The sequence below is a fragment of the Glycine max genome, chromosome 16 (assembly GCF_000004515.6).
Source record: "Glycine max cultivar Williams 82 chromosome 16, Glycine_max_v4.0, whole genome shotgun sequence".
In the NCBI taxonomy this organism is placed as follows: Eukaryota; Viridiplantae; Streptophyta; class Magnoliopsida; order Fabales; family Fabaceae; genus Glycine; species Glycine max.
The window spans coordinates 21189452-21261540 of NC_038252.2; the positions used below are offsets into that span (position 1 = coordinate 21189452).

Genomic DNA, 72089 nt, shown 5'->3' on the forward strand with positions numbered 1-72089 from the left:
TTTACCCTCCGTTTCATCATCAAACCATATGTTGTTGGTCCTATACTACTTGAAAAAGGATTGGGTAGTCAACATTCAAATTTTATTGCTTATTATCTAACTAATCTTGGGACTTGTTAGTATATTCCTTTTTGTATTTGGGATAATCCATCCCCACATCTCTTTATCCTTATATATATATATATATATATATATATATATATATATATATTACAAGAATGTAATTTCGCTTTGTTTCTTTTTAATGAAATAAATATATAATATTTACTCATCGATATATAAATTAAACAAAAATTATAGTATCACATCACCTACTTTACTTAAGAGGACTAAAATTGTATTTTAATCTAAAAATTACAAAAACTAAAATCAAAACTTAAAAAGGGACTTAAAAAAATATTGAAGCCTGCGTATTATAAACCCCTGGTTAGGGTTTAAGCTCATTCCGGCAAAAAATGGCAACAAGGTACATGACTCTGAGAACCTCCGCCAAAACCCTTTTCCATCATCTTCAACCCCCCGTTCAAGATTCTCGCTGCGCATTTCATTTGATCAGAACCCTCCATTCCTTCGTTGCCCGAGACTCAGACCCTCGCAAATTTCGTAACTCTTTTTTTTCTGGAACCTTCCGAGGCATGGTCTCTGCCCCAAACCCCAATTTCGACGAAGCTGCTTCGCTCGCCCTCGATAATCGCGTTCCTGCCACCGTCATAACGGGTTTTCTTGGCTCTGGAAAGGTGTCCCTTACCCCTTTCCCTTCATTAGATAACGGTTTATAAAGAAAAAACTATTAAATTAAAAAATAAAGGTTTAAAAGGAGTTCAATGCATCACCATAGATAATGTGGTTATATGGATTTTACGTTTTTTATTTTTATTTTTTTCATTTTTAGTTTTGAACAGTTGAATGGTTTGTGACTGAGTTTTCGGTAATGCAGACTACTCTCCTTAATCATATTCTCACATCTCAGCATGGAAAGCGGATAGCGGTCATTGAAAATGAGGTATCGAGTTCGACCTGTGTTCATCTTAAGTTCCACGGATTTAGATGATGACCTTGTCAAGTTCGACCTGTGATTCCAGCACATTTAAAAGTCTAAAATTCACTTTTGGTCCTTATTTTATTTTTTGGTTTTAGTTTGGCTTCATGAGTTTAAAAGTTTCACTTTGGTCTATTAAAGTGTCTCTGTTAGACAAAATTCTCAAGTTTAAAAGTTTGTCTAAAGGATTAACATGTCATTAATTAAATGAGGGCAATTTTAGAACTTTTAAAAATTAAGGGACCAATTTAGAAACAAGAAACAAGTCAAGGGACGATTCTTATATTTTAGCCTATTTTAAATTAGGAGAATTCTTTTTTTTTTTTTTGGTCTAGACCACAACTATCCTCCATTGGAGGCAATTCTATTTGAACCGGGTATGACCACTATGGGCGGCAAAGCTCAGGAGAATTCTTTTTGTTAATATTGAGTTATGATAAATATTTTGATCAATGTATGAATTATGATATCACAACACGTGTAGATTTTCTAATAATATTGACTTGAACTAAATTAGTTGTAGCACTTACTTGTTTATTTGTTGAAAAGGTTACTTGTCTTCTTGACATTTTATTTATTTGGAGCAATTGTGAAGTAGGTGAAGAATCTCAGTGCTTGGATTGTTTTAGAGTATTTGTCCTTGTAATACTATAGGCTTATTGTTATTTATGAAAGAGAAATTATACTTATACAACAAAATATACAACTATGAGAGAGAAAGAGAGAAAAGGAAGATAAATTTGAAATGTAATAAATGATAGGGTGGAGAGAGATAGACATAAAATGTATTGTTGTATGTGTATTACTTCTCTTTATGAAATTGTCTCATTGGTGTAAATGCAGTTTGGTGAGGTTGATATTGATGGCTCATTGGTTGCTAGTCATTCTTCTGCGAGTGAAGAGATTATCATGGTTAACAATGGCTGCCTCTGCTGCACTGTACGAGGAGATCTAGTTAAAATGCTGTTGGAGCTGGTTAGGAAAAAGCGAGACAAGTTTGATCATATTGTTATTGAAACCACAGGTTCGTAAATTGCTCATGTAGTTCAATGAACTTATGCAGTGGGATTGAGGTGTTGGAGGTTGGATATTTACTTGAAAGTGGAAACTAAACTGACCAAATTGTTAAGTTAGTAATATTCTCGTGGCAGTCTGAAATACATATTGTTTTGGGACTTTTGGATCTTATGTTGAAGAAAAAGTGAAAATAAATGAGTAATTTAATTAAGGGGTCATATAAAAAAATTTGAGAACCACAATGAGTTCTCATTATTGTCCTAATCTTAATGAATCAATTTTACTTCTGGTCATCTGGTACTTATAAATTTTTTAAGGATTCTCCTTCATGGTTCTCAAAATTATCAGTTAGGTGTATGAAACAGTTGAATAGAAAATTTATTTGTGTTTTAAACCGTTTTACAGGTCTTGCAAAGCCAGCTCCTGTTATTGAAACATTTTGCAGTGATGAGCTGGTCTCTCAGCATGTAAAACTGGATGGAGTTGTAACTTTGGTTGATTGCAAGCATGCCATGAAACATTTAAATGAAGTGAAACCAAGATTTGTGGTTAATGAGGCAGTAGAACAAGTTGCATATGCTGATCGTATTATTTTGAACAAGGTAAGCTTCTGCCTTTAAGGTTCGCTGATAGTATTTCTTTGTGCTTTTAAATTTTCTTTTGTTCCAATATTGACCACTCAAATTTGTGTTAGCCTGTGTTTCTAGATTCTGATTATTTTTCATTGCTTCTGCAGATTGATTTGGTTACTGAATCTGAGTTAAATATATTGACTAAGAAAATTAAGGTATTTATTTATTTATTTATTTTACTTATGGATCCTCTACTCATTGTATTCATTAATTGAACTAGGATGGTAATAGAAATCTATGTAGCAAATAAAAAGATGATGTGTATTAGTGTCAAACTAGGTTCATGAAATGAATGTATGTAGATGAGTTTTCATACAAATTTCATAGAGTTTATCATGCCCTAGGTGACTAAATATTTTATGATGATATTTCTAATTTGAATTGGTGTATGATGGGATTCATAGTTAGATTGGATTGGATTAAGTATTGAATGTGCTCTATGGCCTGTATCGAATCCATGATTTTTTGTGTTGATTGATATTTGATACTAGTTCTACTCTCCTGTTGATTCTCCAATATGGATAGAATAGATCCGTAATTTTGTATTGAACTTTAATCCTTGCTCTAGGGGAAAATGTATTAAATATGCGATAACTGTTGTGATAGATGATAGCCTTGTAATGCTTCTATTGTATATGATGATAAATTTGTATTTGTTGGAGGAAGACAGTGGAAGAGAAATTCAATTATTTTTAATAAAATGGGTAGATTGATGTTCTTTGATTTTTGTTTATATATTTTTTGTTGGATCAGATTGTTTTTGATGAAATGAATCAGATTGTTGTCCTTTGATTTTTGTGTATATGTTTTTCTTCATCAGCTTCTATAGCATTGTGTATGGATATACTTGGCTCCCCTAGAAATATTGCTTATGCAAGTAGTTCTTCATTTTTATGAATTGTTGCTAGCACATCAATGGAATGGCACAAATTAAGCAAGCTAAATTTGGATCTGTTGACATGGACTTTGTTCTGGGTGTGGGAGGATATGATCTTGAGAGGTAATAGGTGTTCAATTATATTGTATCTACTAACATATTGCTAAATGCTACCCTTATTTATATTTTAAGCTCCCATTATAGTACTTGATGCATCCCTTCCTGCGATGCCCCCTTTTTCATTCCCAAATATGGCTTTAAGTATGATAAATCACAATGCATATTTATACATGTGCTGTATTTGCTGCAAAATAATCTGTTTTTCAATTAGAATGTATTAATACTGCAGAATTGAATCTGAGGTACCTGGAGAATGTCCCTCTTCTTCCAGCCATCAGGATGATTCTGGACATGGTAATATTTCTAAACCCTTTCCCACTTTTTTCATTGTTTTTTTGACTGTTGTTAAAGTTGGCTGCATAAAAAATGTCAATGATATTCAAATGGAAAACACAGGGTGTTGATGGACCTTGTAGATTTGATTGAATATCATTTTTCTAGACACAACCACTACTATTGCATTGTAGCTAGATCCTTCTCTTCAAATACTAATATAGAAAATAGTAAAGAATGAAGTGCGTGTCTTCCAATTAGAAGTCTAGTCTTGTACACTTACACCTTGTGCTTGGATGAGGAATTTCAAAATTCCCTGGAATTTGAAATGCCAGAGATTAATATTATTTAATTTACTTTTATTAAATCTTTGGCAAAAAAATACTGAAGTTTTCCAAGAGTAGGAATATTAAGTACAAACTTCTTTTCTTAAATTGTGACAAAATGGAGCCTTACTTTTTATTATATTCATCAATCAAAATGAAAATCATCTATTGCTTTTACGAACTACTACCAAACATGCCCTCATAGTTGATTCCAACCCAAATCCACACTTTATAAAAGACATGTCATCATTGGCAAGGGTGTTGATATAATTATATATTAATAACAAACTGAAATTTTCATAACACATCACATACCATTCAACAATATAAATAGGAGTTGTATTGTCAATATAAGCATGGCATGCATGAAGTACAACTTAAAACAAAATGAACATTAGTTCAACATGGCAAACTTTGCAAAGTTTTGAAAGATAGATTTAGTCATAGACTTGAGCACTCAAGTGGTAGGTATATATTGGAGCATCCTTGAAAATACTGCATACGACAAATCTTCTGGATTAATCTGCACAATTACACACAACAAAATAAGTGAGAGAAACAACAAATCATTTTTTCCTCCCACAATCTTCTGGAAGCAAATTTATTTAAAATTCAGATCCAAATAACACTACAATGAAAACAAAGCACAAATCGCAAATTAATGAAATAAAAAAGAAACCCTAGATAATGGAGATGAGAAACTAACCTTGTATGAAGAGAGTGTGCGATCTTAATCAAGAGAGAACGAAGGTCATAGCCACTATGAGAGTGTGTGATCTGAACAAGGTCATAGCCACCAAGGGTTTGCGATCTGAACGAAGGTTGTCACGACTGTGAGAGAGTGAGAACAAGGGTCTCGAAGTCGCAAGGGAGAGTGTATGGGTGGAGAGGAATGAGCGAGAGCGAGTGAGGTGTAGGTCGAGAGTGACGAGCGAGACTGAGCGTAGAGAGGAGAAAGGGAGGATCAAGTTGCAAAGAAATTAAGTACTCTAATTTTTGCGAGAATTTCAATTTATGTGTTTTCTGTTGATTAAAATTCCTTGTTAAAATGAAAAATTCAATTTCTCTTTAAATTATTTTTCTAAAAGTGTAATTTCAACTTGAAGTATTTCAGTTACATGGTTAAAATGAATTACCTGGTTAAAAGTCACCATCCAAACACATGGTTAGGATATTTGATTTAGGATAATTACTATTGGAGTATTGTAAGAGAGCTGCAGTTATTGAACAATAGTCTCTGGTAGTTAAGCCTGGTTAAGTCTTAGTGAGTTAGTTCACTAAAATATTTAGTTAGTTCGTGACAACTAATTACAACTGTCATAACTAACAACTTGGTCTATATAAATAGATCTGTACTCTTGAGTTAGTTGGGTTAATTAAACTAAAATTTCTTTCCTCTTTCTTTTTTTGTTATCAAAATATCTTCTCTCAAGGTTCTATTACTAGAGGCTAGTGCGAACGCCTATGGCTTCTTTGAACAATTCGTTCAGCTCCTCTTCCACATTTCCAAACTCCATTGCTGAGAAGCTTGATCATTCCAATTTTTTGATGTGGTGGCAACAGGTGCAACCAGTGTTCAAATCTCATCATCTTCAATGGTTTGTAGAAAATCCAATAATTCCTCCGAGGTTCCTTTCTGATGAAGATTGTGCAATCGGATGTGAAAATGCTGCGTATGAAGACTGGGAGCAGCAAGATCAGGGGGCTGCTCACATGGTTGCAGTCACACTTTCAAAGTCGATCCTTTCTCGAGTGCTTGGAAGCATTCACTCTCATCGAGTCTGAGAGAAAATCCACAACTATTTTCACAAACAAACACGAGCAAGAGCTCGTCAACTGCAGACTGAACTACAATCACCAGTGCTTGCGGACAAGCCTATGCGTGAATTTCTTCTCAAAATGAAGGCTATTTCTGATTCTCTAGCCTCTGTTGGAGGTCTGATCTTGCCTCAGGAGCACATTGATGCGATCCTCAAAGGTCTTCCTCAAGATTATCATTCTGTTATTTTTGTTATCGAAAGCAAGTTTGAACCTTTTCTGATTGAAGAGGTTGATGCGATGCTTTTAGCTCATGAAGCTCGTCTTCAAAAGTTTCACTAGCATGCTTTCTCTGACTCACTGTCAATCAACTACAAGCAAGCTAATTCTAATTTTTCGTCTGCATATGGATCTAATGGCTACAATGTGCCAAACAAAACATCACAACCTAAATCTGAGAATTTTTCGTTTGGCTCTCGTGGTGGTTTTGGTTGCAGAGGTAATTTCAATCATGGCGGTCATTGTGGTGGTGGTCGTGGCTGCGGCGGAAGGTTTGCTAACTTTCAATGTAAAGTTTGTTTGAAGTACGGTACAAAGCTTCTCATTGTCACTATCATGATGACCAATACTATCAGCGAAGCTCCTCCCTCACTCTGCATGATCCCTTGAACCCTAATCTCGATTCTCAAAATTATTCATCTCAGCAGTCTAATTCCAATTCCACTGGACAGACCTATGGTAACACTCATCCATCTAATGTTTGGACACAAAATGATTCACGACCAGCTAATACCAATTCTACTAGTGCTATGATAGCCAATACCAACTCTTCCCAGCCAACCACATCCAATTGGATTCCTGACTCAGGTGCCTCCTTCCATGTCACTAGTGAAGCACAGAATATTCAGCAGCTAGAATCATTTGAAGGACCTAACCAGATTTTCAATTGTAATGGTTCTTCTTTTACTTCTCCTTATAATTCTAAAGTCTTTTTTTCTTTTAATCAACTCTTACATGTGCCTTCAATTACTAAAAATCTGATATAGTGTGAGCAAGTTTGCTCAGGATAATGGTGTATTCTTTGAGTTTCACCCTCATTTTTGTGCTGTCAAATCCCAGGTTTCCAGTGAAACTCTTCTTCAAGGGTTTGTTGGTCCTGATGGGTTTTATTCCTTTCCCAGTCTCAAGCTACAGCATCCTTCAGCTACTTTAGCTTCATGTTATGTTTCCAATTCTGTAATTTTTGATTCTGCACAGTCCAATGTAAATGAAGGAACCAAGACTAGCTGTTTTGGGGCAGTTGGAAAATCTGATCAGTGGAGAAAGGAGGCTGTTGAGTATCTGAACTGCAGAATTCTGTCCATGCCGTTCACATATTTGGGCATTCCTATTGGGACAAACCCAAGGCGTAGCGAGTTGTGGGATCCGGTCATCAGAAAGTGTGAAAGAAAATTAGCTAGATGGAAACAAAGACACCTATCTTTCGGGGGGAGAGTGACCCTTATACAGTCAATCCTAACATCTATTCCCATTTATTTTTTCTCTTTTTTTCAGGGTGTCCAATAGAATAGCGGATAAGCTGGTCAAAATTCAGCGAAGATTCTTATGGGGAGGAGGAATGGAGCAAAGGAAGATCGCCTAGGTCAAATGAGAAACAATTTGTCTTTCAAAAGAAAAGGGGGGCCTAGGCATAAAAGATATTAGGACATTCAACAAAGCACTACTTGGGAAATGGAGGTGGGACATGCTTTAACAAAATAAAGAATTATGGGCCAGAATACTGGACTCCAAATATGGTGGGTGGAGATCACTGGTTGAAGGAAAAAGAGGCAACAACGAATAAATGTGGTGGCAGGACCTAATGGCGGCGACCCATGAACAACAGCTGAATAATGTCCTTCAAAATGGAACAACATGGAGGGTGGGGTGTGGTGATAAAATCAGATTTTGGGAGGACTGCTGGACTGGTGGTGGTGAAGCATTAATGATGAAATACCCCAGGTTATATCAAATCTCCTGTCAGCAACAAAAACTCATCAAGCAAGTGGGGAGTTATACAGAAACAGCTTGGGAATGAAACCTTACATGGAGAAGACCCTTATTTGATAATGAAGTTGATTCGGCTGATGGATTTCTGGGGGAGATATCACAGATCGCAATTCAACAACATATACCAGACTGCTGGATTTGGAAACCTGAACCCAATGGTCATTACTCTACAAGGAGTGCGTACAATCTGTTGCAGGGAGAATCAGCGGAGGAGAATCTGGATGGAGCATTCGAGGACCTATGGAAGCTAAAGATCCCAGCTAAAGCATCAATCTTTGCTTGGAGGCTAATTAGAGATCGATTGCCAACTAGTCCAACTTGCGAAGGAGACAAGTAGAGATAAATGATTTAGTGTGTCCTTTTTGCAGAAATAAGGAGGAGGATGCATCCCACTTATTATTCGACTGCATCAAAACACAACCTTTATGGTGGGAATCCCTATCTTGGACAAAAACCTTGGGGGCATTTCCTATAAATCCAAGGCATCATTTTACGCAGCACGGAAATGGGTTGCATGGAGGGAAAAAATACAACAGATGGAAGTGCTGGTGGGTAGCTCTAACTTGGACCATTTGGCAGCAAAGGAATAGGGTCGTTTTTTCGAATGAATCATTCAATGGAAGCAAGCTGTTGGACGATGCAGTGTTCCTAGTCTGGACATGGCTCAGAGCAATGGAGAAAGATTTTGTAATGCAATTTAACCACTGGTCTAGTAACCTAACAGTAGGTTTTTGTAACTAGGAGAGGACACCAGTTGATGGGTATTGTAGCAGTATATAAGGTGACTTGCTTGGATCCTATCAAACTGAAATAAGCCTGACCATTGGAACCAGCAGCCTACCTAAACTCATGTTGTAATTTTAGTACCACTGGTACTTATATATATATATATATATCTACTTTTGTTGATAAAAAAAATAAAATGTAACGAAGCATGTTCTTCAACATTGTAATATACTCATTCCTAATAAAAATGCTGTTGAATTTTGTTCCTCATGTTGTGTTGGAAAATCACAAAGACTTCCTTCTTCATTGTCCAGCACTGTTTATAATGCTCCTTTGGAATTGGTGTTTAGTGACCTTTGGGGTCCATCTCACATTACTTCAACTAATGGTTTTCTGTACTGTGTCACCTTTATTGATGCTTTTTCTAGATTCACTTGGATTTATCTTCTTAAAAACAAGTCTGATACATTCACTGTTTTTAAACAATTCAAAGCTATGGCTGAACTTCAATTTAATACCAAGATCAAAAGTTTGCAAACTGATTGGGGAGGGGAATTTAGACCCTTAGCTTCTTATTTAGTCAACCTTGGTATTAACCATAGACTTATTTGTCCTCACACTCATCACCAAAATGGTGTGGTGGAGAGGAAGCACATACACATTGTTGAGCTAGGACTTACTTTGCTGAACCATGCCTCTCTACCTCTAAATTCTAGGACTTTGCTTATACTACTACAGCATCTCTTGGTTTTGCTGTTCCTTATACTACTCTCTTAAAAAATCCACCTGATTATCAGTTTTTAAAAACGTTTGGCTGTGCCTGTTTTCCCTTTCTTAGACCCTATAATAAACATAAGCTTGATTTTAGGTCTCATGAGTGTCTCTTTTTGGGATACTCAACCTCTCACAAAGGCTACAAATATCTCTCTCCTTCTGGCAAGTTGTTCATTTCCAAAGATGTCATTTTTAATGAGTCTAGATTTCCTTACACCGAGTTGTTTGAATCCTCAACCATTTCTCCATCTACTTCACTGGTTTCACTTAATCCCATACCTATTGTTGTTCCTTCACAGGTTTCTTCTCCTATTAATCCCATCAATCCTGTTGCTTCTGTTGAAGCAAGTCCCATCACTTCTGTTGAACCAAATTCAGTTGCTTCTGTTGATGATCAATCATCATCTTCTGTTGAGTCTCAGCATCCTCCCTCACTACCTTTGTCCAGTTCTGTTTCAACTAATCTTCTTCTACAACTGTTCCATCTACTGTTCACTCTGCACCTACTGCAGAAACCAGTCCTCAAACTTCTGAAACTACTTCACCTCCAAGAACAGTGAATGTTCATCCTATGCAGACCAGGTCAAAGTCTGGTATCTATCAACCTAGACTTCATCCTATTGCCCTAGTTCCTAAAGTGCCAGACCCTCAAAATCTTAATGATTTCAGACCTATTTCATTAATAGGCTGTGTCTACAAGATCATGGCCAAACTTTTAACTAATAGACTGAAGAGAATCATGCCGGAAATCATTGATGAAAGACAATCTGCTTTTGTAGTTGGAAGGCAGCTATTGCATAGCACAATTATTGCCAATGAAGTGGTGGAGGAAGCAAAGAGAGGCAAGAAAGCATGTCTGGTGTTTAAAGCAGATTTTGAAAGGGCTTATGACTCAGTTTCTTGGGATTTTCTAATATACATGATGCGTAGGATGGGCTTCTGCAATAAATGGATCCAGTGGATCCAGGGCTGTATCAAATCTGCCTCGATATCCATATTGGTAAATGGTAGCCCTACTCCCCAATTTACTCCACAAAGAGGTCTTAGATAAGGTGACCCACTAGCACCTTTGCTGTTTAACATTGTAGCGGAAGCCCTAACTGGACTCATGAGAGAAGCAATCCACAAGAAACTATACACTGCATTTGTTGTGGGGAAAGACAACATTCCAGTCAGCATTTTGCAATATGCTGACGACACTATATTTTTTGGGGAGGCTACATTGCAAAATATCAAGGCAATCAAAGCGATCCTGCGGAGTTTTGAACTTGCATCTGGCCTTAAAATAAACTTTGCAAAGAGCTGTTTTATGGCATTTGGAAAATCAGATCAGTGGACTAAAGAGGTAGTCGAATACTTGAATTGTAGTATTGTGACCTTGCCTTTCATTTATTTGGGTATCCCTATTGGGGCAAACCCAAGGCATAGCGAGCTGTGGGATCCAGTTGTTAGAAAGTGTGAGAGAAAGTTATCAACATGGAAACAAAGATATCTATCTTTCGGGGGGAGAGTGACCCTTATACAGTCCACCCTATCATCTATCCCAATTTATTTTCTTTCTTTTTTCAGGTTACCTAGCAAAACAATGGCGAAATTGATCAGACTTCAGCGAAGGTTCCTATGGGGAGGAGGTTTGGATCAAAGGAAGATAGCATGAATGAAATGAGAATCAGTTTGCTTACCAAAAGAAAAGGGAGGACTGGGTATAAAAGATGTTAGGACTTTCAACAAAGCATTACTTGGAAAATGGAGGTGGGATATGCTTCACCAAAACAAAGAGTTATGGGCCAGAATATTGGAGTCCAAATATGGCGGGTGGAGATCATTGCTTGAAGGAAAAAGAGGCACTAATGAATCATTATGGTGGCAGGACCTAATGGCGGTATTTCAGGACCACCAGCTGAATAGTGTTCTGCAAACTGGATCAACATGGAATGCGGGGAGTGGTAATAAAATCAAATTTTGGGAGAACTGCTGGTCTAGTTATGGAGTAGCATTAATGCTGAAATATCCTAGGTTGTATCAGATCTCTCGCCAGCAGCACAAACTCATTCAGCACATGGGTAGCTTTTCTGAAACAATATGGGAATGGAACTTTTCATGGAGAAGGCCTTTATTTGATAACGAAGTCGACTCTGCTGTCGAATTTATGAGGGAGATCTCACAGGTTGTAATCCAACAACAAGTTCCTGACTTCTGGGTGTGGAAGCATGAGCCTAATGGTCATTACTCTACAAGGAGTGCATATAAATTGCTGCAGGGAGATATAGAGGATGAAAATCAGGACGGGGCACTTCAGGATCTATGGAAGCTAAAGATCCCAGCTAAGGTTTCATTCTTTGCTTGGAGGCTAATTAGAGATCGTTTACCGACTAAATCTAACTTGCGAAGAAGACAAGTAGAGCTGGAAGACAGCATGTGCCCTTTCTGCAGAAATAAGGAGGAGGATGCATCCCACATATTTTTTGACTGCAGCACAACACAACCTTTGTGGTGGGAATCCCAATCATGGGTTCAAACCTTGGGGGTGCACCCTATAATTCCAAGACAACACTATATGCAGCATGTCAATGGGAGGCCTGGATCAAAGAGGTACAATAGATGGAAGAGCTGGTGGATAGCCCTGACTTGGTCCATTTGGCAGCAAAGGAATAAGGTCATCTTCCTGAATGAACCATTCAATGGAGCCAAGCTGCCGGAGGATGCAGTGTTTCTGCTTTGGACATGGCACAGAGCTATGGAGAAAGATTTTTCTATACACTTTAAACAGTGGTCTAGCAACCTAATAGACGGTTTCTGTAATTAGGATGACAAACCAGCTGAGGGTTATGTACATGTATCTGCTGTTGATTACTCTGGATCCTATCAGCCTGTAGCCAGCCTGATCATTGAATCCAGTAGTATATCTAGAACTATATTGTATCTTTAGTATCTCTGGTACTTCTATTTATATATAACTACTTTTGCTGACCAAAAAAAAAAACCTAGACTTCATCCTTCTCTACTTCTCACTCATTGTGAACCAAAAGGTGTGAAACAGGCTTTAGCTGATCCTAAGTGGAAGGAAGCCATGCAACAAGAATATTCAGCCTTACTTCAAAACCAGACCTGGGATCTGGTTCCTCTTCCATCAAATAGAAAAACAATTGGGTGCAAGTGGGTTTTCAGAGTTAAAGAGAATGCTGAAGGGTCTCTTAATAAATATAAAACTCGTTTAGTGGCTAAAGGGTTTTATCAAGTTCAAGGTTTTGATTTTAATGAGGCATTTTCTCCTGTCATCAGACCAGTAACTGTTAGACTCATTATTATTCTTGCTTTGACTCATCATTGGGATTTGTTTCAATTAGATGTTGATGATTTCTTGAATGGACTGCTTGAGGAGTAAGTTTACATGACTCAGCCTCCAAGATTTGAGTGTTCTGATTCATCCTTGGTCTGTAAGCTATATAAAACTCTGTATGGTCTTAAATAGGCCCCTAGACAGTGGTTTGAAAGACAGCGATCTACTCTCAGGGATTTTGGTTTTATAGCAAGCAAGTGTGATCCATCCTTATTTATCTACAAAGCTCAATCTCAAACAGTTTATCTTTTGGTTTATGTGGATGACAATATTATAACTGGGAGTTCACCTCAACTAATTCAACATCTCACTGCCAAACTTAACTCCACTTTCTCTTTAAAACAACTAGGAAAGCTTGACTATTTTTTGGGTATTGAGGTCAAGACTCTTTCTGATAACTCCTTACTAACTCAAAGTAAGTATATCATAGATCTCTTACAGAAAAATCACATGGAAGAGGCACAATCCATATTTTCTCCTATTGTTACTAACTCAGTTGGAAGGATATCTACACATCTAGGGAGAAAGGAGGATTGGGGATTCAAGATTTGAGGAAGTTTAATATTGCGCTGTTAGGGAAATGGCGTTGGAACTTATTTCATAACCAGGGGGAGTTATGGGCAAAGTTCTTGGAATCAAAGTACGGAGGATGGAGGAATATGGCTGAAGAAGAAGGAATCAAAAGGAATTGATTTGGTGGAAGGATTTATGTACTGTGTGGGGTAATAGAGGAAGGTACGTTGTTTAACAATTTTGTGTGGTGGAAATTGGGGAGCGGTAAAAAGATAAAGTTTTGGGAAGATGTTTGGGTTGGAGGAGGTGAGTCGATGTTGGGGAAATACTTGAGACTCTACATCATTTTAGAAAAACAACATCATGAGGTACATCAAATGGAGTTGGCTACAGAAGGAGTTTGGGAATGGAGTTTCAAATGGAGAAGGAACCTGTTGGAAAGTGAACTAGAAATGGCATCAAACTTCATGCAAGAAATAGAAGTGATACAGATACAACCTCAATATTCTGATAAGTGGGTGTGGATGGTGGATCCAAGTGGGGAATATACAGCCAAAAGTGCATATGGTTTGCTAAGTCAGGAGGGTCAGGTGGAGGACAGCAACAATAAGGCGGTTTTTGTAGATTTATGGAAGATGAAAGTGCCCAGCAAAGTTCAACATTTTGTATGGAGACTAGTTCGGAACAACCAGGAAGAATCCAAGGAGAATGAATGTAGATTTAGAGGATGATAGATGTCCGCTGTGCTTAACACAACAGGAGGATGCGTCACACATTTTCTTTCTCTGCCCAAAGGTGTTGCCTGTGTGGTGGGGATGTCTATCTTGGGCACAAATCAAATTTCTTTTCCCAGCAAATCCAACACATCATTTCTGACCACATCCATACTGTCATCTACCTTGGCTAATTCAGAATAGTTGGCGTACCCTGTGGGCTTCTCTCACCTGGTGTATATGGTATCAAAGGAACAAATTGGTCTTTTCAGGTGAAGCATTTGATGGATAGAACATTTTGGAACAAGCTCTTTCTTTTTTTTGCTGGCTGTGGCTAAAAAATTTCGAAAGAAACTTCAATATACCTTTCCATTATTGGTCCAACAACATTAAGGCTGGTTTTTTGTATAGGGGGAGGGTGATGCTAACTAATTTTTGTTGTTGTTGGGTTCTCAGCTGTATTATTTAGTTACTGGACTCTGGCACTCTAATATGTACTTCAGTTGGTCTATATTTGGACACCATAGTTTGATGTATTGACTAGTATGGCAGAGCTGTACATATATCAGTACAACTTGTACTGTTTTATATATTATAATACTTATTTTTGCCGATAAAAAAAAAACCTCAACCACCTTGAGTTTGCTGGGGGTATTGGAGTATTGTAACGACTGCAGTTATTCAACTGCAGTCTCGGGTAGTTAAGCCTAGTTAAGTCTTAGTGACTTAGTTCACTAAGATAGTTAGTTAGTTAGTGAAAACTAATTACAGCTGTCATAACTAACAGCTTTGTCTACATAAACAGATCTGTACTCTTGAGTTAGTTGGGTTAATGAAACTAAAGTTTCTTTCTTCTTTCTTTTTCTGTTATCAAAATATCTTCTCTCAAGATTCTATTAATTAATGAGCTAAAATATGCACCCCTACCATAAGTTTATTAATGACTACTCAAAGCAAGCTTATGCCTATGTAGACACCTCTGCCCCCTGTCCATTCCTTGGTGAGGTTCTCATAGTATAACAATAACAAAGTCTGCACAAATTGGTGATTGTAAAAATCACAGTACGACTTGGGGACTTATAGGCTTTGATCGAGAGACATGAGAGAGAAAGAGAGAGGAAGAGCGACACAGAGAGAGAGCGATAGAACCAGAGCTAGAGAGAGACAGAGAGAGCCATAGTGAGAGAGAGAATCAGAGAGAGAGAGAAATACAGAGAGAGGAAGTGAGAGAGAGAGAAAGACCGAAAGCGAAAAGGAAGGATCGACGATCCTCTAGCGTACGTGTTCAGCAAGGAGCGGAAGCCAACAAAGTCATCCATCGTAGTCGGAGTGACCAACGAAGATGTGGAGTTGCGGAGGTTGCCAATACCGACCTTATAGAGGACGACGGTCCACGAAGTAGTCACGCCAACCAGCACGAGGGACAATGGATTCAGGTGACGGGCAGAAGAAAGGCATCTTTGAAGAGCGTCTCAACTTCTCGAAGGGGTAATGGAGTACCGAAAGACTCTTACCAGTGCATTGACATAGGAAGGCTCCATAGAGTAACGTGGAGGGATAGGATGGACATAACCTCCTTCTATTTCTCTCACTTCCCCGACGGCGTCCATGAAAAGGACCTCTGGAAGAAATTCCAGGAATGGGGAAGGGTGAGGGAGGTATTCATACCGCAAAAGAACAAAACTGGCCATAGATATGACTTCGTGCGTTTCAAAGGGGTAGAAGATGTAGCTTTATTAGAGAGAAAGCTCGATAACAATATCTATATACAGGGGATGAAGTTGTTTGTCAACCAGCCTAAATTTCACAGGGGAGGTGGCAGGGCAGCTAAGCCATCTACGGACCTTCTTAACAGACCAAAAATCAGCCTCAGGGTGCCAGCTGGATCAGAACAGAAGTCACACCAAGTCCCAACGTCTACAAGACTGAAATCATTTGTGGAGGTCGTGAAACAGAGTAACGATGAAACGAATGGCAGCTTTCACTCAATTCCCGGGAAGGGGTTAAGAGTAGACAACGACGAACCCATAAGCATTCAGACGTCGCCGGAGAAACTCAAATGGCTTGACAATGTGTGGGTCGGGGGTTTAAAGAATAAGGGTATGTTTGATAGGGTAGACATGGAGGTTCAGGGGGCGTTTGGATTGGAGTTGAAAACTGCGTATTGGGGAGACGACAAGATTATAATCTACGACATGGATGGTGATACAACTAATCAGCTCATCCATGACGAACAACAACACGGAGGGACCCCTTTTTATTCTCTTCAGAGGTGGACGCCGATGATGGAGCCTTCCCACCGTCTGACGTGGGTATGCATTTGGGGAGTGCCATTAACGGCATGGGACGCGGAGAATTTTGCACGCTTTGTATCGGCTTATGGTGACTTGGTTGAACTCGACGCCATGACGGAGGAAAGGTCACGGGTGGACATAGCGAGGGTCCTAATCCGCACAGAGCACAAACCGGTCATAGACGGCACCGTAGCGATCGTCGTAGATGGAACCCACTTCCTCTTGAAGCTAAGAGAGGAGTTTGGGTGTCAAAGGGGGAATCGTTCGTGGATGGAGAGGTTGGAACGGCTACCGCCCTCACCATTCTCTACGGAAGTGGCGGGGTCAGACGACAAAGGTCACATGCACGGAGTGCGAAACTTCACCTCCGGTAGCCCTCTCAGTCTCCCGAGCACCTGGACATCGCCGTGCACGGAAGAGCGCCGGGGGAGATGGCGGTCACCGGAATCGCCCCTACGGGGCGATTGGAATGTCAATCTCAAGGGTGCACACGTGTCACATCAAGCCTGTCAAGGGTCGCTGCCAGCCCTTGAGGGACTGACACCTGGAATCGGGGGCCAGCACGGAGGTAACGGCTCTCAGCCTATGGCCTTGCATGAAAATGGTAGGACAGAACCTACCTCTCCTCGCCCTAGTCAGCAGCAGCAACTACTTAGGGAAGAAGACGTTGGAGATAAAGCCAAAGGTGCTTCAGACCACGTGTGGGCGAAAGGAGGTGATCCCCTGGATAATAACCTCGAGGCTTTACTTGGAGTCAAACTTGGGTCAAATGAAGGGGACTCTGCAATGTGCATGAGAATTAAATCTTCTCATATTTTGGGCCTGGGAGGTACTGGCCCAAATACTACCAGAAGCAAAACAACCTCACCTCTCAAGGTCTATGTTAGAAAAAAGGCAGTTACTCCAGCAATTCACATGGGCCGTGCAATTAATAGCCCTGATCAACACGGGATTCAGGCTGATTCTCGGAAGCTGGACATAGATGAAAATGGGAGGCACACTCAATCTCCAGCAGCACAGGGAACGAGTCTTGAGAAGCCTCGCTTGGCTCATAGCCCTATATCCAGTAATAGCTTCAAAAAAGGCCTCTGTGAAAATGAGGAGGCACTTCATAGGGACATTATTAGAGACCTGGGACTCTCCTTTGCTGAGATAAACACCTGCAAAGACCACATTGTGGCTGATGGAACTCACAGTAGCATCATCTCTACACCAACAGGAGTGATGGGTAAAAAACCTATTGAACCATGAATATATTGTCATTCAACTCTAGAGGATTGGGAAGTGGGGTCAAAAGATCGGCCATTAGGAAACTGACCTTGGCTCATAAGGTTGATATTCTTTGTATTCAAGAAACCAAAAAGGAGTTCATTGATAAAAAACTCTGCCAATATTTATGGGGGGATGTTAATGCATCATGGGAGTTTCTCCCCTCCATTAATGTAGCTGGAGGACTTCTTTGTATTTGGAACAATGATACTTTTGTGGTGGACAGAAGGATAGTAGGCAGAGGTTTTATATTGCTGGAAGGTACTTGGACTAAAGATAATAAGAAGGTGTATATCACTAATGTGTACGCCCCCTGTGACATACAAGGAAGAAGAGATCAGTGGGAAGAGCTTAAAAACCTCAAAGCTATTTATCAGGATGGCCCATGGTGTCTTTTGGGTGACTTTAATTCTATAAGACACCATCAAGAGAGAATCAGCTCATTCCAATCAGTGGGGAGTTCCACTAATATTTCTGAATTTAATTCATGGATAGCTGACATGGAAGTTGAGGAGGTTAGGTCTGTTGGGAGATGCTTCACTTGGTGTAGACCCAATGGAACTGTCATGAGTAAATTGGACAGATTTCTTTTGTCTGATGAATGGTTGTCCCAATGGCCAGATACTACACAATTTGTTCTTGACAGAGATTTCTCAGACCACTGCCCAATTCTTTTGAGGTCTACAATCATTGATTGGGGGCCCAAACCCCTCAAGGTAATGGATTGGTGGTTGAAGGACAAAGGCTTTCAGAACATGGTGGCTCATAGCTGGGGTAATTATCATCCTATTGGCTGGGGTGGTTATGTTCTCAAACAGAAATTAAAGTTCCTCAAACACTGCATAAGACAGTGGAGCTCACAGCATGGGTCTGCTAATGCAAGAAAAATCAATGATATTAAAAAGCAGATAAATGACATGGAGGCAGGTATTAATGGTTCACCAATATCCCAAACTCAGGCAGATCTCAAGAAATCACTGCAGCAGCAGCTATGGAGTGCAGCCCTTGCCTATGAATCCATGTTGAGGCAAAAATCCAGAGTGAAGTGGTTAAGAGAAGGGGACAAAAATTCATCCTATTTTCACAGAATCATCAATCATAGAAGGAGGGTGAATGCTCTTCAAGGTCTGTGTATTGATGGAGGATGGATTCATGACCCTAACAGTGTCAAGACTGCAGCTCTTCAGCACTTTAAAGAAAGATTCTCAGAGCAGAATCCTTGCAGACCAAATCTGGAAGGGATCCAGTTTTCTTCCCTTGATCAAAGGCAGAAGGAAAGCCTTGTTGATCATTTCACTGAGCTGGAAATCAAGTCTGCAGTTTGGGCTTGTGGGGGAGATAAAAGCCCTGGCCCGAATGGTTTGAATTTCAACTTCATAAAACAGTTTTGGGATATTATAAAACCTGAGTTTATCAGATTCTTTGATGAATTCTTCATTAATGGCAGATTCCCCAAAGGAAGTAATGCATCCTTCATAGCCCTCATCCCCAAAACCAATAGCCCCCAATCTCTTAATGACTATAGACCCATCTCTCTCATAGGGTGTGTCTACAAAATAATGTCCAAAGTCCTGGCCAATAGGCTGGCTCTTGTGCTGCCTCACTTAATTGATGAAAGGCAAACTGCTTTCCTCAAAGGCAGACATATCCTCCATGGTGTAATGATAGCTAATGAGGTCCTAGCTGAAGCTAAATCCAAAAATAACCCCTGCATGGTTTTCAAAGTTGACTTTGAAAAAGCCTATGACTCGGTTTCTTGGGGATTTCTAAACTATATGATGATGAGGATGAGATTTTGTGAAAGATGGAGAAAATGGATCTATGGATGCCTTTCTAGTGCAACTATATCAATTTTGATCAATGGCAGCCCTACTAGAGAATTTGTGTCTGAAAGGGGACTGAGGCAAGGAGATCCCCTTGCACCTTTCCTATTTAATATAGCAGCTGAGGGACTCATTGGTTTGATGAGGACAGCTGTCTCCAAAAATCTTTTCAGCAGTTATAAAGTGGGGAGGCAAAAGGAGGAGATTAACATCTTGCAGTATGCAGATGATACTCTGTTTTTTGAAACTGCAACTACAACTAATGTTAGAGTCATGAAATCTATCCTCAGAATTTTTGAGTTGGTTTCAGGACTCAAGATTAACTACGGTAAAAGCCAATTTGGGTGCTTGGGTAAATCTTTGGACTGGTGCAGGGAAGCAGCTAGCTACCTCAATTGTGGCCAGCTGGAATTTCCTTTTTCTTACCTTGGAATTCCAGTAGGATCCACCTCTAAAAGCTGGGATGTTTGGCAGCCTCTCATCAGCAAGTTTGACTCTAAGCTAGCCAAATGGAAGCAGAGATGTCTCTCTATGGGAGGCAGAATATCCCTTATTAATTCTGTCCTAACAGCCCTTCCTATCTACCTACTGTCATTCTTCAAAATTCCTAAAAAAGTGGTGCATAAGGTAGTATCTATTCAGAGGAATTTTTTATGGGGAGGAGGTCCGGAGGCAGCCAAGATTGCTTGGGTAAATTGGGACACTGTGTGCCTCTCCAAGAACAGAGGTGGGCTTGGGATTAAAGACCTGTCTAAATTTAATGAAGCCTTACTTGGCAAATGGGGATGGGAATTGGCAAACAATCAGAATCAGCTCTGGGCAAGAGTCTTGATTTCCAAATATGGGGGTTGGAATGCACTTTGCTATGATCGGGACAGTGCTCATCTTTCTCACTGGTGGAAGGACTTAAAGACTGTTTTCCAGCAACATCACAGTAACAGCATCATAAACAATTTCACATGGAAGGTGGGTGATGGATTAAAAGTCAAGTTTTGGAAAGATAAGTGGAGGGATGATGTTTTAAGTCTCCAAGATAAATACCCAAGTTTGTACCAAGTCAGCACACAGCAGAATCATTCCATTAAGTCAATGGGTCTCATAGTTGATAACAGATGGGAGTGGAAGTTTCAATGGAGAAGAAATCTTTTTGATCATGAAATTGATATGGCAGCAGCTTTCATGGCAGACATTGGTGAGGTTCAAATCCAACCTTCAAGCAGGGACCTTCTTCTTTGGGGGTCTAATTCTGATGGATCCTACTCCACAAAGTCAGCATATAATTTTCTGAAGAATGAAGACAGTCAGACTATTGAAGACAGTGCCTTCAAGAACATCTGGAATCTCAAACTTCCACCTAGAGCTTGTGCCTTCTCTTAGAGAATCTTCAAGAACAGAATACCTACCAAGGTTAACTTAAGAAGGAGACATGTGAAACTGCCTTCTTCTAATTGTCCACTTTGTGATGAGGAAGAGGAAACGGTTGGTCATGTAATGTATTCTTGTATAAAAACTAGGCACCTATGGTGGGAAACTGAGTTGGGTCAATAGAGTGGGTCCTTTCTCCATTGAGCCTCGAGACCACTTTAAGCAATTCTCTCTATGGAGTGGGAAAAGGTCAGTGGATAAAAGATGGCAGGTCCTTTGGGTAGCTCTATCTATGACTATTTGGAAGCATAGAAACTCTTTGGTATTCAACAACCAGATTTTCTGCTCCGAAAAAGTCATGGATGAAGCTCTATTCCACACTTGGTCTTGGTTAAATGGAATGGAGACAGACTTCCATCTTCATTTTAATCAGTGGTCTACTAGACTTAAGGAAGAAATGTCTTAGGGATCTTTGTTGTATGGGTTCTCATCTTATGAGATATTTTTTGCAGTTGGGGTAGGCAGATTATGCCTTTGTAATTATATACTATTTTCAGTACACCTAGTACTGAAGCTTTATTAATACAAATATTAGATTTTTGCAGTGCAAAAAAAAAAAAAGTCTGCACAAATTGATTGATAAAATATGTTTCCAGAATTTTTTTACTCATTTGTTCTGCATGCCTTGATCTTTCCAAATATATCAACAGAACACAAAGGGCATCATCATCATCATCATGACCATGTGCATGATTCAGCTGTCTCCAGTGTCAGTATAGTAGCAGAGGGAACTCTTGATCTTGATGAGGTAATTGCTACTCTTTCTTTTTAAGCCTACACAAAATAGTCTTAAATTACTGAATTGCTTTAATGGTTACATCTTTGGTGCTTTTGTTAATGGTTTTATTCTCACTGTCCGTTAAATGATGGTCTAGGTTGACGATTGGCTTGAGAGAGTGATTGAAGAAAAAGGAGATGACCTATACAGAATGAAGGGTGTCCTGTCAGTGGATAGTTCTGATCAGAGATATGTGTTTCAGGTTACTTCTTGCACATGCTATCAAGCTTCTATTACCTATCTACAGTTTTTTCTTAAAGTGTCTAGGAAAACATAGACCAACTCTTAAAATTAAATATTATGATTTGCCCTCATACTCGCCCCATTTTCCCAAATACTTTCAGGGGGTGCATTCCATGTTGGACGGCTGTCCAGGAAAAACATGGGAACCTAACGAGAAGAGGATAAACAAGCTTGTCTTCATTGGAAGGAATTTGGATGAAACTGCCCTTAAAAAAGGCTTCAAAGGTTGTTTAGTATAGCATTAAAGATCTGTTACCAGTCAAGTTCCCAAGCAGCAGCCCTTGTGTGTCTTATTTTAGAAATTCCAGCAAGCAAGTATATGTACATGGTAGCACCAATCGAAAAAACGTGGTTTGTTCGTGCTATATACTGAATAGACAGACTCACTTGTTATGTAGTATGAACATTATCATATGGATTGGTCGTGCGGATCAAATTAGACCGAATATATAAGTGATCTGAAGCAAGTTCACTTTCTCTTTCCCTACTAAAGTTCATAACGTGACAAAGCTAGACTCGCCTCTTAATTTTTGTGCCCTATTCCCACCATGTTTCAGATCGAGGATTAAACTTATGACTGGTTCGGAGAACTGAAATTTATGAAAATACTTGTGTTTCATTGAGGAACCAAATGTTCTAGTTAAGGTAGTTATGGAAAAAAAGAGTCCAATCTTTCTTTGAATTGCTGCAATCACCAGTGTTGCGCTGGTTCTGATTAGTTCAACAGTCTCTTCTTGCTAACCAATAAAAAAAAAAGTCTCTTCTTTAATATGATAGCGATTCTCCATCAGCCATTAACAACGGATTCTCGTTTTGTACGTGCCTAGGTAATTTCTCCTCCACAACTACTTGAGTACGAATATGTTTTAATATTATTAGTTATATGTCTCTCAGTCTATAATCATTTATTTATTTATTATTAAAGTGTGGTTTAAATACCTTTTTAGTTTTTACACTTTAGTCATTTTTGTTTTTTTGTCATTTTTAAAAAAAAATTAATCTTTATAAATTATGTTTGTTTTGTTGTGTTTTTTCCTTAAAACACTTTATATAATGCTTTAAACAGTAAAAACATATTATCTAAAATGTTATAAGGATGAAAATCATAATAAATATAATTTTTAAGAACTAAAATAAAAAAGAAACCAGTAAATTGCAATGACCAAACGGTATTTTATTTAAGCCTTAAAGTGACGGTTATATGCTTTGTAGAACTAGGTTAAGAATTATTTTTTTTAAAAGAAAACTTGATTTAGATTGTTATGATCCTATGTAGTAAATTGGAAAGTGTTAACTTGGTATTAATTTTTCACGGCATTAGAACATCCTTCGAGATCAAAATAGACTTATATTGTAACTCTTAAGCCAATAAACTCGTTTCTCAACGTCTTCTTGGATGAGGACAATATCGAATTATAAGTAAAGTCTCCGTACCCTTTCAAAAACAACAGAGCTTAAATTAATGATAAAGTTAAACTCGTTCACATTTCAAGATCCGAAAAATCCAGTTTCCCCATCGAATTATAAGCACAAAATCATCTCCTTAAATTAAGGTTATTGTAGCTAAAAACCGTGTTCCTGTTTGAATCACTGAACTCCTACTGAATGAGTTCCTTTTACACATAAATTTTTAGGTACTCGTCCATGCGTGTGTAATTCACTTCAGGGTAAAGCTTGGATGCTTCTTCTCCTTCCTCTCCAATTTCAAAATTTGCTAAACATCCCTCGTAGAATATATGATAAAAGTGTCCAATCCCTACTTGAAGTTTATAATCCAACCCTGCAAATCAAATTCACATGACCAAACATCACAAACTGTCTAAGAAAATAATGTTACTTTTCAAATAAATATTGAGGGTCATTCGGTGGTCAGGATAGGATACGATAGGATAATGCTGTAATCGGTTGGTTGTTGTGCTGATAGGATATGATAATGTTATCTTGTATGTGATCCTATCCTGTTGGTTGTGTATTTCTTACCTTGAAGGCGATTTGGATTAGGATCAACAAAATACGAAAAGTTATGTACATAATTACCTTTCAGTGTTGTAAGAAAGCCTTCTGGAGGTATGTATGTCTTCTCTAGTTCCTTTCCAATAAGTTTCTCCCAAATTCCAATAAGCTCTGCTTGAGAGATAATATTTTCTGGAGGCCTTAGGTACAATGTTTTGTTAAGGGTTCGTGGATCATCTATTGCCTTGATTGTATATGTTGCAACATCATCTTCATCCAGAAAAATAGCTGCAATCATCACAGAAATGCCATAATGACTAACCATCTTGTTGACATAATAAAATAAAATATAACTATTTTGATTAAGTTTGGTATTGGCCAAGGTTTTAAATTGCAATTGAGGTCTCGTTGTAGTGATGTTGAAAAAAATTGTAAACAAATGTAAATGATGTGACCACAATTATGATCAGAGAGACTCAAAAATAGCCACACAGCTGCAATTATATTTACAAATAAGTTTTTAAACAGAAATATTATTTGTAGAATAAATTGGACTAAGATAGATAAATTTGAGATGTAATAAATGATGTGGTGGTGAGAAATACACATAAAAATGATGTATTAAATTGTTATATGTGTATGACCCGCTTGTTTTTTAAAAACCTTGGTATTGACTGAAAACCTTATTGCAATTATATTATTATAGGTACCTTTGAGTGTGCCATCTCCAAAGAGATGCACCTTGTCCCTTGGTGGCACAAAAGACCCCATCTGAGAGAGGCTGCCAGCAAAGTATCCAGCAAAGAGGTTTGCGGAGATGTAAGTGAAAGGGATATTAGCTTCCTCTATTGCTTTCCTTACAGCCATTTTGTCTTCAAATGTTACCCTTCCTGGTTCTAATGCATGCCCCATCCTTGCTGGGTCTAGGCCAAATTCAGAAGGCAAGAAACGCTACAGGGAAAGGCAAACAAACAAAAAAAAAAAGTTTTACAATATTGTTTAGAAGAGGGAAAGACAAAAAAAAGTTTTGCAATATTGTTTAGTAATTAGTGTCCACATATTTATATGATTATGACTATTTGGAAACAAAAATTATTGATGGAGCTACCAATCATGTGATTTCATTAATGCAAATGGTGTAAAATGCAAAGATAAAAAATTGTATACATACCCATATAACGCACTCAAATTTTGTTTAAATTGCTGAAGAGCTTCATTTTAGAAAAAAAAAGGTAGAAAAATGATGTTTTTTTTTTGCTATTCATTGGAAAATAAAAAAGCAATAAGCGTTTACAGGTGTAAAACTAACATCAAACAAGCCTACACAATCACTAAGCAAGCACAGTTCTGTGTTTGGATTTTAAAAGTTTAAAATTATGCATATAACCTAACACTAAACAGAAATTGTATTCATACAATAAATGAGCATATTTTTATGTAATGAGAGAGAGAGAGAGAGGAAGGAAAGAGATAAAACTGAGGTAAGTGAGTAATGTGATGGAAAAAAGGTAGAAAAAAATGTAAAAAATATTGTATGAACAAAGTAATACGATATTATAAATTACTCAAATATTATTTAAAAATAAATAAAAAAATTATAACTAGTTCAAGTGGGACAGAACATTATATTATGTGAATGATGGTCATGTTATGAAAGGGATAAAAAAATAACAACTCTACATATTATCATTAGAAATATGAAATTATGAAAAAGTTTTAATATATATGACCAATAATTATTATTATTTAAAATTTATTTATTTTTTATATCCTTTTATCACGTTATTCTCTTGTAGTGGGTAACAAGAAGTATCTAATTTTCCAAGGAATCAAAATAATTGATCAAGAGTATTAAGAAGTCATGTGTATTTGCCTTGAAAAAAAGTTACGTGTATTTTGGTTAAAATACGTGGTTTACCTCTGATTCCTGGCATTAGCCAGTGGGAGAGACGTTATACTCACACATGGCATTTATTCTTTTTTCTCTTTTTTTTTTAATATAAAAAATTCTATTTTTTCATTAACAAACTATGTCAAGCATCTGATCTGATTTCGTGAAAGTTAAAAGAAAAAAAAAACGTAACAAATTATAACTTGAATGTTTTTTTTATTTTCTAATCAGCGGTGGACTATGTCTTTATGCGGTGCGGTAGGTAAGAGAATCACTCCACGTGCAAAACGCAGACTTAGAAAATCTCAAATTTGAATGATATTGTTTTTAAAATTTAAAAATGTAATAATTTACTATTTTACATATTTATTAGACAAATATTCGTTTGTCCTTTGAAAATAATTACTCTGTATATTCTTTTGTAAGAAACATTCAAGCAAATTATATTTTTCATATATGTTAAAATTTAATAAAATCATATCAATATATTTTAAAATTTTGGAAATTAGTATAAATAAAGGAGCAAACGTATTTTTTTTTTCATGCACACACCACCCCCAATTAGTACGGAATTATATTTTTAAAACGTTTATTTTCTTGATTTGACTTATTAGATCATATAATTCATATATCATAATTGGTTTAAGAAAAACAAACATTTGTACGAAATGGAAAATGACTCTATATAAAACTAAACATACACATACAATAAATCACTGATCTAATCGAAGTGCAGCTGTATACTTGAAAGCGAAATCTACCATAAGTGCCTGTCTATTTTTCAGATGGCATGAATATCTTTCAATTAAAGAAATAAAAAGAGAGAGAGAGAGTAAATCAAAGTGTTAAGCACTACACTTAAAAAAAAAAAGTGCATTTTTAGACGAAAAAATAAAAGTGTTAAACACTACACTTAAAAAAAATGCGTTTTTAGACGAAAAATAAAAGTGTTAAGCACTATAACACAGGTTCTTGAAATTAGAGAAATTTTAAATAAATTTCTGAAATTTCCATATTGTTTCATTCAAAACTCTGAATTCTTAAATTTTAATTGAACTAACGTAGTTAATTAACGACTTACATTTTTAGTGACTGAATATCACAGTAAAGACACTCACAGTAACACGTAATAAACTAAGAAATATATCACGTAAGTTTTTTGACTGCAAGATACTACTATACTATCACGTAAGTTAGCATTGACATCATTAGAATAAAAAATTCACAAAAAGACTAATTTAACCTAACATAACACTATAAAAACCTAAACTAAAACTTTTAAAATTCAAAGAACCAAATTCAAACTTAAAATAAAAAATCACAATTTTATTTTTTTTTTCTTCTAAATTACATCTATCTTTTATTATATGAGACAATCTTAATTTAAAGCAGATAAGATCATTATGAAATTTTTTTCCTCTAAGTATTTAACAAATTATATTTTAATAGTCTAATTGTCTGTGGCTTTAATATCTATTCATTTAAGAAATAACAAAAGAAAAAGCAAGAAAAAGAAGGTTCAAAGCTAACCTTAACGTTCCCAGCTTCTTTGATGGCCTCAACAAGTTTGAGTTGCAGAGTGATGCTGTGGCTCCTGATGTGAACACCAGAGATGGCACTGATGACAACATCAACCTGCTTCACAGCATCAACAAGGCTCTTGTGATCATTGAAAGAGGCCTCAATGAGATGAGCACCTTGCTTCTTGAAGGAGAGGAGCCTCTGCAGCTTCTCTATCTGGAGGCTCAACTCTGGCCTCTGAACCACATAGGTCTCATGGCCCAGTGCCAGGCTTGCCCTCACTATCCTCCTCCCTATGTACCCAGTTCCCCCCACCACAAGAACCTTGCTCTTCCCCATTACTTGAATCTCAATCTCAATACCCCTCTTGTTGGTTCTTCAGTTGTTCTACCTCAATGTTTTGGGTCCCTGGTTTGGTTCTCCTTTTATTGTCAACAAGTTGCCTCAATTTGATGGATTAAATAATGTATTTTTTTAATTATTAAGTTTTTTTTTTATTAAAAATGATTCTGTTTGAGTAAAATAAAATCGACAAAATTCTGTTTTAAAGTATTTAACGTAATGATTCTATACTCAAGACGTGAATTTGAAAATTAAATTAAAATAATCTCACCCAATTAATTCACTGTTTGATGGTAGGATTAAATAATATACCAATTAATACATAAGAATAAGAAATGGAAAAAGAAAAAATGGAGAGGTGGTTAATAGTAATAGAATATAATATGTTTTTTATATTAATTAAACTATTGTGAGTTGACCGAGGTGGGGGTAGCTGGGTAGGTGGAGATGTCAAGAAGAATTTGTAGTCTAACTGGGTATACTTCATTGGAGCGTAAGTTGACTGTATTCAGTGGGTGAGGTAGCCAATTTTGACCAAGAAAAAGGGTCATGGGCTTTTTTATTTTTTATTTTTTTAGTGAATTTCTTTTTAAAACGGACAAATAATGATATATTTAGTTTTAAATGGTAGTGAGTTAATACTGATATTACACTATGTTTTTTTTTTTTTTGTATTATATTACTTGGCTTTCGAATAACACAAGTTCTATGCGATATTTTTAATATAAATTTCACTTAAAATTATAAACAAAATTTTAATATCAAGAACTCAATAATATGTTAAAAAATATCAAGAACTCAACATCATAACGGATAATATTACAAAAGTTAATTAAAACCTTTGAATAATAACTACCAATTTCATCCCATACCATAATCACATATGAAGACCCGAAATTTATATAATTTCTTCATTAAAGACTAATAATAATAAAAATAAAACACATAAAAAGGAAAATCAATTAGGTTAGTTGTACCCCAAAGATTTAATAACATATATACTCTGTCAGATTTGAACGATCACTCTTCTCATTTATCTTAAATTTTGATGAATAACAATAAATATAAATTACTGATATTCTAATGAGTTTTTGACAAGTGAATAAGATCAACGTGTTAAAGGATTTAACTATATTTTGCATGTATCATCCACACTCCAAGAGAAAATGATCTCTTAATTATTTAAGCTAGCGTCCAATGAATTAAAACCAAAAAATGTTCATTCATTATGGTAATCAGCATTATACACTACGTCTTGTTAAATCTTGCGTCCAACTAGTAAGAGACTAACACATTCTTTTGAAATGATCAATCTATGATAGTTAGAAAAGGGAAGTACATGTATTCTATCTTATACAAATTCATTTTGCCTCTCTTTATTTTCAATTGCTAACATTTGAATTTAAGGAAAGGACAAAATAGAAGAGAATAGAAGGTCTTCACAAAATACTAACTTTGAGGTCGCTTTCATCAAGAAAGAGGAGCACATGACACTATTTGTACTATTGCTCATTTCCTAAAAAATTACAGCATGTCACGTAGCCTTATCTCCTAGTATGAGACAACGGTCTTTTTAAGGAATCAACATTGACCCCATAATGGATGTTTCTCTAAAGTTTATAAAAAGCAGTCTTTACTAAAAAAGAAAGGATGAATTATTATAACAAAAAGAAAGGCAACCTCTTCCCAGCAAGAGTGTTCTTTATAAGGCATGCTAAAAAACAACCATGTCAGATCTCCATAAGTTTCTACTCTTTAACTTAATGGAGAATCTGCCATTTGATCTCCCTCAAACCATCTACATCAACATTCTGAGAAACCTGAAAGGCTTAGGTGGTCTGGACGACATCTATTATGTTGCCCTCATCAGCAAGCTACTTTGGGATCAAGGCGTGCATCACGTCTTCAACAAAATGGAAGATGATTCTAAGCATACCCTAGTAGCCAAGGGGGTTCACTTGATTCTAGACAACACAAATTTAGCAAAACTAACCTAAAAGCTATGAAAGTTGCTCTAGAACAAAGTCAAAAAGAGGCTTCTCAAGTGGACCTAGACGCAATAAACAAAAGGAAGTAGAAGAGGCTCATCAAAGTTATAACTGATGAAGATTGAGGTCTAAATAGATTTGAGAGTACCAAGAAGATACAAAAGATTCTTGTTGAGCAACAGAAGAAAAAGAAGACAAGGAAACAGTCAAAAAAGGAGGAAAAAGAGGGGGAGCTACTTTCAAGGGAGCATCGGATAAAGAAGAGACATGCACAATCTAATGTGTCCATTCCTGTGTGTCCAATAGTTGAAACATCAATACCTCAAAGGCTAAAGGACCTAAGTGAGATTGATGAAGAGAACGAGGGATTTGTACAAATAGATCTCTAAAAGAGAAAGGTTGCAGCTCTGAGTGCCCCTACTCCAAAACGAGAAAAGACTGTCCAACCAACTCCAGAACTCAAAGAAGTTGTCATTCCTTCTACCATTCCCAGACACATTAAGACAAAAGCTACTTAAGCCAATCCCAAGATTGGCGAGAAAAAGTGGGCAGTCTCCTTCACCGGGAATAAGGAGGTTCTAGCCTTATCCTTCTCAGATAGTGAGTCTACTGACGATACTTCTATCTCTCTTCTCCACAAGAGTCAAGTTCCCTCAACACAACCGCATCCACCTCCATCCCCAATTAATCTCGAGAAGTTCAAAAGAGCTATTCAACAAAAGGAACCATTGACAAATGCTCAAAGATTTCCTTTAGCATTCGTTATTGGTAATCCAATATCTGAATCTTCCTTCCATGAGTCCATATCCATTGAGTCTCTTCAGAAGGAAACCATCATTGTCCAAGCCTCAACATGAAAGAAGTATAACTATGAGCACACACCATCTAAGGCCTTCAAGACTCTTCCAACAGATGCCATAGCTCATTTACCACTACCACAATAGACACGTCAAGTGCAACCATAAGTTATCAAGATGAAACTGCATTGGCTTGCACCTGGCACCCAACAACGGGTTCGTCCATCAATGGAGGTTAAACCAAGAGAAGCTTGGCAAAATCTTCAAAAGTGCAAGGATAAGAAGAGCACACAAAATAGTATCCCTAAAGATCTTTTTGAGAAGCTCAAAAGAGACCCTTCGCCTGAAGTGAAACCTCCAAAGAGCGAATATTAGAAGGTGCATCTCTGGATGCCATTCACAAAGCTTTTACAATGCATCCAATAGATCTTCACCTATCTCAAAAAGATCTCACCTCTCTTGGAAACGTCCATGCACAAATGCATGCGAGAGATCAAGCCATTTCCTATTCTCCTGGACTGCACATCTCAAGGGCCATCAATGTCAAGATCGTTGCTGACAAGATATGTCCATGACTACCTATGTGGGATGTTGCCAAAAAAGAAAGGCTTCAAGTTGTACTACAATGAAGAGATTCCCTCAAGGCAGATGAAGGTGGAAGTAGTCAACTACCCTTGAAATTGGAGTTCACTATTCAATGGGAAGAAACTGTTTCGCACTCCTGATGCTTATGATGCCAAGACTTTCTAGAATCAGATCGTGTGGATGGACACTCTAAAAGCCTCCACCTCTGGTTATGATGGAAGTGACAACATTGTGCACCATGACGTCATTCATGTGTTACGTCTAGTTAGGAAGTATTACTTTGATGATGCATGTCTCTTTTTTATAAAGGACATCGACAACTATTTTTTTTATTCAGCATCTACATCAACTTCTTACTATTCAATATGAGAGGACCTACAACCTCAAGAAGATGAGTAAAGAGTAGATGATATCTCACGTGACTTAACTCCATGAAGGTCAGAAAAAGAAGAAAGCTGAAGAAGAAGAAGAAACATTAGTTGTTGTTGTCGTGAAAGACAAAGATGTTTTTGTCCAAGTTGAAGTGTCTACTAAAGTTGTGGATGATACCATTGTACATGAGGTCATTATTGATCTTATCAACCCTATTATCATGGACAAAACACCTAAGCTATCCAATGCGACCATAACTGATAAGGTTGTACATCACTTCCTAGAACCTATGTCCAAGCAGTCAACAACCTCAAATGAAGTTACCTCAAGAGACAAGAGTGAACCAAATGTCATCATTGTTTACTCCACTAGTTTAGGACATGCTCCTCTAAAATGCGCACAACCTGCTGTTGTCACAAGGGATCAAGTGCAAGACATGATTAGGATGGCTATAGAGTCATTTGTTGAACGCCAACGCCAAGAAAATGAGCAATTTAGGCTCTTCATGCAGAATGCTATCACAACACAATTCTCCAACCTTGGTGTTATCCTTCTCCAAAACATTCAACAAGCTCAAATGTCGATGTTTGGAGCTGTTGTTGCACCTGTAATCGTACCTGCACTTGCACCTCAACCTCTTGAACCTTCACCACACACCTTTGCCCCCAACACCTCAACTTCCTCATCTTCACCCCCACCTACTCAACCTCCACCACCATTTCCAACTCAAAAGTGACTATGATGTCCATACTATTTATCTCTTTAAACCCTTTTTTTCTTATGACAACAGAGGGAAAATAAGGAATTTTGATTTTAAGGAGTTTAAATGCATTACATTCATTTTACTCTAATTATATTTTATAAATCAAAATTTATTATTTTTCATCATAAAAAAGAGGAAGATTATTAGGTATTGACGACCACTCTTCTCATTTATCTTGGATTTTGATGAATAACAATAAGTATAAATTATTGATATTCTAACGAGTTTTTGACAAGTGGACAAGATCAACTTGTTAAAGGATTTAACTATATTCTGCATGGATCATCCATACTCCAAGAGAAAATGCTCTGTTAATCATTTAAACTAGTTTCCAACGCGTTAAAACCAAAGAGTGTCTACTTATTATGGTAATCAACGTTATACACTGCATCTTGTTAACTCTTGCGTCCAACTAGTAAGAGACTAACACATTCTTTTGAAATGGTCAATTTGTAATAGTGGGAAAAGGGAAGTACACATGTTCTATCTTATACAAAGTCATTTTGTCTCTCTTTATTTTGAATTGCTAACATTTGAATTTAAGGAAAAGATAAAATAAAAGAGAATAGAAGATCTTCACAAAATATTCCTCAGAGGTCAACTCTTGCGTCCATTCATTATGGTAATTAGTGTTATGCACCGCGTCTTGTTAAGTCTGTTAGAGATAGGGGGAACAACATGAAGACTTAGTCTTGAAGCTTGAAGAAATTTTGTATTTTACATGCCCAACTCTCTTGAGTGGCATTTGTATTGATTGTTATCTTATACGTTGCATCTTAGCCTATATCATATCATTTGTACATCATGCATTATCATGCGAGTTAGAAATTTCTTCAAAAGGAAAAACTCTATTTTAATCGATTACAACCTTATCGTAATCGATTACACAAGTTGCTTTAAGCTTGCAAAGTTATGTTTCGTATTGGTTTAATCGATTACAACCTATCGTAATCGATTACATAGTTGTTTTTGAGACAATGACTGAGTTATTCAGGAGTCTCTGCTTTAATCGATTACCATGTGATATAATCAAGTACTTCTCTTTCTACAAGTGTTTCAGAAGTAAACAAGAACACTTTAATCAATTACTTTGAGTATCTAATCGATTACATTATTCTTGAGTTGTTTCCAGTTTTTGGGAAGAACACTTTAATCGATTAAAAAGATAATCTAATCTAATCAATTACTTCATTTAATTAATTGATTACCTTGTAGATTTAACCAATTACATGCGATTATAACTGTTTTCTCTATAAATAGCCACCCTGTGTTCTCTCTAATAACACAACATATTTAGCTTCTGAATGAGCTAGAATCACGTCTTGATATTAGTTAAAGAAAGAAGAGAAGAAAAGGGCTTAGATACAGTGACTCATAACTTCTAATCTTTTGATTATGAAGATCTTTTGTGATAAGTGAGTTGTGATACTTTCTTGAGTTCAAGAAGATACCTCATTTAGTCAAAGCAAGGTCTTGTGGAAATGATTGATCAGGTTGTATCTATCTTTGCTCTAGTTTTTTGTGTATGGTTTTCCACATTTCTTATTTGTGCATGAATTTCTGAAAGGATGTTGGAATAGGTGTTTCTAGTTTGGGCCAATGGTAGGTTTCTCTTAGGCTCTTATTCATAGAGGACCCTAGTGTTGGGTGCCTAAGTCTCTTTTTTCGGGGTGAGACTTGAGATTGCTTGTGATTTCTTGTAAGAATTATGTATGCATAGTGGAAATCTAATTCGGGTTTGAATTAGATAACTGAATTAGCTTCTCTAGTGATAGAGAGTGAACCAGCATAAAAAGTTGTGTACTTGTTCGCTTGATCTTATATTTCTTTCTCATTCTAGTCCTAATCAATTTACTAAAGGTTCAAGAAAATATCTTTATGAAAGAAAAAACTTTAACAAAGGATCTTGCGTAAAAGGGTGGATTGATTCAATATTGATTAAGTTTGGTTTATCAAAGTTTTGTGATACGATCTGCGCAAAGAATTTTTTGTAACTTTGGTTTTAAAAGTTCATTTTGTTTTGAAAAACAATTCATCCCCCTCTTGGTTTGTCAGTACCATCATTTTTTTCAATCTCTTGCGTCCAGCTAGTAAAAGACTAACACATTCTTTTGAAATGATTAATCTGTGATAGCCAGAAAAGGGAAGTACATGTGTTCTATCTTATACAAAGTCATTTTTCCTCTCTTTAGTTTGAATTGCTAACATTTGAATTTAAGGAAAAGATAAATAAAAGAGAATAAAAGGTCTTTACAAAATATTCCTTTGAGGTCACTTTCATTAAGTACAAGGAACATATGGCACTATTTCTACCATTGCCCATTTCCTCATAAATTAAAGCATGACATGTAGCCTTATCTCCCATTATGGGACAACGATCTTTTGAAGGAATCAACACAAATCCTGTAACGGATCTTTCTCTGAAGTCTATAAAAGGAAATCTCTACTAAAAAAGAAAGGACGAATTATTATAACGAGATAACAAAAATATCTTTGAAGTAATACTCTACTGAAACCACTAGATGACTGGTTTAAACTTTCATTTATTTACCCTTTGCATAACTAAGTTATCTTGTATTTGAAATTTATTTTTTATTCACTCATTGAGTGTTATTAAATACTTATATTCAAACTACTATTGTTGAAAGCCAGGAGTAACTTAATCTTAAACAATACTTGGGTTTCTTAGATTTTGGGAGAGTCTAAGACAGTACCAGAAGTGGTATTAAAAATAATTTTATAGTTAGGAGTGACAGGTCAAAATACTTGTTTTGTAATCAAGTTTTGATTATTGAAACCCTTTATTGTTGAGTAAAAGAGAACTGGACATAGCTTAAGTTTAGTGAACCAGTATAATCCAAATTTTTCTACTTTTCTCCTTAATGGTTTATTAAGCATTCTATTAGTACTCTCTGTCAATTTTTTTAATGCCAAGTATTTATTTGAATTTTTTTTAAAGACTCTTATTAAGTCATTAGACGATCAAACCTGTCCTAATTAAAACCTGTTTTTCTCTTCATTGGTGACTTACCATACATTTGCTTTTCTGTGCATATTTGTTCTAAAAGTTATAAAAAGTTATTGTATTTGATATATACAATATTCAACCCCTCCTGTTCTATTGTGGCTGTTGTTATTTCATAATTAACGTTAGTTTTCACTATAGGAGTCCAATGCCAAAAGAAGAATTTGGCTTTGTTTCTTTTCTTCCTCTCTTTATTAATTTTTCTTCTTTCGATCATGTTAAGGAATAAAAAGTCAAGCTTAGGTCGCCAAAAATTGAGAAAATACCCAAAAAGAGTCCTTTGCAAGTTACATTCTCTAAGCGTTGTTTGGGACCGTTCAAGAAAGCTAGTGAGCTTTGCACCCTTTGTGAGGTAGAGATCGCTATTATGGTTTTCTCTCCACCTAATAAGGCATTTTCTTTCGGCCATCTAGAAGTCGAGTCCCTCATTGATCGTTACACCACACAGAATTCTCCACAAGAGTCTAGTGCCCACCACCTTATTGAGGCACACTGAAACGCCATTGTTCGTGATCTCAACATGCAACTCACTCAGGTTTTCAACCATTTGGAGATTGAAAAGAAGCAAGGAGATGACCTAGACCATGTGAGGAAAGCTAAGTAGAGGCAATTTTGGTGGGAGAGTCCCGTTGATGAGCTTGGATTTCATGAGTTGCTCTAATTAAAGGCCTCTATTTAGGAGCATAAGAAGAACATTGAAAAACATGTTAACAAATCCATGATTGAGCACACTAGTAATATGCCTTTTTCATCAATTATAAGGCCTAGTAATGGACTTGGTGCAATTGCATGTTATGACTCTTTTGAGAACAAACTTGGTGTTGGGATTAGTCCTTCGTCAATTCCTAACGCCCATTATCTCACTTTTCGCAGGGCATTGCTTTGTGCACCCAACAATATTTGAAAATCTCGAAACTACCCCTCCTTTATAACTTCTTCTTTGTTTTCCTTATTTACACACCATTCATTCATTCATTCTTCTTTGCCTTCATTCTTGTGAGAGGTGCTCATTCGTTGTCGCATCTACTTTGGTCGAGGTGCATTGTTACGGTGGTTCTTTGGCAAATGGTGGTTGTGGTGGTGGTTGGTGTGGCTGTTAACGGCAAACGTTTGCAATTTCAATTTAGTTTTTTTTCCAGTATAAAACTTACTGATTATCAATCCATAAGTTATATAAAATTTATGGATTGATAATCCGTAAGTTTTATATAACTTACGAATTACCAATCCGTAAGAAACTTACGGTCATGTGTATCGGTCATAGTGTATGCTTTTGTTCCTTGAGTGACTACCCTCAGGTTGATGAAGCGTTCCAACCTTTCTGCTATTGCTTGACAAACCTCCTACGACATTGACAACAAGGTAAAAAGTAAATATTTAATGCATGATACATAAAATGACTAACAACGAGAATTCAAAATATATTATACCAGTACATGTCGAGGCATGTCTGCATCAATAGGTGCAACTGCAGGTTGTTCTAGCATAACCGTTGTGGCAATTAGCTACTAAGGAAGATCTAGTTTAATAAATGTATCATCATGCTCCATAGGTGGATGTCTTGGAGGATCCTTAGGTTGTGTTGAACTCATGAAGGGATGAGATATCATGTAGAACCACTCCATGTAGTCTGCTACACACTGTCTAGGAGCAACGCAAATTTGAACCACTGGTGCAAGGTATTCAGAAAATTAAATCCATCTATCATCAATATCCTCTATAGATAAAGATGGAGCAGCAAGGTGTGGAGGAATGGTCTACACATAACCAAACTTTCGCACAACCCTCTCTGATCGGTGTATGACAATAGATGGACCGCATCTGATATGTTCGAAAAATAATGAGATCAACTCAAATTCTCTGAATGCACGACTGATCGAGGCCGTACCCGAATCAAATAAATATTAAAATGTAGTAACTAGGAAGTGATCCTAGGTCGTTTCCCAACGAGCAATGATAAACCAAATGTTCATAACAGATAGTAGGAAATAATAACAAATTGGGGGGGGGGGTTGTTTGCTTTTGTAAATTAAATAACGAATAAAATTGAATTAGAAAAATATCAGAATTAAAATACGTTGCTTCCCCTTGATTCACAAGCAAGTCCCTTATCCTAGGTTGCGAGAATTTATCCTTTATCAGTTTAACCACTTAATTCAACCCTAAATTAAATTACTAAGCGAAATTTAACATAAGGCATTCATTATGTGATTAAGCAACACATACACCAATTACTCATGAACGATCATTAAGCATGAACATAAATTAAGCGCAAAGACAATTAATCAAGCACTAAGCATGCATGGATTAATAGCAACAAATTTAGAGTAATTAGTGAAGAGGAAAAACTGAACAAAATTTAACAGTAATAATAGAACCTCAAAGAGAACTGCGCTTGATCCTCAAGAGAAAGCAACACTGGGGACTTAGCCTTCCATTAATCAATAGATAACGAAATTATAAATTGAAGAACGAAATTTTATTGCTACTGGAATTGCAAAACGAAAAAATGTCTCAAAGAAAAAGCCTAAAACTAGAAAATGAAAATAGGGGAGAGAGAAGAGAGAGAGAGAGAGGAGAGAGGAGAGAGAGCCTAAACTAGAACCTTGGTGCTATTATATAGTTTTCCAGCCCCAAAGCTTACAAATCTGTTTTAAATCCAAGCCCATAAATAAAATCAAATCAAATCTAGATAAGATAAGATAAGATAAGATCTAGATGAAATAATATCTAGATGAGATCAAATCTAAATAATATCTAGATAAGATAAGATAAGATCTAATTTTGTAGAATAAAATAGTCTGTCCTCTTCAAATCCAAGCCCAATTCTGGATTCAAGCCCAATGCTTCATTAATTCCTGAAATTAGATTAAAAACATCAAATTAGCTGAATGGGCCCAAATAATAAAACTGCCTAATTAATTTTACAATTAAAATTAATCAGTACTTAAAATGGTGCAAAAAAGGTTAAGAAATAGGAGAAAATAATGGCACATCAACGATGATCACCATAAGGAATCCAACACACAACATCAAACGTCAATCTATCCAACCCTTACGATATGTCGACACTTGTAATGCCTTCCTAGATTTTCAATGGTAAGCACGTGGTTTCCTCTCATGATAATCTTCAGCAACAATAAAAGAAGCAAAAATAGGAAAATGCTCATAGATCCAACACTGCACATATTTAAAAGACAAAAAAAATTCAAAACAATACTTAATATAAACTACAAAACTAAAAATTAAATTTAAAATAAATTAGAAATACTTGTAAAAGTGTGATATATCCTACAAGTTGTCTGGTGCTTCTCTTTGATGCATCATTCAAATTCTCATACATATGGACCAATGCAGCAGCTCCCCATGCGTAGCTTCCAGTTTGGCTGAGGTCATGAAATGCATCCAAAAATACCACATGCACGTGTGAGCATTCTTGTTAGCAAAGAGTGTGCAACCTACCAAATGCAAAAGATATGCTTGAGCTGCTACGGTCCACTGTCCTACGTCACATTTGCTATGATAAATATCTCGCAGTCAGGATGGCCGAACATATTCCCCATTACATTGCAATGTCTCATCTCTTGGTTCTTGTGAATTGACTTCAAGAAAGTCAACTAACAAGTCCATGACTTGGTTTACATGAAGAGCCTCAAAGCTATGGAAGACGCCTATAACGGGTAGATGTAACAACGATGCACATCATCGAGGGTGACGGTGACCTCTCCTGCAAAGTCAATGGTAAAACCAAAAAATATTCTTCTCACTTTGAAGGAGAACGACACCAACAATTGTAAAACAAAGAAGCAAGTCTACAATGCAAGATATACATATTTTTCTTCTATAAGAGACAATAATACTGAAATGCGACAATTAATGAAGTTACTTGATTGCGATATGTATATTCATTGGCATAAATTGAAGGATGAAGATGTTGTACATGATATATTTTGAACACATCCAGATGCGGTAAATTTAAGTAAGCATGTCATTTGGTATTCCTCATAGATAGTACATACAAAACAAATAGATACATACTGCTTTTACTTGACATTGTTAGTGTGACACCTACTGGGATAACATTTTCAGCTGCATTTGCCTATTTTGAGAGCGAACGTATAAACAAATGTTGTTTGAGCTTTTGAACAGTTTAAAGGTATTTTTATGAGATGTGATACAATCCCTTAAGTAATTGTTACTGACAGAGATTCAACATTGATGAATGCAATGAAAACTATGTTCCCTGAGTCAACTAACTTGTTGTGTAGGTTTCATATTGATAAGAATGTTAGGGCAAAATGTAAATGTATGTGGGTCAAAAAAATGCATGGGACTATGTGATGGAAGCATGTGATTGTCCTACTGAGATAAAGTATGATGACCGTCTTACGAAGTTTGAAATTGCTTGCTCACCATGGTCAATGTTTGTTGACTATTTGAAAGACACATGGTTGATTCCCCCATAGACTAAGATTTGTAAAAGCGTGGACGAATAATGTGATGCATCTAGGAAACACAACAACTAACATGTACGAAAATTGTTAATCTATATTGGTTTTTATAAGAACACATTAATGGATGAAAATAATTCTTTGCCTTTTTAAAGGCAGGGTTGAGTTTGCACATTGGACCTTAAAGAGACTACTCCAGAATAGCCTTGGAGACCTATTTAGTGTTTGGGATGCCATGAGCAACATGATCACTTTGCAACATAGTTAAATAAAGGCATCTTTTGAGAGAAGCACACATGTGGTCAAACATGTTTTTAAAGTTACCTTATACAATAGACTAATTGGCACAATATCAAGATATGCGTTAAATCATATTGCTGCCATGTTAGAGCGAGTGAATTATGCTGACATCGACAGTTCTCGTTGTGGATGCATCATGAGAACTACTCATGGTCTCCCATATGCATGTGAGCTAGCTAAATATGCTGTTGGTAGCATACCACTTGACACAGTCCATATGTTTTGGAAGAGGCTAAGTTTTTCGTACCAAGGTTTATCTGAGTTCGAAGTCTGCATAATCCAAGAGTTGGAAGCCATATTCAAGCAATTTGAAGATATTGATATATGTGGTAAAGTGACTCTAAGGAGTAAACTTCGAGAACTTGCATACCCTGATCTAACTTCAATGTGTGCTCCTCCTTAAAAGGTGAAAACAAAAGGTGTTCAAAAGAAACGGATGACCAAATAACAAAGATCAACGAAGCATGATTTGTCTTACTTTGAGTATGTGGATGCATTACATTAGGTGCAAGATAGCTCCTCCACACTGAAATGGTCTGGATCATCGTTTGAACACACAAAACCGAAGAGGAACATGCCAATGTAGGATCAATTCATCCATGCATGCAAGATTTCATTGAAGACATTGTTGATGTCAAAGCTGATGGTAATTATGGATATCGTGTAATTGCTGCCTTATTAGATTTGGGTGAAGATTAATGGTCTTTGGTTCGTAATCATTTGCTCAAAGAACTTGGAAAATGGTGTGATGACTATATAGTCTTATTTGGTGGCATAGATAGATATGAGCATTTAAAGCGGTCCCTACTTGTTGATGGATTATCCATGGTATATAAGTTTTTTGTTACACATTAATGGATATCATTCAAGTAACGGGTTCTAGCCAATTGAAAGGATTTTCTGATCAATCCAAGGATTATTTCTATTTACTCGTTTTGTTATCATCAAATGACGTGGCATCTTTTAGGAGACACGTCCACGTGTCATGCCACACCATCCTTTAGTGCCACGTTGGATAGTCCACGTGGCACTAAAATTGACCTCACTAACGGCGTTACTTTAAAATTTAACGGAAGGACTATTTTGCAACACTTATGCAAAGATAAGGACTATTTTGAATTTAACATTATGTTAGGGACTAATATGCAAAATGGGTACAATCTCAGGGACTAAATTGCCTATTCACTCGCTTTTTAATAAGCCTAAGCCTGGTCTATTTAATTTAATAGGCTTTTAAAAAAGCCTGAGCCTAACCTTTTAATTAAATAGGTCAGTTCAGACCAAACTTTATGTAGTTCAGGTCGTAGGCCCCTGTAGGCCGGCCTGGCCTATTCCCACCCCTACCTAGTACACATCATTCACATAGTGGAAAATAAATTTGTTCATACATATAATTAAATTTGTGATTTACATATTCAAATCAACAAAAAGAATTACGGAACCAGCTATAGAGGAGTTGATTAACAAAACACAACTATCTCCCAAAATAATCCCAATGTCATCACGTCGCCTCGACGGCTCCATAAAAGAATCTCACTTCTCGTCCACTACTGCTGTCATTCTGCTCCCACGAACAAAGGTTCGCGATCATCACAGGTACCAATCACACGGTACAAACATTGCGAGGGGTGAGTTTATTATAAAAGAAATTAATACAAAAATCAAATAAACACAATTAGTAAGAAAACATTAACAAGTATTATAAGCTTGCACCAACATTCATTAGTCCAATACACACTCAAAAAATAGTCATCATCCATCCACAATTCCAATCATTCATGCTCAATATGATGCATGCACCTGACCTCAACTCTCATATGCAATGTGGTACCATCCCCAAGGAAATAGCCTAAGTGTGTCCACACAACACTCTCACTTAGGAAAACTAGGCAGTAAGTGTTGAGGTCCCTGTCGTGCACAGGCAACTCCCCACCCCCCACGGTGATCAGTCTGAGTCTCAAGGGAGTTCCAAACTGAGTGACATGCCCCCTAGTACAAGTATTCCTCCCCATGAGAAACTACAAGTACTTACTGACAAAGTTTATCATGTCATATGAAGTATGAAACATAGGCACCATCAAGTGCACTGACCGTGGATAATTAAAGATTCTAAGTCATCCCCTTCTAGAGATGCTTAAAACTCTTTAACCACTCTATTAAGGTCACTGCACCCCCCATGAACATACACAACATACAGCGTATGAAACATGGGCACCATTAAATGCACTGACCGTGGATAATTAAAGATTCTAAGCCACCCCCCTCCAGAGATGCTTAAAACTCTTTAACTACTCTATTTCCCCCACCAGGGACATCCAACAAGGTCACTGCACCCCCCCCCCCCATGAACATACACATCACTCAATGTATGAAACATGAGCACCATAAAATGCACTAACCGTGGATAATTAAAGATTTTAAGCCATCCCACTCCAGAGATGCTTAAAACTCTTTAACCACTTTATTTCCCCAACCAGGGACATCCAACAAGGTCACTACACCTCCACATGTACATACACAACATACATCATAACAATGTATTTTCAACATCATCAACATTTCATCTCATCTCAATGACATTATCTACAACAACAACATCATCTCATATTAACATAATCATCAATAACAACATCAACTCATATTGACATAATCATCAATAACAACATCATTTCATATCAATATCATCATAAGCATCAACCTCACCTCATATCAATTAATGTCATCAATAACAACATCAACAGTAAGTCACATTCCGCATATACATACATCTATAGTTCATGCCTAAGATTCACACTTCCCAGGTCTTCAGACCACACAAGTCTAATAGTAATGTTATTAATCAATAATAGATATATCGCATCCCATTAGTCAAAAACATTGTTTTCTTGAAAACCAGCATGTAACAGGGACAAACATACATCCCCATAGTTAGGTTCCCTAACCCCAACTATGACATTAAAAGTTGTAAACTATAATAAACTCCTCTCACCTATTGTGAGCTCTCATTCAATTCCTGTTTGCGTTGCTCAAAGGTCTCTCTCGTTCATGCTCGTTAGTCCAAACGCAAGGTTCTATATGCCAAATTGAAGGGAATTTAGTATAGGTTTCAAAAACAAGATTAATAACCATATTCGGAGTCAAATACCCATGTCAAAACATAAAGGGCCGAGAGGTGTTTCGGATTCTACTAGAAGGAGACATCATTTTAGAATTCCGATCACGCCAATGTGACTGGGGTTCAGTGAAGGTCACGAAAATAACATCAATGTTATGAAAAGACAACTTTTACGATGTCTCATTTTCTAGGGTTTTTCAAAGGAAGTGTAAAAACACCCTATTACAGTATCCAACACACAAGAGACACTAAGAGGAACTCAAACTAACTAGGAGAAAGGCTTAGAAGTCAAGATTACGTTAGAGAAGCTATGAAATAGAGGATCAAGGGAATTTTCTCCATCAAATCCTTGAGGAGGATTCTGAGGATTCCGTTCTGATTAAATTGTTCCTCTTGGTTTGGGGGTTCGACGGCAAGCAACGGCGGCTCGCGGCGGCCACCGATGGTCATGGGTGGTGGAGAATGAGGTGTTAGGGTTTGGGTGACATTTTGGAGAAGAGGAGAGTGAAAAATCGTGTTTTTCACGCTGAGGAACGTATTTATAATCTGCAGATCTCGCTTAGTGAGCTCGTCTCGCTAAGCTAGAGTCCACTTTTCTTGCTCAGCATGCAAATTCTCGCTTAGCGCAACTTCCTCTGCACTATGGCTCGCTCAGCGGGCCAATTCTCGCTCAGCACAATCCCCTCTCGGGTTAGAATTGCACTTAGCGTGCCCTTTTCACTTAGCGAGACATAAAAAGTTGTTATTTTAAAACTCCCAACGGTCAGCCTGTGGATAAATGTCTTAGAAAGCTCCAGGAAAAATTTGGAGATGATCCAACGGTTAACGAATCTGAGATCGTGATTTTACTGTAATAGGTTTAGATAAAATTTAAAATCTCATAATTTCAACTTAGCTCAACAAAACTCCGCATAACTCAACATCCACATCAAGAAATTCACATATGACTAATTCAAGCCATACCTCCACTCATTCAAGTCAACCATATATTCAAATAACACAATAAATATAATTAAACATCAATTTATAAATAGTAATATTTCAGGGTGTTACATAGGCAAACAAAACAATATTTATAAACAAGATTTTAAAAAACTACACTTTCAAAAAATGTAAGTGAGAGTGTAAGTGAAATATGATTTACACATAATAGAAAAACATATCATTTCTACTAGATTTTGATTACTGGGTTACATGGAATTACAATCCGTGTAGCCTATACGGATTGCCAATTCGTATAGCCTATAGGGATTGCCAAATCCGTATGGCCTATATGGATTGTCAATCGGTATTGGCAACACGGATGTCAATCCATATAGGTAGAATACAATGAAAAAAAACTCACAATGGTTTGTGGCGAGACAGGGACGATGATGGCCACGAGGATGACGAGAGAAGGATTGATGAGATGAACGAATCCGTGAAGAGAAGGGGAGGATCCGTGAAGGCAACACGGTGGGAAGGGGGAGAGGGTGAATTTGTAGTGTGAATGGTGTGAAAGGGCAATAGGTGAAAGTGTAGGTTAAGTAAAGGATATTTTTGGTTTTTTCATCTCACTGCTGGGTGTAGGAAGAAAATCTCACGAACTTGTAGAACTCCTTCTTTTGGAGGACGATGGCACATTTCTTCTCGAGGATTTTCTGGAATAGCATAAATGCATCTCACAATGCCACCATAAAATTATATAATTTTTAAATTAAAATAAAAACAATAACACTTTTAGCTATCACTATTATTTCAATATTTAAAAAATCACAAAAATACTAACAATAATAGAACATGAAACAAAATGCTAAAATGAAAATTTCAAAAACATATAGGATCAAAATAAAATTTTTAAAATTTAATGTATTATAATGAAAAAACACTAAAACATAAAGCACCAAAAGTCACATTTCACCTTTTCTTTATATATAAAAATGATCATTTTTAGACCAATCACTTGTTTGAGTCCAATTAAGTGGTAAGTTAGCATTGACATATTGATTGTGTATTGTATCCCCAACAATGATACAAGAAGTTTCATATTGTCATGCATTAAGATTAAAGATTTTGTAGCTACGAACTTAATTTTAACAAGTAAACATTAAGATGGGGTAATTAATTTGGTTAATGCCATAAGGCAACAGATTTATCAATGGACAATTTCATACCCTGATAATCATGAATTCCTAAAAAAACATGCATTTGAATTCCTCTTAATTTCTTTTCTTCATTCTCATCATGGTGAAGTGAATCTACATTACACAAAAAAAGAGTGAATTTATATGCATGTTTAATTTACCTTATTACAGAAAAATAATCATCTATTTATATTATGTTTCTAATAATTTTTTTAATAAAATTCCCCTTAATTTTATTACCTTTCTATAATAAAACTTCCGAAAAAAAATAAACAGTTATTTCTATGATATTGTTTTTTCCTAGACATACATACTAAAACTTAGATCATCAGACACACATAATAGTCCTATTTTATTTGAATAAGATTGTTCTTAAGAAAATACATGTAATCTATATGAAAAACAAAATCATCATACACATATGCAACACATATGCAGACATACACCCACACACATAAGAAAGGAAACCTTAACCTCAGAAAAAGAAAGAAATCACAAGAAAAAAAATCCTAAAGATTTAATTACAGTTGAACGAAAAACAAAATAGTAAAGTAGAAAGCTGCTTCAACTTGTATGTGATGGCCATCATAGTTGTGATGGCAACGGAGGTTGTGATGGCACCAAAATTATAATTTTGGACATTTTTTTTCTTCCTTTCTTATTATTTGGACCTCGTTCCTTTGGAAATTAATTATTTAAGAGTTTTAGGATATCTTTTAGACGGGAGACAAACTTTTGACAACTCTTTTGGATGTGAATATGTTTTTAGATTTCTTCTTTGGGCTTTCATGGAAGTTCTGAGAAATTAAATGTTTTTCTAACTTAAGGATACTTGAGGTTTGGTTTCTCTTGGTTGAATGGTAGATAAACTTCAAAATGTAAATGCAAAAAACATTTAAGTAAATATGAAAAATGAAAATTAAAAGCAATTCGAAATCTGAATATTATAGAAATTTAAAGTACTTAAAATGTAAATTTGGTATAAAGTTAATTTGAAAATAAATGTAATGTTCTGGCAAAATAAACTTTGGAAGAATGCAAATGACTTGAACTTTAAATAAAAAATAAAAGAAGAAGATACAAGCTGTGAACTCCTAATTTTGTCCTTTTTTAAAATTTATTTCCAATTTTTATTCCCTTTTTTATTTCCTTATGTTTTTAAATAAGTATATTTTTCATTGTGAATACCTAACTTTACAAATATTTTTACTCTTGTATTTTCATTCTTTTTTATTTTTGTTTCATTTATTTTTTATTCAAATAAAAGGAAAAAATAAAGAAAATCGAAAAAAGAGAGGCAAATATGAGAAAAGGGAAATCGAAGAAGAAGAATACGAGGGGATGAAAAAGATAACAGAAAAAAAGACAATTGTTAAATATACACTAATAAATTAATAGTATACCCCATTTCCCCTTTGTTTTTCAGTATTTTTCCTAAAATATCCTTATAATTTCTTTGCCGATTTTAATTTGATTTCTTTTAAGAAACCCGTTCACCCCCCCTTCCTCCCCAATTCACCTCCGTACACCCTCCTTAGAACCATTACAAGTTTGCTGGAAGATGGGATTCTTGTTTGGGCACAATGGAAGCAATCTAGGGAGAAAGAGATGAAAGTGACCTGTGGCACAATCATGGGGATGTGGTTGTCATGATTACCTTGTTGGGTGCAATTGTGAAGCTAATTGTATTGCACATGTGCAGGCGAGATAGAAAAAATAATGTTAACGTTAGGTGGAATAAAGTCAATATCTTAGGTCTCAATTATCCATTAATCTTTATCACACCTTAAATTTTGATATTTACAATAATATACATTATTGATAATCTAATGAGTTGATGTAAAGTGGACAAAATTAACTTAATAAAAGGATCTAATCGTTTATCTACAAATCACATTTATGCTTAAAGTGAAAAACATTATGTTAAAAAATAATTAGTGTCTAATGCATTGTAAAATCAATAGTGTCCACTCATTAGGAAAATCGGTGTTTTATACACTATGTGTTCTCAATACTCCGTCCGGTTGTTATAAGTCACTTACATACCTTTGTATACTCTTATATGTGACGTCCAACCAAGTACGGAAAAATAATGTTAACCACAAAGGAAAGTACACAATCTCTCTTTTTGAAATTCAATTTTGTCTCCTTTTATTTGAAATGACATAATTGAAGAGAATAGAAGGTCTATATAGAATATTCCTCAAAGGTCATCGACGCGGATAAAGAGCACATGTTATTGTATGTAATTTTATTTCTTTCCTCTCCTATTAGAGTGTGCCACATTGCCTTGCCTCCAAGTGTGAGACAATGGTCATTTCAAGACTCATACTAATCCAATAATAGATCCTTCACCAAAGTCTATAAAAACCAGTTTCTAGCCTAAAGCAAGTCATGAAAAAATATCATAAAGAAATGAGAAAATCTTTGAAGTGAAACTCTGCAGAAATCGTTAGACGATACTTTTGATCTTTCACTATTTATCCTTTGTTAAGAAAAACTACTCTATATTTGAGCTTTATTGTTTATCCTCTCATTGAGTGTTATTGAATCATTTTACTCATTCAAACTTTTTGTTTGTGAAAGCTAGGAGTGACTTAGTGTTAAAAAATACTTGGATGTTCTTGGATTCAAGGAGAGTCTAAGGTAGTGCTAGAAGTGGATAGAAGAATACTTGTATAGAGGTAGCAGGGCATAATACTTGTTTGTAATCGAAGTTTTTTTAATTAGTGGATCTCTTTACTGTTGTGTAAAGGAGGACTGGACATAGCTCTATTTGAGTGAACCAGTATAAACCAAGTGTTTCTACATCTCTATTTAACGATTTTATTAAGTATTCTCTTAGCATTCTCTCTCACCTTTTTCTCATCAAATGTTTTTACTTAAAAACCTTTTATAAAATTCTATTTCATATATTTACTGGATGAATAAACTCTATTTTATCAAACCCTTTTCTTATCAGTGGATGACTCCAATACATATATGATTTTGAACCTTTGACACAAAAAGTTATTATCTTTAGTTAACACATTATTCAACCCCATTCTAGTGTGATTGTTGTTATATCAGAATAGACCACTTGATTTTGTTTTAGAAGTTAAAGCTAAAAAGATGATGGTACTCAACAAATCAAGAGGGGGGGGGGGGGGAATTGGTTTTCAAAACAAATCAAACCTTTAAAACCAGAGTTACAAAAACTTCTTTTGTACTGATCGTATCATAAAAATTTTCATAAATCAAACTTAGTCAATACTTAATCAATCCACCCTAGCACAAGATCCTTTATTAAAGTTCTTCTTTCACAAAGATATATCTTGAACCTTTTTGAAAATTGATTAATACTTGAATGAGAGATAAATATTAGATCAAAAGAAGAGATACACAAACATTTTATATTAATTCATTCTCTATCACCAGAGAAGCTAATCTAATTATCTAATCCAAAATCAGAATTAGATTTCCACTATGCATAAAAAATCCTTACAAGCAATTACAACCAATCTACAGTTCTCACCTTGAAAAAAGAGACTTAGGCACCTAACACTAGGGTCCTTTGTGAATAACAGCCTAAGAGAACCCTACTCTTAGCCCAAACCAGAAACACCTATTCTAGCATGCCATAAGTTATTCATGCCGAAACAAAAAGATGTGTAAAACCATACATGAAAACCAAGAGTAAAGATAGACAAAACCTGATCAATCATTTCCTCAAAACCTTACTTGATTGAAGACGTGTTCTTCTTGAACTCAAGAAAGTGGCACAACTCACTTATCACAAAAGATCTTCACAATCAAACAATTCGAAGGTGTGAGCTACTTCTTCTAAGCACTTTTCTTCTCTTCTTTCTTTAATTAATAACAACACGTGATCTTTAGCTCATTCATAGGCTCATTTCACTGTGTCGCAACCCACCATGCGACGAGTTTGCAGGCGAAAAGCCAAAGGAGCGTCTTCCAAAAAAGGAAAACACGCGAGAGTCGCCACCAATGTTTATTTGAGGAAAAAGTTAGAAAAACCAAAAAGAAGGTATGCGAATTTTGAATATAAGGGTTCGGGAGTTGTTTACGCATAGGGAAGGTATTAGCACCCAACGCGCTCGTCACAATGGATGACAGCCTTTAATCGAGTGTACAAAAGCGTGACTTCAATATTATTTATTTTTCCTTTTTATATTTTTTTTTATTTTTGGGGTCAACAAGGGTGTTGCCCTTTCTCCTACGTATCATCAGATATGATGAGGAATTCAGACCTGCATAGTTCTTTAAAGTGAGAAGTTGTGTATTGAATTGGTTTTAGGCTTTGGAAAGATTCATTTTTATTACTGAAAACAAAAAGAGGTCATTAAGGCGTTGGACCTTGAACGATCTCAAGTGGCTTTGATGGAGAGAAATTTGGTTATATGTTGGTTTTATCTCAGTTTTGTTTATTAGCTTTCAATTTCTTTAAAAGATGACTTACGACGCTAATGATCGGTTAAGATTGAACTTTACAAAATAAAAGAGATTATCGATGATAGAAGAAGGAGATGAATATGCACAAACAACAAAGGGGACCCCTAAGGGTGCATAGATCGAGTTCACATCCTTAAAAAACAAACACTAACCGAATGATGAACGAAGAAACCCGAATGAAGAACGATGTAGAGGTTGATCACAGCCACGATTCTGCAGCGACTCGGCTTTGTTGTCTCTTCTTTCTTCTTCTTCTCCCTTATTTCTCTCAATTTCTCTCAATGTTGAATGCTGGAACCTCTGCTTAGCCTCCCTAGCATGCCTATTTATAGGAAAATGGGCAATTGGGCAATGGCAGCTCGCCTGGATGCTTACTCCTGAAGTAACTGGCTCGCCCAAGCGAGCTGGTTACTTCACCCTGAAGTCTTTTAGGGGCCCAGGCGAGCTAGAGGCTAGCCTAGGCGAGCTAGGGTCCAAGAAACTCAATGAAAATACCCTTTTGCCCCTCCTTTTTGGTATCTTTTGCCTTCTTGACCAAAACACTGAATAATCATCTATTTCACATTGTAATTAGCGTTTCAACACCGAAAGTCGACTAGCAAGGATCAAAAGATCAACGAACGATAGTCCCTAGATGAAATTAGGGTATGACACACTACATTTTGAAGAGAGCACAAGCTAGTTATTTATAGAGAAAACATTTATAACCATCTGTAGTCGATTAAATCTATAAAGTAATCAATTAATTCAATGAAGTAATCGATTAAATTATCTTTTTAATCGATTAAAGTGTTCTTCCAAACACCTGGAAACAACTCAAGAGCAATGTAATCAATTATATACTCAAAGTAATCAATTAAAGTTTTCTTGTTCACTTCTGAACTACTTATAGAAAGAGAAATAACCGATTATATCACATGGTAATCGATTAAAACAATGACTCTTGAATAAATCAGTCATTGTCTCAAAAACAATTGTGTAATCGATTATGATAAGGTTGTAATTGATTAAACTGATATGAGACATAACTTTGCAAGCTTCATACAACTTGTGCAATCGATTACAATAAGGTTGTAATTGATTAAAATAATGAGTTTTGCCTTCTAAATAAAATTTTCTAAATTAGAAATTTTTGTTCTCACTTACTCATGATGATGCATGATGCACAAAAGATATGATATGGACTAAGATGCAACATCCAATATAACAACCAATACAAATATCACTCAAGGGAGTTAGACATGTAAAAGACAAAACATCTTCAAGCTTTTCTCCAAGCTTCAAGCTTTAGTGTTCATGTTGTTCATGTTGCTCCCCCTATCTCTAACAAAAGCAAGAGACATTATAGGTTTTGTTTAGTTTGTTTTGAAATTTCCATATTTTATCAAAACTATATCAATGGTTAACATTATAATAATGTAAACAAATAAGGAGAGAAGAATAACTAGTTTGAAAAGAATGGGTGGCAAAAGATAGGATGAATTGGGGAAGAAGGGAGGTGAACAAGTTTTTGGAAATAAGGGGAATTGAAATTGACAAGAAAATTATAAGGATATATTGTAAAAAAAACAATGAAAATAAATGGAAAAAAGGGTATATATCATTAATTTAGCAGGGTATATTTAACAATTAAAAAAAGCAAGTCTCACACCAGTTAAAACCCAAATAAAAAATCCACTCCACTAACCAGTGCACATTTCCTTTGTTTTATGAGAGAAAAACAATCATAGCATGCAATCGTCTCTTTTTTAAAAGCAAAATACAACATACAAAAATTAATAGTAGTAGGCATTGCAACTATGTTGGCACTCTGGCTTTTGCCGTTAATTACCACACGTTGGATATCATATAATTGAAAAAGAAAAAAGAAACAAGCATAAGGGGACACAAACCAATACCTATGATAAACAAGAGGTGTTATGTAAACCTTTAGTCAAAAAGGCCTACTCTATTCCTATAAAAGTGCTCTCTAATGAAATTTGGATTGTATCCCACCAAAGAAAGCTTTGTACAAGTAAGCCATGTGTAGCTAAACTATCTGCACAAAAATTTCCTTCTTAGAAGATGTGAGAAATAGAAAAAGGCATGCTACTAATCAAAACCAAAATGTTGTTCCATCTACTTTAGAGTTTCCAAGGGATGATAAAGGGAGATCTAAAAGCCAAAAAAAAGAGTTTGGAAGTCTATTACATGCCAAAATTTGCCTGAACCCTTGGCACTAGCTAACTCAATTGCATGAATAACTACCAAGATTCAACATGAAGGGTAGTGGCTATGCCAATATTAACTGCAAAACTACCCATGGCAACTCTTCAAGAGTCCTTAAATACACCTCCACAAGCCGCAACCCCAGGAGATCCACAGGTTGCACCATTTGTGTTCACTTTAACCCACTCAAAGAAAGGAGGATACAAAATAACAAGAATGACTTTAGGAGCTGGTCTAGGTCTCCCGATAATGTGGAAGGATTTAAGAATTTGGAACACAAACATGGAAGAATACATACGAATTATAGATAAATACCAACAAGGTTTGTAAAGTTTTAATTAAGCTAGTAGCCTACTAAAAAGAAATAGCTTTATTCTGAAAGAATAATTGCTTTCTACAGTACAAGAATCACCTGACATGTATTTAAAATCACACTAAGAATAGTCACTTTCAACTATAGACTTCACTGAGTGAAACAATTGTTAATAGTCAAATGAAAAGAAGATTAATCCATGGACGAAAGGATTTTTATTTCTAACCAAATCCAAATACGGGTGGCAAAAGGGCAATAGAAGAACAAGTGGTTTAAGGATTCATAATTGTTGCAACAAAGATTGCACATATACAACAACCCCTTGACTAGAGTTCTCATCTGCTAGGAGTTAATTATTCATCCATCTCTAAAAAAGAAAACATTTGGGAGGAGGTATTTGAATTCTTCAAATAAGACTACACCAGTTCTAACGTTGATGATTATGTTGAAGAAAAAAGATAGCATTCTTAAAGGAAAGCAAGCCTGTTGTGCTTTAGACCTAATAGACAAGTAAACCTAGTCTAATTTGTAGAAAGAAACAACAAGAGTTATTGTATTCACAGAGACTAAGTGCAACATAAACGAAATCAACAATTTTTTACACGCATTTGTTGTAGCGAGTTGTCAATTCGCTATTGTGAATGGTGAAGTTTCAGTGTTTAGAAAAGAAACGTTTCACTAGCGATGTGTCAATTCTCTATGACAAAACTAAACTATATTTTGTTTTCAAACATAATTTTTCGAGTGAAAGTGAAATCAAATATATTAAAGTGTTGCTGAGATGAAATCCATAGAATTTTTCATAGGAAGCCCATTCCTAATCAATCTCCTAGTTCAATGCAGCCAAGATTCAAACTTCAATGACTAATCTTAATTCGTTAGCAATTAATCCTTGATTTCCAAGTTAAATCCCTAATTCCTTAGGTGATTTAAACCTAGAAACTCATAGTTAGATCAGTGAATCTCTACAAATGCAAGTATTTGATTCATTCCTGGCATCAAAGCCTTGCATAATTTCTATTCAGATCTAGGATTTGAACTTGTTGCCACGCAATATAAATCCCTAAAAGCTAGGTTGATCACTCCTAACATGCATCTAAGCATAGATTTGAAATATGATCACATTGATTGTGAGAATTGATTAGAAAATACAAATTACATACTTGAATTTTACTTCAATCAATTAACAACTATGAAATTTAGCTCATTTGGATCATAAAGAATCCAACAAAACCTCAAAAGAGCAACAATGGAAGAAAAAAAGAGAGAAAAGAGGGATAGAGTTCAAGATTCAATTTTTTAGAATTCATAAATGAACCAAAAGTGCTAACAAATGATGTTACAAGCTCTTTAAATAGAATTGAGATAAAATTAAATTTTTGTGCCTTAGAGAACTTTCATCATAGTGAAAGCATAAATAGTTACAGTGAAATTAGACTTATGAACTAAGGACTCTAGACTTGATCTCCATGCCTCTGGACCTTATTTGTTGGGGGCAGAAGGTTGACTTGCTAGGGTGAGTTTCTATTAACTCCAAGGTCTTTAAATTTGCAAAATCACTATGGTGAGGCTCAACTTCGTTGTACAACAATGGTGTGAAAAACAATCATCAAAATACCCCAAACTTAGACAATTTCCTGCCCCCAAGCATCACAAAATCCAACAAAGGATGGAGAAAGTATTTACAAAAGTACAACAATGGTTAGAATCATCAAGCACATACATCACCACAATGAAATTTCAAATTATGCATGACCAAGGGAATTACATGTGCAAGAATGTTCAAGAGAACTCATCAAAATCATGGGAGCAAATCTTTGAGATTGAGAAGTATAGCATCTTATGATTGAGAATTCACTATTTTTGCATAGCTTCTCACAAGTCAAGTGTTTCACTCAAGACATGATTTGTCAAGGTTAACATTTTCACTCATTCATAAATTGAAGTGCCCTAACTCAACTTTGTTTTTAATCCTATTTTTCATCAAAAACTTCACATAAAAATATAAATCACTAAGGTATTTTAGGCTTGTAACTTGGTTGGGATTACAACAAATGTTTGTTTTTCTAGACAATCAAAATCATCCAATGATCAAGGAGAGCAATAAATGTGTAGGTTTTGACATAAACACTCACCTATCCTTTACAATTGTTTTCCCAACCAAGTTTATCTTTTTTATATTTTTTCTAACTTTTCCTTTTATTTTTTTTTCATGGAGATTTTCTCTCTCTCTCTCTTTCTCTCTCTCTCTCTCTCTCTCTAGAGAAATTTGGTTTCTATATTTTTCTTCCCTTGCCAATTTTGATTATATGACAACCTTTCCATGTGGTGAAACCATTGGAAACTTATGTAAAAACATTATTTTGAAAGATTGTTCTCCTATCACTAGAATGAGGGAAACAATGATTTTTCACATGGGTTTTTATTGAAAGGTCTCAAAAGAAAATATTTTTATATTTTTTTCTCAAAGAAATGGTTCAAGGGTTTAAATTTAAAACTATTTTTGATTGGCTTGTTCGATAAGAGGCTAAAATACTAAAAAAAAAACAAGTTCCTTGATTTCTTTAATGCTTCATGTGACATCCTAATTACATAGGAATCAAACAAAATCAATTGTGACACACATCACTCACAGTGTAGGTTCACACCTCGCACCTCACAAGATATAAGAATATTCATGAGTCTCACGAAAGAATTCCACACAATCAATCTCATCCAAATGCATCAATCAATTAAGTTAATCCAAGTTCACATATGCACAAGTCATAGTCCCTATGGAATTAGCATAATCATTGATTCATCATGTAATGTGATGTGCTCAATCATTTCAAACCAAGCAAAAGAACTAGCAATCATATATTTTATTTTATTTCATTTTGAATTTTTGAAAATTAAAATTTTATTTTTCTGAGAGTGAGGTTTGTTGGTCTCGCCATGGCAATCCTTGTATATATTTATGAAATTTCTTTTTTGAATTCACTAAAGCAAGCGTGTGATTCATTGTAGCGAAAAGACTCTTATTCATTTTTGAATCAATGGTTGGCATCCAAATTTGAAGTAAGCTCTTAATGCATCTTATCTAGTTTGAAAAAAAATGATGGAACTCATAAACCAAGAGGGGGGTGAATTGGTTTTGAAAACAAATTGAAATAAAAAACAAAGTTTTGAAAAAATTTTGCTTACAAGGATTGTATCACAAACTTTCTATTTAAAACCAATATCTAATTAATCACTCGTACACAATATCCTTTTGTTAAAGCACTTCAAAAAGAAATATTTTTAAACTTAGAAAATTGATCAAGAATGCAATGAGAGAGATAAAATTCAAGAGAAGATGGAACACCAAGATTTATACTGATTCACTCTCTATTTCTAGATGTTAGACATGTGGCCTTAGAAATCTTAAGAAGGGGTGAATTAATTTCCCACTAACAAGCTTTTAACCCCCTTCTAAAAGAAGAGATAGGCTCAGAATGCAGAAGAAGCAACAATCAATTTAATAATGTTCTTTAAACATGCAAGACAAAATTGATTGCAATAAAACGAATGAGATAAGGGAAGAGAGAATGCAAACACAGTTTTTATATTGGTTCGACAAAGTCTGTGCCTACGTCCAGTACTCAAGCAACCCACTTGAGATTTTTCACTCCCTTTGTAAAAATCCGTTTACAAAGTTTGAACTACATAGGGACAACCCATCCCTTGTGTTCAAGAATCCTTACAACTTAAGAGACCCTCAATCCCTTAATCAATCTCTTTTAATGAGAAGAACGAAAAAAATTCTCTCTTGAAGAGAAGGATATTACAATTGAAGTCCATGGAGAAATTCTTAATGGATTTGCAAGTGTTTGCCCAAGAGTTTCTTTTGAGAGAACATTTGGAAATGAAATTCTCTTGGAATATCTCATCATTTTGTGTCCCAAGTCACCTATTTATAGGCCTTTGATGACCATTCAAAAATCTCTTGAACAAATGTGACTCTCTGGAGTTATTTTCTGAAGAGTTGTGACTCTTGGGAGTTATTTTCTGAATTTCTGAATTCTTGACTTGGAAAATACTTGAAAAGTTCTTATCTTTGGCATCATCAAAATCATGTACACATACATTCACACTAGAGAAGCTACTCAAGTTATCTAATTCAACCTAAATTAGATTTCCACTATGCATTTTGAGTTCTTACAAGCAATCATAATCAATCTCAATTCCTACCCAGAAAAAGAGACTAAGGAAACCAACCCTATGGTCCTTTATGAATAAAAGCCTAAGAGACACATATCCTTAGCTCAAACTAGAAAACCCTATTCTACCATGCTTTAGAAACTCATGCATATGCTGTAACAATATGTAAAAACATATGAGAATAGAGTCAAGGAGAGACACAACCTTATCATTCAAATGCAAGAACCAAAGCTTGATTGAATGGATTTCTTATTGATATCACAAGATGTTAACAACTCACTTTAACCTTTGAAAGCTTCATAAACAAAGACTAGAATGTGTGAGTCGTGAAAGCTCGTTCTAAATCATTGTTGAAAGTGAGAACACAAGGTGGCTATTTATAGAGAAAATAGTTATAACCTCTTGTAATCGATTAAATTGCCAATGTAATTGATTATCTTGAAGAATTAATCGATTAGATTCTTTATTTAATTGATTAAAGTGTTCTTGATCGCTTCTAGGAACATTTTCAAGAATGATGTAATCGATTACTATACCCATGTAATCGATTAAAGCAGAGATCCTAGAAAACATACATGGTCTCAACAGAACTGTATAATCGATTACTAATACTCGGTAATCAATTAAACCAGAACGAAGATCTCTCTGCAAGCTTCTCAAAAAGACTTGTGAAATTGATTATAGATAGATGGTAATTGATTAAAACAAGGAGTTTATGCACTAAAGAAGTTTCTAACATTAGAAAAAATCTTTCCACCTCTACATGATGATGTATGGCGTACACATAGATAGATTAAGACTAAAAAGCAACAATCAATTCAAATGCCGCTCAATGAATTGGGCATGCAAAAAGACAAAACTCTTCAAAGCTTGATCTTTATGTTGCTTCCCCTATCTCAAAGCTTGAGGTGCTAGCCTTGGCAGGAAATCATCATCTTGCCAAAAATTCTTTTGAATGTAATTAGAATCAATGGTTTATGAATGTATGTATACATGATTTTGATGATGCCAAAGATAAGTGCTTCTCAAGTTTGATCCAAAATTCACAACTCTTTAGAAAATAACTCTTGAGAGTCACATATATTCAAGAGATTTTGAATGGTCATCAAAGGCATAGATAGGTGACTTGGGACACAAAATGTATGAGAGAGATTCTAAGAAAACTTTATTGCCAAATGCTTTCTCAAAAGAAACTCTTGGGCAAATACTTGCAAATCCATTAAGAGTTCATCCATGGACTTCAATTGTAATATCCTTCTCTTCAAGAGAGAATTCCTCTTCTTTCTTCTTATACAAAGAGATTGATTAAGGGACCAAGAGTCTCTTAAGTTGTAAGAATTCCTGAACACAAGGGATGGGTTGTCCCTGTGTGGTTCAGAAGTTGTAAAGGAATTTAAAAAGAGAAAGGAAAATCTCAAGTGGGTTGCTTGAGTACTAGACGTAGGCACGGACTTTGTCGAACCAGTATAAAACTGTGTTTGCATTCTCTCTTCCCTTATCTCATTTATTTTGTTGCAATCAATTTTGTCTTTCATGTTTAAAGAACATTATTAAATTGATTGTTGCTTCTTCTGCATTCTAAGCCTATCCCTCTTAAGTTATTGAGGTCGCTGGTCCAGCATGGTTGGCTGCAGATCAGCATAAGATTGGGCCCAATCTTTAGTAATATCCAACAAAAATGCACTCTGGAATTAGGTAAGAGTTGTCATATCAATTTTGTGCACTCTCATAGGTTTTCCTTTAGAGTTTGTCTCTATATGCCTATTGGGAATGCACAAAACTTTTTCAACAATCATATTCTTTTCTCTTTGTTTATACACTCCTCATAGTCTGTTTGTTGGCTTTTCCCTAATCTCAATATGGAGCCAAAAAGATTATTGATGGCCGCTTAGTCATATTTAACAATTATGCCTCTGACCCAAGACTTCCTTTCCTTGAAACCATCTAGAAAGATGACATTAGCATAAAACTCTCTGACAAGGGGTTCATTATAGATAACTATTTCCATCAATTTAGTCCACCCTTTATCCTCAAAGATCTCTTGAATCACAGTGAATTCACCTTCCTTGAGATTCACTTTCCTCTCAACATATACCTCCCTCTTGAGGCTTGCATAATATCTACTTTCGATATATTTTTTGAAAAATTTATAAGTGTCATTGGCATATTTATGTTGCATCTGAAGCCGCTGAGATTTGGAAGCTTTGGCAAGAGGTTGAGAGGAAAAGTCCTCCTCTTGTTGCTTTCTTTTCTCAGAAAGATGTGGCTACCTGTATGATTAGTTCTTTGTACTTGCCATCTGAAACATTACAGACACACAAAGAATATACAAAGTCCATCTAGTTAGAAAAGTGCAATGAAAAATCAACCCAAAAGAAATAGAAGAGAGCATATTCTACATCAGATGGATCATTTCATTCTAGTGAGATCAGGTCTTGCCATGGCGAAATTGACTTATGAAGCTCATTGAACCCAAGGCGAAGCATACACTCACCATGGCAATTTGGACCCCTAGAGCTATAATATAGCCTTGAAAAGTTATTTTGCTTTGGTGAATAATAGCCTTGTGGTAGCTAAATGGAATGTCTTTGGAAGTCCTTTTCTCCCTAGAAAGATGAATTCTCAATTTCTATGATTGATTTCGCTTGAACAAAAGCATAGTTCTCCATAGCGACCCCAAACTTATGATTAAACTATAAACTCCAGAAAATAGATAGTGCAGGTAATGGAAGAAAGGCAAAGTGATGATGCTTTTATTTAATCCTCTCTTATTCAAAACAGAACACTCTAAAAACTATCTTATATGCATCATAACTCATATTTACATTCAACACAGACCTATACTATTTTAGTTTGATTTTTCCATGGAAAATGGAATTCTCACCCAAGCAAAACCATTTATGACATGGTTATGTAGAACCGGTCATAGTGATTCCAACACAAATACTAAGAAACACCACATGTACAAAAATTCTCTAAAAGCTTCCTAAACTAGTGATGAGGACATGACCAAAGGCAAGGGCAAGGATCCACTTGAAGGACTTGGAGGGCCTATGACAAGGGCTAGTGCAAGGAAAGCCAAGGAAGCTCTTCAACAAGTGTTGTCCATACTATTTGAACACAAGCCCAAGTTTCAAGGAGAAAAGTCCAAGGTTGTGAGTTGTATCATGGCCCAAATGAAAGAGGACTAAATGGCACCACTTTGTCTCAATTTCAGAGTGTTTAGTTTGTCTAAATGATGGCCCAATCCTTGTAAAGTTGGCTGACCAAAAATATGTTTTGGGTTAATCAACTAAAAGGGCTTTAGTAGGTTTAGTTCAAGTTGTAATAAGGGCCCAATTGGCAACCTAGGCATCAACCTTTTGGGAGACCAAATGGTGGCTGACTTGTTGGCTGTTGGGGGTGACTTTTGGTTGCCACAATTTCAGTTACACTCAGCCATTAAGTTTTTTTAATTCCCTAGGTTAATGGCATTAAGTTATTTTAATTCTAGGTTAGTGGGTCATTACTAAAATCTGCTGTAAAGCTTCTATATAAGCTGAATCATTTTATCAATAAACACAAGTTGAGTTTTATTCAGAAAATTAGAGGTTATCTCTTTTATCTTAGTGAGAGTGATTCTCCTAAATTCTTGAGTGATTCAAGAACACCCTGGCTATATCAAAGGACTTTCACAACCTTTGTGTGTTGCCCTCGCTGGAAAGAGTGATTCTTTCCTTCCTTTTATCTTCACCCTTGTTCTTTCAAACCACAATTCCAGAAAATCCACCTCTGCCCAGAATTATCTCGTGGCCATAACTCCCATTTTACGCACTCAAATTAAGTGATTCTTGAGCCTAAATTGAATTTCAAAACGAGACCTTTCACCTCATTTTGGAATCACCTCATTTGGAGCCCTGTAGCTTCAATTATTGCCATTTCTATATTTCTGTCCAGCCACCACTTAACCTACGTTTTACCATCCCATTCATCCATTTTATACCAAGAACCACCTTATTAAGACCCACGAAATTAACCACCTTATTTTCCATCCTTTCCTTAATTAATTTCCGCATTTTCCATCAAGGTTTAATCCTAGACGATCCTAAGTCAGCCCTTGTGCAATGAGGATTCATACCAACTAGCCTACCTATAATTCCAGGGGTTAAGACCCCTAATTCCTACACTAAATTTAGGGGGAAAAAAAGGTAAAGAAAATACAATTCTGAAACCTAAGTCTAAGAAATGTAATAAGTATTTTAAGTACAATTTGTTTTTTTATCACTTTATTAGATATGAATTGTTTACAAACTAAGAAGACAACAAACAAAACCAAAACATCTAAAGAAAAAAATTACTTTAACAATATTGAGAAAATGCAAATGAGGGGTGGGAATGCAATGCCAAACAAGTGAAAAAAAGAGTTGACGCAGTAAAGGAGTGAGGGCATGAGTGATTTGAGTGAAAAATTGATGAAAATGGAATAAGAAGTAGGCTAGACTCTAAGAAAGCTTCTAAGGGAAATGGGTTAAGTGAATGAAATGAAATAAAATGAGAAATTTAAAAAGGGGAAAAAGGTTTCAACTACCTTTACCTTTTGAATTTTTGTTGCAACAAATTGTCAATTTGCCACAATCTTTGTGGTACATATGATCCAATGAACTAATGTCCATATTTGATACAGTGAGTGACCACTTTGCTTTGGTGAAAATGGGTGCATTAATGCAATTGAACCAAATGTGCCACGATTGACCAAATATATTTCTTACCATTTTCACTTTAGTGAGTTGTCAATTTGCTTTGGCGAAAATATGTAGAAACACTCAGCTCAAATACCACTTATTTAAATCCTACACACACACACATATATAGTTTTCATTATTATTATTTGTTTTTGTGGTTGCCATCACAAAGCCCTCACTGTGGCAGGATCCCTTTCTATCAACATGAGCTTATAAGTAGAGAGTGCCTCACCTTTATGACTCAATTTCGTTATAGTGAGATCCTTCTCTGTTAAAGCGAAATGACTTACATTAGGTACCTTAAGTTTGAAAGCCCTTCATCTTAAGGGCCCAAATGGGCCCTCTTAGCAGCACCCGGGTTAATGGAGGAGGAGGAGGAACCTGGCCATCTCCAATGTGGCCCTGTTGCTTTCCCTTGGCCTTGTCGGCCTAAACCTTCTCAACCTTCTCGGTTTGAGCCTTCTTGATGGATTAGTAATCGAACATGGCCATAATTCCTAAAAAAAAGAAAAGCAGGGACAAAACTCGACAAAGAAAGCAAAAAAAGAAAATAACAAAAGATACTCATAATCTCAATCCACGATCGATGTTTTGGAGAAAGACATGTCTGATGCAATCCTACCCCCAAGGGTATTGGATAGAAGACTCCAAGAGGTTGATTTCTGAGCCCATGGGCCAAGGTTGGGCCTACTCTTCTTTGTAAATATTAGAATAGGTTTTTTCTTCTTTTGGGCCTTGTATTTTGGCTATTCTAGTAGTATAGGATTTTAGCCTTGTATTTTAGGGCATTTTGAGTAGTCTTTGTAGTAGGGACTTTTTGTATTTTCATGTATTTTAGCATAGGGATGAGCTTAGCTATTATAGGGGGTGTGTGTAGCTAAGTTCTAGCTTCTCTTCTCAAGGAGGTGAACTTAGTTATTAGAGGGGTGTGTGTACCTAAGCTCTATCTTCTCAAAGAATCTTTTTTAGGAAGCTTCTCAAGGAAGCTGCATAGGCTATAAATAGAAGCATGTGTAACACTTGCTGTAACTTTGATCATTTGAGAATTACACTTCAAAGTTCAGACCTCATTTGAGGCACAAAATTTCGGGCTCCTTCTCTCCCTTTCCCTCCACTTATCTTCTCATACCTTCAAGCTCTTATCCATGGCTTCCTATGGTGGTGAGCTTCTTCTTGACTTATCTTCTCCTTGAAGTGGCATCTCCAATCATCTTTCTTCCTTCTTCCTTCTGCTACCATTTATCTTCAAGAAGCAAAGGGCTTCATTGACAAAGAAGATCCAAGGCCTACAAGCTCTACATGGAGTTACATCAATGTCTACCTGGTCTTACAATGAAAATCCCTAGGGAACTTATAATGTACAATCATATCTTCCTGGTCAAAGGGAGACATGAATTCCACGAGTTTTGTGATATCCTTGTTGAAGGAAAAAGTCCAATAAAAAGGGAAGCAAGTCCTTCTTTGCTAAGTAAAATAATTTGGCATAGTTGGGGAACCGGGACCAACTCGAAAGAAATAACCCTAAATTTTTTATAAGAGGTTGTATATGGGTTGATAACAGCCCGTCTGAGAATGTCGATAAGAACAACCCAACCCCCTTTTTTGTTTACCTTCACGTTATAGTGATGAAGGAATTTGGAAGCAATAGGAGTGATAAAGAATTCATCACATAAAACCCTAAAAGCATACATGGCTGCCCAAGCATTCGGATGCAACTAGGTAGGGGTGACGTTAAGTTCTTGAAGAACATCTATGTCAAACCTATCAAAAGGAACAATAAGATGTAGGTTCGAGAAGAGAGTAGCCTAGAAGGGTTATAGGGGTGACTTACTAGGTTTTCTAGGAGGAGGAAGAATAAATGGACGTGGACCAAGGCCTAAAGGATAGTAGCCTCTGAGTCTAGGTCAATAACATTATAAGAAGGAATGGGTAGAGGGGACTCGACCTCGTCTTTCTTAGGGAAGGAGGGAACCTCAATGTTTAAGTGAGGCCCTCCTTTAACAACAACAGTGCCACTAGCAAGGGTGGCAAGATTAGTGACTAGAGGACCAACGCCATCAACTAAAGGAATAACACTACCAAGGGGAATACTAGATTCCTGATCATTGATGTCATCAGAAACCATTGTGAAAGTTGGAAGGATCATCATTTGAACTCTCATCAATAAGGCGAACCTCCAGCAACAACATCCTACCCCCATTGGTGGGCACAAAACCCTCCTCAGAATGAGACATGATGAAGAGAGGAGGGTCGAAAATGTGTACCTAGAAGGCAAAAGGGTGACCGGAAAAAAGAGAATGAAGAGAAAAATATGGTCAAACAATATGGAATTTAGCCAAAGAAGCAAGCATAGAAGCAAAAGAGTGGGAGAAAAAAAGGTTTCTCAACCTTTTTATAGCCTTCTAGAAGCTTCTAATGGCCAAAAGGACACATCCATTTGAATCGTCAAATTCTCCCTTGAGGAGACATATCAACAAATGGGGATAGGCATGACCCTTGGGTATCCCAACTAAAATTTTGAAATTCAAAAGATGCAAGCATGGCATTTGATGCAATCCTATCCCCCAAGGGCATTGGATAGAAGACTCCAAGAAAATTGGGCCAGAGATGCAAGAGAAAGCCCTAGGGTTCTCATGAGCTTTAGTGTAGATTTCGGACCCATGGGCTAAGTATGAGCCCACTTATCTTTGTACATATTAGACTATGGTTTCATTATTTTTGAATTGGGAGAAGCCCAATCCAATTAAATTTTAGAGGGGGAGGTAAGCATTTGCTTGCTACACCCTATTGTCACATCATATAGTCACACTTTGTGCGTGTCCTTCATGCTTTACATGCCTCATGACACCACCTAAGCACACTTAGTGGAGAATCTTGGACTTGATCTTGGATTAGTGGGCTGAACCATAGCTAAAATTCACTAATCATAATTAGTGAAATTTTGGCTCCAAAATTTGGCTCCACAAATTCAAGTGAAATTTGAATAGAAATTCAAATTTCTCTCCAATTTTGTGTGACACTTAGGCTATAAATAGAGGCCATGTGTGTGCATTTTTTCAACTTTGATCATTTGAGAATTACACTTCAAAGTTTAGACCTCATTTGAGGCACAAAATTTCGTGCTCCTTCTCTCCCTCTCCCTCTCCCTCCACTCATCTTCTCCTACCTTTAAGCTCTTATCCATGACTTCCTATGGTGGTGAGCTTCTTCTTGACTCATCTTCTCCTTGAAGTGGTGTCCCCAATCATCTTTCTTCCTTCTCCATTCCACTACCATTCATCTTCAAGAAGCAAAGGACTCCATTGATGAAGAAGATCCAAGGACTACAAGCTCCACATGGAGCTACATTAACATCTTTCTTGAAAATGTGCGAAAGCATTAAATGCATTTGAATGGACGTAGCAGTTGATAAGATGCCACTTTGAATTCTTAACCATTTGTACTCGGCATTAACCATTCAAAGAAGACATTTGTCTCAAGTTTGACAATAACCAAATTGACAATTAACACTTAAACTTGACTAGAGGATAACATAGTTAGAGTTTATGACTTAAGATTATTTCTTATATATAAAAAGCTTATATGGCTAGCTTCAGAGCTTGGAGAACTTATGTACTACATGGACCCAGCAAGCCTTCATACTCAATGACTGACCGAGTAGACAACTTGGATTCAAAGAGTGGATTTAATTAAGATAAGAAAGAAATTCTATCTTCTACCAGAAAGATAGAGATATCCCCTAAAATCAAATGTTATATATTATTAGAGGAAAGAAAAAATAAAATTATTTTTCCTATTTTGCATTACCTTAAAAGGAAAATTGAGATATTATCATCTAATTTCAGTGTTGAATGAGAGGTTGGAAACTTGGAGACGAGCTCTAGAAACACATGGCTTTCGCCTAAGCAGAAGCAAATCGGAGTATATGGAATGTAAGTTCAACAAAAGAAGGAGGGTTTCTAACTCAGAGGTGAAAATAGGAGATCATATTATCCCTCAAGTCACACGGTTTAAATATCTTGGGTCTGTAATACAGGATGATGGGGAAATTGAAGGGGATGTGAATCATCGCATTCAAGCAGGATGGATGAAATGGAGAAAAGCATCGGGGGTGTTATGTGATGCAAAGGTACCGATCAAGCTAAAGGGAAAGTTTTATCGGACTGCGGTAAGACCGGCGATTTTGTACGGAACAGAATGTTGGGCGGTCAAGAGCCAACATGAGAATAAAGTAGGTGTAGCGGAGATGAGGATGTTGCGGTGGATGTGTGGTAAGACTCGACAGGATAAAATTAGAAACGAAGCTATTAGAGAGAGGGTTGGAGTAGCGCCTATTGTAGAGAAGATGGTGGAAAATAGACTTAGGTGGTTTGGGCATGTAGAGAGAAAACCGGTAGACTCTGTAGTGAGGAGAGTAGACCAGATGGAGAGAAGACAAACAATTCGAGGCAGAGGAAGACCCAAAAAGACTATAAGAGAGGTTATCAAAAAGGATCTCGAAATTAATGATTTGGATAGAAGTATGGTACTTGATAGAACATTATGGCGGAAGTTGATCCATGTAGCCGACCCCACCTAGTGGGATAAGGCGTTGTTGTTGTTGTTGTATCATCTAATTTCATCATTATAAAGGGAAATCATCAATGTTCAGGTAAATCAACTCTTAATACAACCTATATTTTGATAATTGTATACTTCCACGCTGCTAACTTAAGCGTCGGAGTATTTTTACAGGTACACTCCACCATCGTATGTGAAGAAGCTCATGAAGGATTGTTGTCGTGAGAAGATACCCCGCCGCTGTATGTGAAGAAGCTCGTGAAGGATGGTCGCTTGAGAAGAATTCTTCAAATTTGATAAGAATATAATTTAATTACAAAATGATTTCATAAATTTAACCGCACGAGCAATTTATTGCAGGTTTTGTAAATTCAGAAACTAAATTTGAATTATCATTTTTTTAGACATCAATTTATAATTGTGTCACACTTTCTGATATCAAAATGAATATTTAACGATGTTTTTATCTTTAAACAAAAAAACAAAACGTAACAACCTACGTTTGGACTTCTATCGTTTTACTCTCGTACCTTGCCACATAGGCCTACCCTACTCATCATAACATTCTTTGTTGTTTGCAATTTTCACAACTGTCATCACCATCTTTTCACTCAATGCTAGCTAGAGCTTATTAAATTGGTGTTCTAAATTGGAAAACCATCACTTTTTTCAATTGCTGAATCATTGGGCTCGCTGCTCTCTGCATCCAAACCCGTCAACCTTTGCTCATTATGCCATAAATAAATCAATTATAACAGTAAGTAAAGCAAACCCCTTTTGTCTTCATCATTGTTTTCTTCCTTTAGGACTTTCTTAACCCCCGTGGTTCCCAGTGTAAAGTACCTAATGATTCATACGATTTTATTTAGCTTATAAAAAAATTTCAACTTGCTTGCACTAATACAGAATCTGTGTCTGTTATGCAAAAGAAAAGAAAGGAAATGTACTTCAGATTTAGTCACGAACACAAGAAAATGGGTTAGATTTTGTTGGGATTTTGAATATAACAAGTTTTCCGGTTATAGATTGATCTACCTATCTTCTTCCTCCAAGTTTACAGATTTTGGCTTTGGTGGCAGTTTTTCTTTGGCTTATTTGATTTTCTGATCAATCATTGTTACCGATTTTGGCTTGTCTACATAGTTAATTTGCTCCAAGAAACTTGATTTGGGTTTTTCCTGAAAATGAAAAATTGAAGTTGACACTTGACACTGAATATTAGTATTTTTACAAGGTAATCTGTAGCAGTAGAATTGGGCTGGGATAGCTTGAATAGGAAACTACTTGCTATTAAGACTGATGACTACTACAAGATACCGAAGCTTTTACCCAAGGTGTTGTTATTGGAAGTTTGAAGGCTGAATGTGCTTTTATTCATAACAGGATTAGTTTGTAGGTTTACGAGGTGGAGATTTTTAGTGATCAACTATTTGGTTTGCTCAGCTAAAGAATCATTCAAGGATCCAGCTGAGCAAGTACGAGGAAGATGGGATCTTTCATAGGTCATATATTGCCAGGGACCTTGTTTCTTCTAGTTGGGACATGGCATATATGGGGCTCTGTGATGAGATATGTGTCAAACCCTAAGACATTCAGAGTCCAGGTGTGGAATCCTGTACCGGGGTTTAATGGGAGGCTCAAGCACTTGGAGCTCTATGTCATTTCAATTGGTGCTTTCATAGATTTGTGTGTGGAGCTCTTACTTGCAACCCGCCTCAGGTTTTTTGTTGGGGGAGCCTTGAACACCACTTACTTCAACAACTTTGAGCACTCGGGAATGCTTCTGATGTTTCTTATCTTTGGTGTTGTTGCTCTCCTCTCAGAAAAGACAAGGTTAGTTGTTGTTGTTGTTGTTCTTATTGTTATGATGTAGGCCATTTCTTGTTAAAATTCATCCACCAATCTGCACTCTCCTGTACCTGTAATATAGAAGATAAAAGGTGATAATGCAGTTTTAAGTTGTTGGTTCCCATCAGTTGCAAATAACTTGTTCATATCTGAAGAAAAAAAAAACGAATGCTACTTGAATTTATGTCCTCATTAAAAATTTCTCAGTTTATTTCATCTGATTTACTTTGGAAATTAAAACAAAGATAAAGTAGGGTGTGGAGGATAATTAGGACTTGATGATGTCCATGGTGGATAAGTGATATGATTGTACCACACGCTAGCATTTTTCTTCTTCTTTTGGTTACTATAAATCTTTCTGTATCTGGTTCTTAGCTGATCAAACACATTTTAGTAGACATGAAACATACAAATTCACCCCACATTTTCGTCAACCTTATGGTGGAGGTAAGTGTAATGTAATGAAGTCATTTAGCATTTCACTAATATTTTGTATTCTCACCATGTACTAACAAATGGAAATGGGTTTAAGTGTGAAATTTTATTAAAAAAATTAATTTTGATTGCATCAGTAAATAAGTTAGTACAAGATATTGACATTAGTGAAAACCTTACCATAGTAAAAGCTTCAATAAATGCATGGTATGAGCTATTTAACTCTGAAGGTGAAAAATATTCCATTACAGTGTTTCCAAGGACCATACCTGCTTTGTCATAGTTGTCTTTCTATTTACCGTGCTTGTTCCTGTGAAGAAGCTATATTTTCTAATCACTGTTCTTCATAATCTACATCTGCAAGAATTTATTCTCTATCTGTGGGTTCCGTTCTACTGATTTTCTATTATATACATTAGTTCTCAAGCCATCTAGAGTTATCTCCTGCATTGTAGCATGAGATTTGATGCTTCTGTCAATCTGTCCTACTGATGCATCCTTTCATCCTTGTGGTAGAATTTGTTGCATGGAGCTTTCATAGAAAGCAAAACAGAACAAAACTTTCCTGTGTACTTGAGAGCTACTGGCTCACTCGATTAATCTGTTATCTTATTTACGTATTGTTTTTTTTATCTAGCTTCACATAAAGATTGCACCCTAGTACTTTTTCCTCTTGAATTTTATGATTTCAAGATTTTATAATGGACAATGAGTTTCCCAATCATGCTTATGAGTTATGTTCAGCAATGAGTCTGAGCATGTCTGTTTATCTCACATATAACTTTGTGCTAACTGCCATTATCTCCTTTTCTCACTCAATTGTCCTTAATTCAACCTATCGCTACAGTTATTCTGAATGCTATTGGGGAAAAAGTAGATGATATGGAAAATCATAAAGATATTTGTGAGTCTAAGAACTATGCTGCTTGGCAGAATTTGTGTTATTTAAATTCATCAATTAATCCTTGGGTTGAAACATGCATCAGTTGTGCACATGAGTGTATTAGTGTGTGTGCATGCACGTGCTCATGTGTGTGTGCATTTTGGAAATTGGTTCTCAAATGTCTGATACTTACCAGTTTGTTCAATTTCCGCAGACCTATGTTTCCCTAAATCTTATTCTATTAGTTAAAGTGCTGCTTTTTTAACCTGTTGCTTCTTTTCCATTCTCATTTTCTTCATTCTCTTATGCAGACGTCTTCCCTTGCCTGAAAATGCTCTTTGTTTGATTGCTGCTGCAGCATTCTGTGCAGAGTATCTTCTATTCTACTTTCACTCAACAACACACAAAGGCCTTGAAGGCTATTACCATGTCCTCCTTGCTTTCCTCATTGGGCTTTGCATTATATCTTCAGTTTCTGGTGCCCTTTTGCCAACCAGCTTCCCAGTAGATTTATGTAATGGTATTGCTATAGCGCTGCAAGGAATCTGGTTCTATCAAACCGCTTTTGTTCTTTACGGCCCCATGCTACCATCTGGTTGTAAGCTCAGGGATAGTAATATCACATGTCACCCAAAAGAGAGTGAGGTTCGGGGTGAATTGTTTGCTAACGCTCAACTCTTTGTTGCAGTCCTTGCTGTTCTTGTAGGAACTGTAGCATCCTATGGCTTTGCAGCTTCAAGATATGGGAACTGTGAAGAGCTTGCTAGCAATGCTAGTTGAATTGAACTAGGAACTGTGCATGCATCAATTCTGGTGGTGGGGAGTTAGCATAGATGCACGAAGACTTAAGTCTGATTCTCATTGTTGTGATTGTATGCACATGGAATGAAGTACCAATATGGTTTGGCATGGTTGACAGATAACTTTATTTCTTAAACATGTAATTAGGGGTTTGATCTCTAGGTTCATATGTATGAAAAAATATTTGTTGCAAGATATCAGTCTCTTAAATGGATTTAAACATCTCCAAGAATTAGTCTTTTGCTTCTTGACTAGGGAATATTCTGGCCAAAAGAAATGAGGAATGAAGTAGACTATGCAATAAATTGGCAGCCATTTTTCTTGTAAAATATGTGTATTGAAGTAAAACAATCCATTAGTGTGGTGAAATGATTTTTTAGAATCAAATGTGAAATGAACAGAGAAGGTATTCCTTTTTATCTGGGACACTATTATTACTATGTAAATTTATGCAATGTAGTTCCGTGGGTTATACTCTCATCCATGATGAACACTCACCATTGCTTGGTACATGTACCTTCGCAAGGGGTGTGAAAATAAAAATACAAATAAATTGAACCACTTCTAAAACCAAATAGAACTGAGCCTAAAATAACTGTACCATCTTTAAAATGGTTTTGACCGAAATCATTGATGGGGTTATAATGGAGGTGAAGAAAAAAAAGGCGAAGGTTGTGGATTTAAATTTTTCCACTAACAAAAATCTAACAATTAGTAGATAAAAAAACACTAAAATCATTGATTTACTAAAAGTGGTTTCCGGTGCATTGTTGTTAAAACCAGTCAGATCACCACAAAATCCAATCCATTTTGGCGTGCACGTGCTACCTCTGCCATTTCTGTGATGGATTTCCTCTCCAATACCAAGTCATTAGATTCATGTGATGTACAAGGTTATTTATATTATATTTGTTTTTTTTTTAAATTTGCATGTTAAAAAAATTAATTTTTTAAAAATATTTAGTAGTATATTTATATATAATTACATTAAAATTGTGAATGTTGCTTAAATAATAATTCATAATTTTCTATAAAAAATACAGATATTTAAAATTTATTACCAGTTATTGTTTTTCCTAGTAATAAGTAATAATAAAATATTTGGATATATATATATATATATATATATATATATATATATATATATATATATATATATATATTGTTTTTCTTCAATCTCTCATTGGACGTTACATACCATTGTTTTGTTTTACTTCATTTTCTATATATAGCTAATATTAGGTACAACAAAATGTATAAAAAATTATGGATAATTCATGTTATTCACTAATTTATAAAACCAATTCATTTCTTCATATGTGTAACTTAATGTATTTTTCTTGGTTTTTCTTATGAAGAGTTTTAACATTTGTGACTTGTTATTTAATTTTTGTTGATTTATTATGCATTTAATTTTTTTATTAATGAATATTGACATCTTTGAATATTTAAAAGAGACAAGATCTTAATAGATAAGTTATCTATTGATCTGACACAAGATGAAGATAAACATTTTTATTGATACTTGTGAGAGGAAAGACATGAGAATAGATAACAAAACAAATCCTTCAAACAATAATACAATGTAAAAAACTAACAACTTTAAACCAAAATTTTATATTTGGTGTCTTAATATTTAAAACAACTAAAAACATTAATGTAAAAAAATTAAAAACAATTTTATTTGACTATGTAACTCATTACTAATTACGAAATATTTAACATAAATAATAATATATATTAATTTTATAATTTTTAATTTTTGAGTTTACTTAAATTGTATAATTATATTCAATTAAATCATCTTCCAAATATAATATACATGTAAAATAAATAAAAAATATGACATAGATGGATAAGAAAGTAAATTGTCTTATCAATCCAAATCACAGTTAATTATAATTGAAATAATTTTAAAAAGGTTAAATACATTATATGAAAAATAATTATTATAAAAAGAAAATTAAAAAAATTAACCAATTATAGTACGAACTTATTAGAACAAAGGATTTATTATGTTTAATTTTAAAAAAAAAATAGAATAATATTTAGTTAATTACAAACATGATGATATGGAGGGAAAAAAAACCTTTTTAATTTAAATTTGTTGATCCTTTAATTTAAATCAATGATAACGATAAATAAATTTGGTTTCCATTGGTTTTAATTTCTTTTAATCAATTTTACTTATTTACTATTAATTTTAATTTACTTATCACAATTTCCTTTCAATTTCTAATGGCAACTTTTTATTACTGATTGATTTCTTCCATTGGTTTCCATCGGTGTTTCAACATACAAAGCCACCGATGAGAATGATACAGATTTTCTGATGGGCCAATTTCTCAACACTAATGTGTTGGTAACCATTGAAGGACTACGAATTTCAATCTTCCAAGAGAAGGATTACAACTATTTCATAGCAACTGGTTTGAGTTAGTTGGAACAACAAGAAATGTTGTGACTCACTTCAC

The 72089-nt window shown here is 35.8% G+C and overlaps 3 protein-coding genes across 5 annotated transcripts; 2 read left to right on the plus strand and 1 right to left on the minus strand.

Moving 5' to 3' along the window:
* Positions 1–413: 413 nt before the first annotated feature.
* LOC100788010 (P-loop guanosine triphosphatase YjiA) lies at positions 414–22435 on the plus strand. Its single transcript, XM_003547788.5, has 10 exons — positions 414–737; positions 938–1003; positions 1883–2063; positions 2462–2658; positions 2793–2843; positions 3597–3688; positions 3915–3979; positions 21619–21716; positions 21844–21948; positions 22091–22435. The coding sequence occupies exons 1-10, from the start codon at positions 456–458 to the stop codon at positions 22226–22228; spliced, it is 1275 nt and encodes a 424-aa protein (XP_003547836.1). The 5' UTR covers positions 414–455; the 3' UTR covers positions 22229–22435.
* Positions 22436–23317: 882 nt separating this feature from the next.
* LOC100786578 (pinoresinol reductase 1-like) lies at positions 23318–27751 on the minus strand. Its single transcript, NM_001254100.2, has 4 exons — positions 27364–27751; positions 24653–24893; positions 24027–24230; positions 23318–23769 (listed from the first exon to the last, which is right to left on the minus strand). Exons 1-4 carry the CDS (start codon positions 27691–27693, stop codon positions 23606–23608), a joined length of 939 nt encoding a protein of 312 aa, NP_001241029.1. The 5' UTR covers positions 27694–27751; the 3' UTR covers positions 23318–23605.
* A 38438-nt stretch (positions 27752–66189) lies between these two features.
* LOC100786064 (uncharacterized protein) lies at positions 66190–70032 on the plus strand. 3 transcript variants are annotated; one of them, XM_026125980.2, is made up of 3 exons: positions 66208–66405; positions 66883–67481; positions 69126–70032. In XM_026125980.2, exons 2-3 carry the CDS (start codon positions 67135–67137, stop codon positions 69592–69594), a joined length of 816 nt encoding a protein of 271 aa, XP_025981765.1. In that variant the 5' UTR covers positions 66208–66405; positions 66883–67134; the 3' UTR covers positions 69595–70032.
* Positions 70033–72089: the final 2057 nt, after the last annotated feature.

Excerpts from the sequence above, each read along its gene's own strand:
- LOC100786064 (XM_041010184.1), top strand. The coding sequence starts at position 67,135 with ATGGGATCTTTCATAGGTCATATATTGCCAGGGACCTTGTTTCTTCTA. Across the intron at positions 67,482-69,125 it reads CTCCTCTCAGAAAAGACAAG|ACGTCTTCCCTTGCCTGAAA; the intron begins GTTAGTTGTTGT and ends TCTCTTATGCAG.
- LOC100788010 (XM_003547788.5), top strand. The coding sequence starts at position 456 with ATGGCAACAAGGTACATGACTCTGAGAACCTCCGCCAAAACCCTTTTC. Across the intron at positions 2,659-2,792 it reads ATCGTATTATTTTGAACAAG|ATTGATTTGGTTACTGAATC; the intron begins GTAAGCTTCTGC and ends TTGCTTCTGCAG. Across the intron at positions 21,949-22,090 it reads ATCAGAGATATGTGTTTCAG|GGGGTGCATTCCATGTTGGA; the intron begins GTTACTTCTTGC and ends AAATACTTTCAG.
- LOC100786578 (NM_001254100.2), bottom strand. The coding sequence starts at position 27,693 with ATGGGGAAGAGCAAGGTTCTTGTGGTGGGGGGAACTGGGTACATAGGG. Across the intron at positions 24,231-24,652 it reads TGGAGATGGCACACTCAAAG|CTATTTTTCTGGATGAAGAT; the intron begins GTACCTATAATA and ends TGATGATTGCAG. Across the intron at positions 23,770-24,026 it reads CTTTCTTACAACACTGAAAG|GGTTGGATTATAAACTTCAA; the intron begins GTAATTATGTAC and ends TTTGATTTGCAG.